This window comes from Eurosta solidaginis, chromosome 3, assembly GCF_040869045.1.
Source record: "Eurosta solidaginis isolate ZX-2024a chromosome 3, ASM4086904v1, whole genome shotgun sequence".
NCBI classification, from domain to species: Eukaryota; Metazoa; Arthropoda; class Insecta; order Diptera; family Tephritidae; genus Eurosta; species Eurosta solidaginis.
Window position 1 is genome coordinate 25,771,190 of NC_090321.1, and position 72,089 is coordinate 25,843,278.

At 35.7% G+C, this 72,089-nt stretch overlaps 2 long non-coding RNA genes across 3 annotated transcripts; both read left to right on the plus strand.

Annotated features, from left to right (window-relative positions):
* Positions 1–21,565: 21,565 nt before the first annotated feature.
* Positions 21,566–58,330, plus strand: LOC137246291 (uncharacterized). 2 transcript variants are annotated; one of them, XR_010951439.1, is made up of 3 exons: positions 21,566–21,598; positions 21,815–22,017; positions 56,734–58,330. It is a non-coding gene; the product is annotated as an uncharacterized lncRNA (long non-coding RNA). The 2 variants fall into 2 exon arrangements; XR_010951440.1 differs by lacking the exon at positions 21,566–21,598 and having other exon boundaries at positions 21,611–22,017; positions 56,734–57,789; positions 57,897–58,330.
* Positions 46,680–47,694, plus strand: LOC137243483 (uncharacterized). Its single transcript, XR_010950539.1, has 2 exons — positions 46,680–47,212; positions 47,312–47,694. It is a non-coding gene; the product is annotated as an uncharacterized lncRNA (long non-coding RNA).
* Positions 58,331–72,089: the final 13,759 nt, after the last annotated feature.

The window sequence follows — 72,089 nt, forward strand, 5'->3', positions numbered from 1 at the left end:
ACAGAAAAAGTCACGAAACGACCCCTAGAGGATCCCCAAATGATCCCGTATTAGCCCCAAAAAAATCCCAAAATGACCCTGACGGGATCCCGAAAGGATTCCGAAAACAATACAGAAATGATGCCGGAAAGGTCCTCAAATGATCCCCTAATAGTCCCGAAATGACCGTGACGGGATCCCGACAACTATCCAGAAATGATGCCGAAAGAGTCCGCAAATGATCCCGTATTAGTCGAAAAAAAGTCCCGAAAGGACCACGACGGGATCCCGGACGAATCCCCAAAACCATCCAGAAATGATGCCGGTAGGTATCCCAAATAATCCCGAAATAGTCCCGAAATGACCTCGTCGGCATCCCGGACGGATCCCGAAAATTATCCAGAAATGATGCAGGAAAGGTTCCCAAATGATCCCCTAATAGTCCCGAAATTACCCTAATGGGATCCCGGACGGATCCCGAAAACCATCCAGAAATGATGCCGAAAGGGTTCCCAAATGATCCCGTATTAGTCGCGAAAAAGTCCCGAAATGACCCCGACGGGATCCCGGACGGATCCCGAAAACCATCCAGAAATGATTCCGAAAGGGTTCCCAAATGATCCCGTATTAGTCGCGAAAAAGTCCCGAAATGACCCCGACGGGATCCCGGACGGATCCCGAAAACCATCCAGAAATGATGCCGGATGAGCCCCAAAATGATCCCGAAAAAGTCCCCAAATGACCCCGACGAGATCCCGGACGGATCCCGAAAACCATCCAGAAATGATGCCGGAAGAGCCCCCAAATGATCCCGAAAAAGTCCCAAATGACCCCGACGATATCCCGGACGGATCCCGAAAACCATCCAGAAATGATGCCGGAAGAGCCCTCAAATGATCCCGAAAAAGTCCCCATATGAACCCGACGAGATCCCGCACGGATCCCGAAAACCATCCAGAAATGATGCCGGAAGGGTCCCCAAATGATCGCGAAATAGTCCCGAAATGATTCCGGAATAGTCCCGAAAATGTTCCAAAATAACCCCGACGGGATCCCGGTCGGATCCCGTAAACTATACAGAAATGATCCCGGAAGGGTCCCAAAATGATCCCGAAATAGTCCCGAAAAAGTCCCGAAATTACCCCGGCGTAATCCCGGACCGATCCCGAAAACCATCCAGAAATGATCCCGGAAGGGTCTCGATATGACCCTTACGGGATTACAAATATGGTGAAGCTAATTATAAAACCATGTTAATAAGGCAGCAGGCGCATTGGAGCGAATAAAAAGTTAGATAGAAACATACAGGTAAAGCTAATAAAAGCGTGCTAATAAAAACAATTGATGGAGGGCGGATGGCGGGAGTAGAGGAGAGGACCACTGATCGTTCCTCCAAAATTGTCTAGATCTTGTTCTGTATGTACCAGATACCAAAAACTATTGATTTAGGAGAAAATTTAGATTGAGTTATAACATTTTATGGATTTTACACCAGAGGGGGAGATAAAGGGGGGCGGGCGGAGGGTGTCACTGCTTACTTTGTAAGCCCTCGACTTATTTGACCCCTTGAGTCTGTGATATTGGTGAAGGCCAGTATACGTAAAGTTATAATGTGTAAAAATTATGAAAAATAATTTCTCGAAGGGTCGTGGGACCCCCACCCCTCTTTCCATGTTCGAAAAAAATTTCGCCCGTAGACTACTGTCTGTGTCCCAAATTTCATCAAAATCCGTGTAGCCATTCTGGCGTGATTCAGTCGCAAAGACGAAAAAATATAATAATTAAATTATAACTGTTCCTAGGGGGCGGGGACCACGCCCCTTTTGAAAAATATATAGCTAGTAGATCCTTCTAGACTATTGGCTATATGTGTGCAAAATTTCATCCAAATCGGTCCAGCCGTTCTTGCGTTATTGAGTCACAAAGACAAACGTCTGGACAAACATCCAAACATCCAAACATCCAAACATCCAAACATCCAAACATCCAAACATCCAAACATCTAAACATCCAAACATCCAAACATCCAAACATCTTAACATCCAAACTTTCCCATTTATAATATATATTAGATATTAGATTAGATATATATATTACGGATACATGTATGTATGTATGTATGTATTTATTTAATGATCAAAATATTAGTACAATAAGATTTGAGGTCTTTTATAGTACAACATGAAAGAAAAGATAGTTATAAGTAGTAGTACAAAAAGAAAATAAGCAGTTACATGATACTGATATAAACAATTCAATAATTCATAATTTCATATATATATATATATATATATATATATATATATACGTTGTAAGCCTATCCATAAAACCTAATTTGTAATTTGTAATTTATTCTAGTATCGTGATCAAATACACGGCCTGTCTACATACTATTATCAGAAAAATAGTTATAGATAACATTCTTATAGTTGCTCCTACTTATACTATTTCTTATAGCATTGGGAATAGAATTCCAGGTACGTATAGTGTACACGAAGAATAGTCTAGTCGACGCAACAGATTTAAATGTGGGTACTATAAGGTCGTTTGAACGAGCGGATCTTGTGAAAGAAAGCTTATTATAAAGATATAGGGGCGTCTTAGTGAGCATGAGCCGGAAAAGGAAAATGCAGCTCCTGGCTTTGAGATAGTCGGATATTTGAAATCCCATAAGGCTAGATTTCCAACGGGATATGTGGTCGAACTTCGAAAGCCCATACACATAGCGTATTATATGGTTAAAGGCCACGTCTAACCGATGAGCCGAGTGCGAGTCTAGCTTATTGTATATCAACTCGGAAGATGTCAAATAAGGTAAAATTAATTGGATAGCCAATTTATGGCGGATGTTACGAGGAGTAAACATCGCCGATAGCTTCAGATTTCGCAGTGCGCCATACACCCTTCCTATAGCCTGGTTAATGTGGTCAACACAAGTCAAACTGGAGTTGACTACAAAGCCAAGGTTTGTAATTTTACTCACCAGTTTAATTTGGTCGGTACCAATACAAATCGGTGGGATACCCGTCTCAGCCAACTTTTTCTTTGATATAGGTAAGAGGTTAGTTTTATTTGCGTTTAGACGAAGCCCGTTGTGATTAGCCCAATGGAAAATTTCTGAGATGTCAGCGTTAAGTTTAGAACAGAGATCATCGACGTCATCAATACGGCTGGAAAGGTGAAGCTGAACATCGTCTGCATAAGCGCGCATAGTAACAAATTTACAGACTGTAAAAATGTCGTTGATAAATAAGCTAAACAGCAACGGCCCAAGAATTGACCCCTGAGGCACACCGCAGACTACTGCACTAAGTCGTGACATTTGGGACCCCATAATTACCCGTTGGTATCGGTTGGCTAAATAACTTTTAATTAACGCTAATGAATTGTAACTAAAACCAAAGTAGGACTTCAGCTTAGCGCAGAGCAAATCGTGGTCAACTGAGTCAAATGCCTTGGAAAAGTCAAGCAGACACAGCAACGTTAGTAAGTTTTCATCGAAGTGACTAGGAATTGTAACTAAAACCAATGTAGGACTTCAGCTTAGCGCAGAGCAAATCGTGGTCAACTGAGTCAAATGCCTTGGAAAAGTCAAGCAGACACAGCAACGTTAGTAAGTTTTCATCGAAGTGACTAGGAATATCGTCGAGGATCTTAAGCATAGCTGTTGCACATCCATGATTAGCCCTAAATTCATACTGCAAAGGTGACAGAAGTTGATATCTCTGCACGTGGTTTGAGATTTGTTCGGCTATTAATGCCTCAAATGCTTTGGACAGGGCAGGTAGTATACTAATAGGACGGAACTCAGAAGGAGTGTCGGCAGATAACAAAAGCTTCATTAAGCAGGTCAGGATCTAGTGTGTAAGCTTCATCATTGTTCCTACCACATACACGCAGGCGTTTAAGGTTACGCCATAAAACATTAGGAGGCAGGGAGGGGTCAAGCTTGGCAACATTTAAAGAGAAATATCAAGAACAGTAACCGATATGATAGCTGAAACATACTACCTACAGATATACAATTATCGTCTTCCGTAAGCAGCTATAAAACAGCGTTGATTCTAGAAACAGTGAACTGAAACAATACCGTTAAATTGGAACGCTTGTTCGACTTTGGTAATAAAGGTTTTGTGAAGAACTTAACTAAAAGGAGAGGACTAGGACCATATAGGATTTTTCTTTTAAATGCTCTATCTTGATTGGTAATGAAGTAACAAGTCCTAAATATATTGCCAAATTTGCTGCTTCAAGCAGCTTAAAAAAAAATTTACGTAATAATTCTGCGAAATTGCAAAGTGATATTAACGGCTTCTGATGCATGACTTATAAAACTTAAAACATTTTCTTCTCTTCAAAATTTTACTCAATTTCTTTTTTGCGTTTTCGAGGTTGTCGTCCTGCTTTGTTTCTTCATTCTACCAGTATTTATTAATCCAGTGTCCCATTTTATAAAATTTTCGATATTGAAAATGATCGAGTGGGATCTCGCGATCGGCCATTTTCAATGCCAAAATATTTTGGATCAAGATAAGCCAGTGTACCAAATTTTGTCACGATATATCAATTTTTACTCGAGTTATCGTGTTAACGGACGGACGCAAAGGGCTTATTTAAAATACGCTGCGTATAACAATTTTGAAACTGATTTGTTTAATGAGACATACATATCTAGATATGTATAAACGAAATGTACAAATATTAATGATACATACAAGTTTTGAGTTTTCTAGATAAAAAATATAGTCAGACAAGTAAAAAATGATTCGCCATACTTTGAAATAAAACGAGTCACTTAAATTTATATTTTCACTTGGTTTTCTAAGAGGAAATTGATAAAACTAAGCTTTCTTTTTCATCTCTTTATCATCCACTTAATTTCTGTATAATTTTGTAGAAAAAGAGAAAGTTGAAAGATAAAAATTAAATATTAAATCAGCACTTCATTTATTATCTTACACATTTCCAATGCCACCGCTGACGCATTCTGCTACTTTAACTTGAATTTTGTGCGTAAAAAAGCTATTTATTTGAACAATTGTTTGCGTTAATAAATAGATGCATATATGCGACAATTTGCTAAGTTGGCTTAAGTTGGCTTAGGGAGAAATGTGATAAATTCACTGATTCCTCAACATATTTTAGAGCATCAACATTTTAACTTTTTTGGGCTTCGTCGGTTGTGACGTGGAAAATTGTATTTGGTATTGTCCTGAAACAGAACGCATTTATAGTTTTTATACCGGCAAAAATACTATTTTCTAGGTTTTAGTATTGTTATTACTTCATGTAAGTATTGTTTTCAATAAAACCGTTTAACTTAATATTTTTTTTAACTTATTTTATTTTCAAGTTTTTAGTCTTTATTTAATTGCCTATTGTTTCTCATTCGATTTAGTTCATTTAGTGACTCATTGTTACAAGAACCCTTTCCTGACAATTTGTTACAATCTAGGTCACATAATCCTTCCAAATTCTCTACTCTACTCGGCACCACGTATGCTTCTCTCTCCTAGAGCTCCAAAATATTTTGATGTTACTTCTACCGGACTGTATGGAATATTTGTTCCAAATATGAGCCAAATCGGACCTCAAATACGATTATTTGAATATATCGATTACACGGTTGGGAAAATAGATAAAAAGATAGATAAAAAGATATATTTGTGCAAAGAATCTGCAAGTATTTAAGTATACGGTACAAGGTAATGGTTTACAGATCGATAATCCAACCTCACTACCTATATTGTCCAACATTATTATTAATTAAGAGAGATAGCCAAATTTACAAACTACAAAAGCAACAGAACCCAGCTATGTGATTTGTTCTTAGGAAACGGTATGGCACACCTATCAGAGATATGCTCGCCGCTCTAAATTGGCTAAGCATTAAACAGATTATGTTTTATCATACGATGAAGTTTATTAGAAACACAATAGGAGGCAACTTGCCTGATTATTTGAAAAGTAACATAAAATATGTAAGAAATGCTCATTCCGTAAATACAAGAATAAGGAATGATTTTACTTTACCAGCTCATAGAACAGAAGCAGAAAAATGTAATTTGTACTATAAAGGACTAAAATTCTACAATGAATTACCAAATGAAGTTAAATCTGGCAACATAAGGGAATTTAAACGCAAATTGTACAATTACGGTAGAACACTGCCATTCCAGTGCAAGGTGGGAAAACTTTCGAATCACCAATAGCATTGCATACATCCCGAGTACTCTACGCTGGCACTAGGAAGCTTTCCCACGTATACAAAAAGTAATCTCATAATGTAACGCATCACTCAACCTAATAAGTGCATCGTTCAGATGCTGCCTTCGCACCCGTGAAAAGAGAATGGACACACATCACCTCTTCGTCGATTTTAAAGCCGCCTTCGACACTACGAAAAGGAGCTGCCTATATGCCGCTATGTCTGAATTTGGTTTCCCCGCAAAACTTATACGGCTGTGCAAAACGACCTTGAGCAACACCATCAGCTCAGTCAGGATTGTGAAGGACCACTCAGAGCCGTTCGAAACTAAACGAGGTTTCAGACAGGGTGACTCCCTATCGTGCGATTTCTTTAATTTGATGCTGGATAAAATTATACTAGCAGCAGAACTTAAAAGCACTGGAACAACATACTATAAAAGCGTGAAATTACTGCCATATGCTGATGACATTAATATCATTGGCCTAAACACCCCCGTTGTTAGTTCTGATTACTCCAAACTGGAAAAAGAAGCGGTAAAGATGGGTTTGATGGTGAATGAGGACAAAACGAAGTATCTGATGTTATCGAGCAAAGAGTCAGCGCATACGCGCCTTGGCAATCACGCTATTGTTGGCAGCCATAATTTAGAAATAGTAAAAGACTTCGTTTATTTGGGAACCAGCATCAACACTAACAACAACATCAGCACTGAAATCCAGCGAAGAATCTATCTTGCCAATAAATGCTACTTTGGACTAGGAAGGGAATTGAAAAGTAAAGTCCTCTCTCGGTGAACGAAAATCATACTCTAAAAGTCACTTATCGTACCCGTCCTGCTATATGGGGCAGAAGCATGGAGCATGACAACAGCAGATGAAGCGGCTTTGGGAGTGTTCGAGAGAAAGTTTCTTCGAAAGATTTATGGACCTCTACGCGTTGGCGATGGAGATTACCGAAGAAGATTTAATGATGAGCTGTACGAGCCGTACGCAGACATCCACATAGCCCAGCGAATTAAAACGCAGAGGCTGCGCTGGCCAGGCCATGTTATGCGAATGAAAGATGATGCTCCGGCCAAGAAAGTATTTCTATCGGAACCCGCCTATGGGAGCAGAGGTAGAGGGCGGCCCCCACTCCGTTGGAACGACCAGGTGTAAAACGATGTATACTCACTTGGTGTGACCAATTGGCCCCGGTTGGCGGAGAGAAGGAGCGACTGGCGCGCCTTGTTGGACGGCCATAACCGTTTAGACGGTTAAGCGCCAATTAAGTAAGTAAGTAAGTAAACACAAACCTACATATATATTGAGCAGGGTTGCGTATATTGTAAACTGTCAAGTCAAACAGATTTGGAAGGTCCAAAAAGTTACTTTTTATTTATTGCAAAATGAAAATTGACCAAAACAATGAAGAACCGGACAGTGAAAATGAATAAAAAATATTAAAATACTAATATTAAAGCGTATTATTTTTTATTATTTTTTTTACAAGCTTGGAAAACTGTTTGAAAAATAGTGAAAATGCTTAATTAGTAGTAGATTGTTCCTGACTCATAAAAAAAGCAAAAAAATTAATTATTTACAATTGTTTACAAAAATGAATTGTTTACGTAAACAATTAGCTTGTAAACAATTACATTGTTTACATGTAAACAATTACTGTTGACAATGTAAACAGTTTACAGGCCCAAACCTGATATTGAGCTGACGTGGTTCAAATCGAGCTCAAGGCCCTGTCATCGTTATTTCTTTCTTCTATTCTAATAAACAAATTGTTTCAATTAAGAAATAAAAATAAAATAAAAAAGTGTTAATCACTTCCTTTATATAATAAATGAACAAAAATCAGCGAAAAATGTCTCCTAATATAAAGCCATATGCTAAATTTTGATTTTTAAATTTTGACATAGAAAATGTAAAAATATTTATGAGAAATAAGAATATGAAATTGGAGCGCACATTACTTGGATTGGAAAGTTGGTAGGAAAGGAAATATTATTAGTCAATCAATTGTGCTCCACCTTTATATTTTTACTTCTCAGAAATATTTTTGCAATTTCTATGACAAAATTTAAAAATCAAAGTTTAACAAGAATATGTCTTTATATAAGGTGACATATTTCACTGATTTTTGTCCATTTATATAAAGGAAGTTCTTGAAATTTTTTAATTTTATTTTTATTTTCTCCTTTTTTAAAATATCTGCTAAGTTTTATGCTTGAGGCTCAATGAGAACTTACATAAAAATCAATCCCGAAATTCCCTCCGTTCCGTTTGATTTTTATACTCAGTTGAGCAGAGCTCACAGAGCATATTAACTTTGATTGGATAACGGTTGGTTGGACAGGTATAAAGGAAACGAGATAGATATAGACTTCCATATATCAAAATCATCAGGATCGAAAAAAAATTTGATTGAGCCATGTCCGTCCGTCCGTCCGTCCGTCCGTCCGTTAATACGATAACTTAAGTAAATTTTGAGATATCTTGCTGAAATTTGGTATGCAGGTTCCTGAGCACTCGTCTCATATCCCTATTTAAAATGAACGATATCGGACTATAACCACGCCCACTTTTTCGATATCGAAAATTTCGACAAACGCAAAAAGTGCTATAATTCATTACCAAAGACGGATAAAGCGATGCAACTTGGTAGGTGAGTTGAACTTATGACGCAGAATAGAAAATTGGTAAAATGTTGGACAATGGGCGTGGCACCGCCCACTTTTAAAAGAAGGTAATTTAAAAATTTTGCATGCTGAAATTTGGCATTCGTTGAAGATATCATGATGAAATTTGGCAGGAAAGTTACTCCTATTACTATATGTATGCTTAATAAAAATTGGAAAAATCGGAGAATGGCCACGCCTACTTTTAAAAAAACAATTTGTTTACAGTCAAATTTTAACAAAAAATTTAACATCTTTACAATATATAAGTAAAATATGTCAACATTCAACTCCAGTAATAATATGGTGCAACAAAATACAAAAATAAAAGAAAATTTCAAAATGGGCGTTGCTCCGCCCTTTTTCATTTAATTTGTCTAGGATACTTTTAATGCCATAAGTCGAACAAAAATTTACCAATCCTTGTGAAATTTGATACGGGCATAGATTCTATGACGATAACTGTTTTCTGCGCTAATGGGCGGAATCGGTTGAAGCCACGCCCAGTTTTTATACACAGTCGACCGTCTGTCCTTCCGCTCGGTAAAACGATAACTTGAGCAAAAATCGATATATCTTTACCAAACTCAGTTCACGTACTTATCTGAACTCACTTTGTATTGGTATAAAAAATGGCCGAAATCCGACTATGACCACGCCCACTTTTTCGATATCGAAAATTATGAAAAATGAAAAAATGCCATAATTCTATACCAAATACGAAAAAAGGGATGAAACATGGTAATTGGATTGGTTTGTTGACGCAAAATATAACTTTAGAAAAAAACTTTGTAAAATGGGTGTGACACCTACCATATTAAGTAGAAGAAAATGAAAAAGCAGAGCGAAATAAAAAAACCCTTGAAATCTTGGCAGGAATACTGTTCGTAGTATTACATATAAAAATAAATTAGCGGTATCCAACAGATGGTGTTCTGGGTCACCCTGGTCCACATTTTGGTCGATATCTGGAAAACGCCTTCACACATACAACTACCACCACTCCCTTTTAAAACCCTCATTAATACTTTTAATTTGATACCCATATCGTACAAACACATTCTAGAGTCACCCCTGGTCCACCTTTATGACGATATCTCGAAAAGGCGTCCACCTATAGAACTAAGCCTCACGCCCAATGCTTATTAACACCTTTCGATTGATACCCATATTGTACAAACGCATTCTAGAGTCACCCCTGGTCCACCTTTATGGCGATATCCCGAAAAGGCATCCACCTATAGAACTAAGGCCCACTCCCTTTTAAAATACTCATTAACTCTTTTCATTTGATACAAATGTCATACAAACCCGTTCCACGTTACCCTCGGTTCATTTTCCTACATGGTTATTTTCCCTTATGTTGTCACCATAGCTCTCAACTGGGTATGTAATGTTCGGTTACACCCGAACTTAACCTTCCCTACTTGTTCTAAATATCACAATGCGTGCGCCCCTTAGCGAATCTATTTGTATCCTGTCATCGGCTGTCATCGACCTCTGAATAAAGTTTGGAATTTCAAGCCTCTAACTCGTCGGGAAGTTGCTTAAAAGCTGATTTGAAAATTTTCAAATTCTTATCTAATTATTTCGATCCGTGCGCCACCTAACGATTTTTTTTCCTTTTATTGCATTGTCACGGTGTTCTAACGTATATGTAAAGCTTCACGTTTGTAGCTCAATGAGAAGTTACTTAAAAATTGATGGTAAGTTTGTATGAAAAGAGGACAAACATTCAACCAACCTAATATAAAGGAAGTAAGAAGCAAAAATACATCATAACAAAGTAATGACCATTGTGAATTCATACAAGTGAAAAATCTTTCTATTCCTCTATTGCCATACCTACCTGTCAAATAATAACTGACAGGGAGAACGGCTGTCGCGAATGGCCAGAGAATGCAAGAAAGGTTTGTCTTTTACCCGCTGTTATTAAATTGAAGTGCCATAAATCGTCCATTTTTGTTTCAAAAGAGCTTTTCTCTTAAATGTGTATACAGAAAATCTGACTACGTATTGATTTTCATTTCTAAAATCTAGTTATTAGATAAAATATGAGCAGCTAGTTAAGCAAACATTTAAAAATACGTAAATAATGCAATATACCAGTCGTCTTCAAAAATGTTTGAAAATCACTATTGAACAAATGATTTAAATAATCGAACAGCAGTTTAACAGGGGATCGGGGCTGTTTACTATTGTGAACGTTTTTATCAAACATTCGCCACTTTTATGAATTCACAATGGTAATGACAAACAAGGAATAGTTTGTAAGTCTAAGTTCGGGCAAAACTGAACATTATATACCCAGCGGTGGTCTCATATATATATATATATTACGGATACATGTATGTATGTATGTATGTATTTATTTAATGATCAAAATATTAGTACAATAAGATTTGAGGTCTTTTATCGTACAACATGAAAGGAAAGATAGTTATAAGTTGTAGTACAAAAAGAAAATAAGCAGTTACATGATACTGATATAAACAGATATATATATACGTTGTAAGCCTATCCATAAAACCTTATTTGTAATTTATTCTAGTATCGTGATCAAATACACGGCCTGTCTACATACTATTATCAGAAAAATAGTTATAGATAACATTCTTATAGTTGCTCCTACTTATACTATTTTTTATAGCATTGGGAATAGAATTCCAGGTACGTATAGTGTTCACGAAGAATAGTCTAGTCGACGCAACAGATTTAAATGTGGGTACTATAAGGTCGTTTGAACGAGCGGATCTTGTGAAAGAAAGCTTATTATAAAGATATAGGGGCGTCTTAGTGAGCATGAGTCGGAAAAGGAAAATGCAGCTCCTGGCTTTGAGATAGTCGGATATTTGACATCCCATAAGGCTAGATTTCCAACGGGATATGTGGTCGAACTTCGAAAGCCCATACACATAGCGAATTATATGGTTAAAGGCCACGTCTAACCGATGAGCCGAGTGCGACTCTAGCTTATTGTATATCAACTCGGAAGATGTCAAATAAGGTAAAATTAATTCGATAGCCAATTTATGGCGGATGTTATGAGGAGTAAACATCGCCGATAGCTTCAGATTTCGCAGTGCGCCATACACCCTTCATATAGCCTGGTTAATGTGGTCAACACAAGTCAAACTGGAGTTGACTACAAAGCCAAGGTTTGTAATATTACTCACCAGTTTAATTTGGTCGGTACCAATACAAATCGGTGGGATACCCATCTCAGCCAACTTTTTCTTTGATATAGGTAAGACGTAAGTTTTATTTGCGTTAAGACGAAGCCCGTTGTTATTAGCCCAATGGAAAATGTCTGAGATGTCAGTGTTAATTTTAGAACAGAGATCATCGACGTCATCAATACGACTAGAAAGGTGAAGCTGAATATCGTCTGCATAAGCGTGCATAGTAACAAATTTACAGACTGTAAAAATGTCGTCGATAAATAAGCTAAACCGCAACGGCCCAAGAATTGACCCCTGAGGCACTCCGCAGACTACTGCACTAAGTCGTGACATTTGGGACCCCATAATTACCCGTTGGTATCGGTTGGCTAAATAACTTTTAATTAACGCTAATGAATTGTAACTAAAACCAAAGTAGGACTTCAGCTTAGCGCAGAGCAAATCGTGGTCAACTGAGTCAAATGCCTTGGAAAAGTCAAGCAGACACAGCAACGTTAATAAGTTTTCATCGAAGTGACTAGGAATTGTAACTAAAACCAATGTAAGACTTCAGCTTAGCGCAGAGCAAATCGTGGTCAATGCCTTGGAAAAGTCAAGCAGACACAGCAACGTTAGTAAGTTTTCATCGAAGTGACTAGGAATATCGTCGAGGATCTTAAGCATAGCTGTTGCACATCCATGATTAGCCCTAAATTCATACTGCAAAGGTGACAGAAGTTGATATCTCTGCACGTGGTTTGAGATTTGTTCGGCTGCTAATGCCTCAAATGCTTTGGACAGGGCAGGTAGTATACTAATAGGACGGAACTCAGAGGGAGTGTCGGCATACTTCTTCTTTGCAATGGGTCGAACTGATGCAATCTTCCATTGATTAGGGAAGCAAGACGAAGTAGTGCAATGATTCACAATATGAGTTACGGCTCCAATGATGAATGGTAACACCATTTTTATAAATCTTATTTGAATCCAATCCACACAAGTAGCATTCGATTTAATTTTTGATATACACTTTATGACGTCCAAGTCCGATACAGCTTCAAATTCAAACGTATTACTGGAATAACAGGCGTTATCGGGGGGGATAAACGCACGGTGAGCGCCGGGTGTAGGGCAGATAACAAAGGCTTCATTAAGCAGGTCAGGATCTAGTGTGTAAGCTTCATCATTGTTCCTACCACATACACGCAGGCGTTTAAGGTTACGCCATAAAACATTAGGAGGCAGGGAGGGGTCAAGCTTGGCAACATTTAAAGAGAAATATCAAGAACAGTAAACGATATGATAGCTGAAATATACTACCTACATATATACAATTATCGCCTTCCGTAAGCAGCTATAAAACAGTGTTGATTCTAGAAACAATGAACTGAGCCAATACCGTTAAATTGGAACGCTTGTTCGACTTTGGTAATAAAGGTTTTGTGAAGAACTTAACTAAAAGGAGAGGCCTAGGACCATATAGGATTTTTCTTTTCAATGCTCTATCTTGATTGGTAATGAAGTAACAAGTCATAAATATATTGCCACATTTGCTGCTTCAAGCAGCTTAAAAAAAATTGACGTAATAATTCTGCGAAATTGCAAAGTGATATTAACGGCTTCTGATTCAAGACTTATAAAACTTTCAAATTTTCTTCTCTTCAATGTGGGCGGTGCCATGCCCATTTATAAACATTTTACTCAATTTCTTTTTTGCGTTATAAAGGTAGTCGACCTGCTTTGTTTCATCATTCAGCCAGTATTTATTAATCCAGTGTCCCATTTTTTCCATTTTAGAAAATTTTCGATATTGAAACTGATCGAGTGGAATCTTGCGATTGGCCATTTTCAATGCCAAAATATTTTCGATCAAGATAAGCCAGTGTACCAAATTTTGTGACGATATATCAATTTTTACTAGAGTTATCGTGTTAACGGACGGACGCAAAGGGCTTAATTAAAATACGCTGCGTATAATAATTTTGAAACTGATTTGTTTAATGAGACATACATATCTAGATATGTATAAACGAAATGTACAAATATTAATGATACATACAAGTTTTGAGTTTTTCTAGATAAGAAAATATAGTCAGACAAGTAAAAAATGATTCGCCATACTTTGAAATAAAACGAGTCACTTAAATTTATACTTTCACTTGGTTTTCTAAGAGGAAATTGATAAAACTAAGCTTTCTTTTTCATCTCTTTATCATCCACTTAATTTCTGTATAATTTTGTAGAAAAAGAGAAAGTTTAAAGATAAAAATTAAATATTTAATCAGCACTTCATTTATTATCTTACACATTTCCAATGCCACCGCTGACGCATTCTGCTAATTTAACTTGAATTTTGTGCGTAAAAAAGCCATTTATTTGAACAATTGTTTGCGTTAATAAATAGATGCATATATGCGACAATTTGCTAAAATGGCTTAATTTGGCTTAGGGAGAAATGTGATAAATGCACTGATTCCCCAACATATTTTAGAGCATCAACATTTTAACTTTTTGGGCTTCGTCGGTTGTGACGTGCAAAGTTGTATTTGGTATTGTCCTGAAACAGAACGCATTTATAGTTTTTATACCGGCAAAAATGCTATTTTATAGGTTTTTGTATTGTTATTACTTCATGTAAGTATTGTTTTCAATAAAACCATTTAACTTAATATTTTTTTTAACTTATTTTATTTTCAAGTTTTTAGTCTTTATTTAATTGCCTATTGTTTCTCATTCGATTTAGTTCATTTAGTGACTCATTGTTACAAGAACCCTTTCCTGACAATTTGTTACAATCTAGGTCACATAATCCTTCCAAATTCTCTACTCTACTCGGCACCACGTATGCTTCTCTCTCCTAGAGCTCCAAAATATTTTGATGTTACTTCTACCGGACTGTATGGAATATTTGTTCCAAATATGAGCCAAATCGGACCTCAAATACGATTATTTGAATATATCGATTACACGGTTGGGAAAATAGATAAAAAGATATATTTTGTGCAAAGAACCTGCAAGTATTTAAGTACACGGTACAAGGTAATGGTTTACAGATCGATAATCCAACCTCACTCCCTATATTGTCCAATATTTTTATTCATTAAGAGAGATAGCCAAATTTACAAACTGCATAAGCAACAGAACCGAGCTATGCGATTTGTTCTTAGGAAACACTATGGCACACCTATCAGAGATATGCTCGCCGCTCTAAATTGGCTAAGCATTAAACAGATTATGTTTTATCATACGATGAAGTTTATTAGAAACACAATAGGAGGCAACTTGCCTGATTATTTGAAAAGTAACATAAAATATGTAAGAAATGCTCATTCCGTAAATACAAGAATAAGGAATGATTTTACTTTACCAGCTCATAGAACAGAAGCAGAAAAATGTAATTTGTACTATAAAGGACTAAAATTCTACAATGAATTACCAAATGAATGTAAATCTGGCAACATAAGGGAATTTAAACACAAATTGTACAATTACGGTAGAACACTGCCATTCTAGTGCAAGGTGGGCAAACTTTTGAATCACAAATAGCATTACATACATCCCGAGTACTCTACGCTGGCACTAGGAACTTTCCCACGTATGCAAAAAGTAATCTCATTATGCATCGCATCACTCAACCTAATAAGTGCATCGTTCAGATGCTGCTTCGCACCCGTGAAAAGAGAATCGACACACATCACCTCTTCGTCGATTTTAAAGCCACCTTCGACACTACGAAAAGGAGCTGCCCATATGCCGCTATGTCTGAATTAGGTTTCCACGCAAAACTTATACGGCTGTGCAAAACGACGTTGAGTAACACCAACAGCTCAGTCAGAATTGTGAAAAACCTCTCCGAGCCGTTCGAAACTAAACGAGGTTTCAGACAGGGTGACCTCTATCGTGTGATTTCTTTAATTTGATGCTGGAGAAAATTATACTAGCTGCAGAACTTAAACGCACTGGAACAATATACTATAAAAGCGTGCAATTACTACCATATGCTGATGACATTGATATCATCGGCCTAAACACCCCCGCTGTTAGTTCTGATTACTCCGGACTGGAAAAAGAAGCGATAAAGATGGGTTTGATGGTCAATGAGGACAAAACGAAGTACCTGCTGTCATCGAGCAAAGAGTGAGCGGCCATAATTTAGAAATAGTAAAAGACTTCGTTTATTTGGGAACCAGCATCAACACTAACAACAACATCAGCACTGAAATCTAGCGAAGGATCTATCTTGCCAATAAATGCTACTTAGTAGGGAATTGAAAAGTAAAGTCCTCTCTCGGTGAACGAAAATCATACTCTACAAGTCACTTATCGTACCCGTCCTGCTATATGGGGCAGAAGCATGGAGCATGACAACAGCAGATGAAGCGGCTTTGGGAGTGTTCGAGAGAAAGTTTCTTCGAAAGATTTATGGACCTCTACGCGTTGGCGATGGAGATTACCGAAGAAGATTTAATGATGAGCTGTACGAGCCGTACGCAGACATCCACTTAGCCCAGCGAATTAAAACGCAGAGGCTGCGCTGGCCAGGCCATGTTATGCGAATGAAAGATGATGCTCCGGCCAAGAAAGTATTTCTATCGGAACCCGCCTATGGGAGCAGAGGTAGAGGGCGGCCCCCACTCCGTTGGAACGACCAGGTGTAAAACGATGTATACTCACTTGGTGTGACCAATTGGCCCCGGTTGGCGGAGAGAAGGAGCGACTGGCGCCCCTTGTTGGACGGCCATAACCGTTTAGACGGTTAAGCGCCAATTAAGTAAGTAAGTAAGTAAATACAAACCTACATATATATTGAGCAGGGTTGCGTATATTGTAAACTGTCAAGTCAAACAGATTTGGAAGGTCCAAAAAGTTACTTTTTATTTATTACAAAATGAAAATTGACCAAAACAATGAAGAATCGGACAGTGAAAATGAATAAAAAATATTAAAATACTAATATTAAAGCGTATTTTTTTATTATTTTTTTTACAAGCTTGGAAAACTGTTTGAAAAATAGTGAAAATGCTTAATTAGTAGTAGATTGTTCCTGACTCATAAAAAAAGCAAAAAATGAATTATTTACAATTGCTTACAAAAATGAATTGTTTACGTAAACAATTAGCTTGTAAACAATTACATTGTTTACATGTTAACAATTGCTGTAGACAATGTAAACAGTTTACAGGCCCAAACCTGATATTGAGCTGACGTGGTTCAAATCGAGCTCAAGGCCCTGTCATCGTTATTTCTTTTTTCTATTCTAATAAACAAAGTGTGTTTCAATTAAAAAATAAAAATAAAATAAAAAAGTGTTAATCACTTCCTTTATATAATAAATGAACAAAAATCAGCGAAAAATGTCTCCTAATATAAAGCCATATGCTAAATTTTGATTTTTAAATTTTGACATAGAAAATGTAAAAATATTTATGAGAAATAAGAATATAAAATTGTAGCGCACATTACTTGGATTGGAAAGTTGGTAGGAAAGGATATATTATTAGTCAATCAATTGCGCTCCACCTTTATATTTTTACTTCTCAGAAATATTTTTTCAATTTCTATGTCAAAATATAAAAATCAAAGTTTAGCATATGGCTTTATATTAGGAGACATTTTTCGCTGATTTTTGTTCATTTATATAAAGGAAGTTCTTAAAATTTTTTAATTTTATTTTTATTTTCTCCTTTTTTAACCTATCTGTTAAGTTTTATGCTTGTAGCTCAATGAGAACTTACATAAAAATCAATGCCGAAATTCCCTCCGTTCCGTTTCATTTTATACTCAGTTGAGCAGAGCTTACATAGTATATTAACTTTGATTGGATAACGGTTGGTTGGACAGGTATAAAGGAAACGAGATAGATATAGACTTCCATATATCAAAATCATCAGGATCGAAAAAAAATTTGATTGAGCCATGTCCGCCCGTTAACACGATAACTTGAGTAAATTTAGAGATATCTTGATGAAATTTGGTATGTAGGTTTCTGAGCACACATCTCAGATAGCTATTTAAAATGAACGATATCGGACTATAACCCCGCCCACTTTTGCGATATCGAAAATTTCGAAAACAAAAAAGTGCGATAATTCATTACCAAAGACGGATAAAGCGATGAAACTTGGTAGGTGAGTTGAACTTATGACGCAGAATAGAAAATTGGTAAAATGTTGGACAATGGGCGTGGCACCGCCCGCTTTTAAAAGAAGGTAATTTAAAAATTTTGCAAGCTGTTATTTAGCATTCGTTGAAGATATCATGATGAAATTTGGCAGGAAAGTTACTCCTATTTCTATATGTATGCTTAACAAAAAATTTAATATCTTTACAATATATAAGTAAATTATGTCAACATTCAAATCCAGTAATGATATGGTGCAAGAAAATACAAAAATAAAAGATAATTTCAAAATGGGCGTGGCTCCGCTCTTGTTCATTTAATTTGTCTAGGATAGTTTTAATGCCATAAGTCGAACAAAAATTTACCAATCCTTGTGAAATTTGATAGGGGCATAGATTCTATGACGATAACTGTTTTCTGCGCAAATGGGCGGAATCGGTTGAAGCCACGTCCAGTTTTTATACACAGTCGATCGTCTGTCCTTCCGCTCGGCCCTTAATACGATAACTTGAGCAAAAATCGATATATCTTTACTAAACTCAGTTCACGTACTTACCTGAACTCACTTTGTATTGGTATAAAAAATGGCCGAAATCCGACTATGACCACGCCCACTTTTTCGATATCGAAAATTACGAATAATGAAAAAATTATATAATTCTATACAAAATACGAAAAAAGGGATGAAACATGGTAATTGGATTGGTTTATTAATGCAAAATATAACTTTAGAAAAACACTTTGTAAAATGGGTGTGACATCTACAATATTAAGTAGAAGAAAATGAAAAAGCAGGGCGAAATAAAAAACCCTTGAAATCTTGGCAGGAATACTGTTCGTGGTATTACATATATAAATAAATTAGCGGTATCCAACAAATGATCTGGGTCACCCTGGTCCACATTTTGGTCGATATCTGGAAAACGCCTTCACATATACAACTACCACCACTCCCTTTAAAAACCCTCATTAATACCTTTAATTTGATACCCATATTGTACAAACGCATTCTAGAGTCACCCCTGGTCCACCTTTATGGCGATATCTCAAATAGGCGACAACCTATAGAATTAAGGCCCACTCCCTTTTAAAAAACCTCATTAACATCTTTCATTTGATACCCATATCGTACAAACAAAGTCTAGAATCACCCCTGGTCCATCTTTATGGCGATATCGCGAAAAGGCGTTCACCTATAGAACTAAGGCCCACGCCCCTTTAAAACACTCATTAACACCTTTCATTTGATACCCATATCGTACAAACAAATTCTAGGTTCTCCCCTGGTCAACCTTTATGGCGATATCTCGAAACAGCGCCCACCTATGGAACTAAGGGTCACTCCCTTTTAAAATACTCATTAACACCTTTCATTTGATACACATATCGTACAAACAAATTCTTGAGTCAGCCCTGGTCCACCTTTTTGGCGATATCCCTAAATGGCGTCCACCTATAGAACTATGGCCCACTCCCTCATAAAATACTCTTTAATACCGTTCCTTTCAATACACATGTCATACAAACACATTCCAGGTTAGCCTGGGTTCATTTACCTACATGGTTATTTTCCCTTATGTTGTCACCATAGCTCTCAACTGAGTATGTAATATTCGTTTACACCCGAACTTAACCTTCCTTACTTGTTCTAAATATCAAAATGCGTGCGCCCCTTAGCGAATATTTTTGTATCCTGTCATCGGCTGTCATCGACCTCTGAATTAATTTTGAAATTTCAAGTCTCTAACTCGTCGAGAAGTATCTTAAAAGCTGATTTGAAAATTTTCAAATTCTTATCTAATTATTTCGATCCGTGCTCCACCTAACGATTTTTTTCTTTTGTTGCAATGTCACGGTGTTCTAACGTATATAAAGATTCACGTTTGTAGCTCAATGAGAAGTTACTTAAAAATTGAATGCAAGGTTGTATGAATAGAGGACAAACATTCAACCGACCTAATATAAAGGAAGTAAGAAGTAACAATACATCATAACAATAGTAATGACCATTGTGAATTCACACAAGTGAAAAACCTTTCCAGTCTATTGATTTTCATTTCTAAAATCTAGTTATTAGATAAAATATGAGTAGCTAGTTAAGCAAACATTTAAAAATATTTAAATAATGCAATATACCAGTCGTCTTCAAAAATGTTTGAAAATCACTATTGAACAAATGATTTAAATAATCGAACAGCAGTTTAACAGGGGATCGAGGCTGTTTACTATTGTGAACGTTTTTATCAAATATTCGCCACTTTTATGAATTCACAATGGTAATGACAAACAAGGAATAGTTTGTAAGTCTAAGTTCGGGCAAAACTGTACATTATATACCCAGCGGTGGTCTCATATATATATATTACGGATACATTTAAAGAGAAATATCAAGAACAGTAAACGATATGATAGCTGAAATATACTACCTACAGATATACAATTATCGTCTTCCGTAAGCAGCTATATAAAACAGTGTTGATTCTAGAAACAATGAACTGAGCCGATACCGTTAAATTGGAACGCTTGTTCGACTTTGGTAATAAAGGTTTTGTGAAGGACTTAACTAAAAGTAGAGGACTAGGACCATATAGGATTTTTCTTTTCAATGCTCTATCTTGATTGGTAATGAAGTAACAAGTCATAAATATATTGCCAAATTTGCTGCTTCAAGCAGCTTAAAAAAAAATTTACGTAATAATTCTGCGAAATTGCAAAGTGATATTAACGGCTTCTGATGAGTGACTTCTAAATCTTAAAAAATTTTCTTCTCTTCAATGTGGGCGGTGCCATGCCCATTAATAAACATTTTACTCAATTTCTTTTTTGCGTTATAAAGGTAGTCGACCTGCTTTGTTTCATCATTCTGCCAGTATTTATTAATCCGGTGTCCCATTTTTTCCATTTTACAAAATGTTCGATATTTAAAATGATCGAGTGGAATCTTGCGATCGGCCATTTTCAATGCCTAAATATTCTGGATCAAGATAAGCCAGTATACCAAATTTTGTGACGATATATCAATTACTACTCGAGTTATCGTGTTAACGGACGGACGCAAATGGCTTAATTAAAATACGCTGCGTATAATAAACTGATTTGTTTAATGAGACACACATATCTAGATATGTATAAACGAAATATACAAATATTAATGATACATAAAAGTTTTGAGTTCAGAACTCGTTTTAGAGGTATGGTTCCTTCGGCAAATTTTCTTATTTTGATCCCTAGGATACGATTTTCACAGAGCAATGAGCGATTTTTAAATCGACCCGCCCTAACGTGCATATATAACTTACGGATTTCCTCCTATTGTATGCGCTTTTGAGCAAAGGTAATTTCCCCTCAAAATGGTTAGCTATGTCAACTGCGGCTCGAGGGTTTTATGTCTTTTGCGAAGAACTTAATTTTTACTTTTCTGTCAACCTTCAGCGGATCGGCAGCAGCCATACCACCGGGTAAGCCTATACTTAGCTATAACTTACAATAAAATTTCATTTGTCTATAACGCTATTAATATCACTTACATGAATTGAACTTTAATAAATTTTATAACAATTATATGATTAAAACTCTCTCTCTCTTTATTTCTTTATATCGACACAATGCACGGGGAATCTGAGCTATCAAATCCCTCTGAATTGTGTTCATGGTCCTTACTCACCGGGAACTAGAGATATCGGCACCTAAATCCACCATCCATCGGAAGTTATTTGAAAAGCGATATAAAGGCGTACTAAAACCACCGGAAGGTATTAAAGAGGTGATAGAGCGAGCGCAACAGCACAAATATCACCACGAACAGAGGTTATTAGAAGCGGATACAAGGCACCATAATACAAGTTAAGGAGTCATCCAGCAAAGAAATAATTACAAGGTACGTGGTTATATTTCAGTGGCACTTAGGCAATATAAACGGTGTATAAACGAAAATACGGCCCAGAGCCAAGAATAAAACCCGCGGTTTGGCCAATAAAGGCAAAACCTTGCGTCGCACAGTGGCGCCTCTGCCGTTAAAGCAGGCAAAAATCAAAAAAATCATGAAAGCGTTCGTTAAATCTAATACATGTTTCTAATAGAGAATTTTCATGGGATTAAGAATTTACAACCTTTTTTCACAGAAAATTATAGTTTACCAGGTAGAGCCGCTCAAAGTTGACCAATTTTCAACATTGGGAAAAATTTGAAATTTTTCTTCTTTTTCGTTGTATTTAAAATGGTTTTGTGAGTAAAGAAGGCGGCCGGTTGTCGTTTTCTTGTATAGCTGTTTAAGATAATTTAATTTAGGATTGAAACAAAAAAAATTGTTTTTTTCGGTAAAAGTTGGCGGATATACCTGTTTCGAAATGCCTATTTTTAGGCCCTTTTTAAAATTTTGATGGAAAATATAAAAAAAATGTTAAAATATGTGCTCCGTCAAATTAATAGTAGTTATTTGTGAAATATTCAGTTACCTAAATTCATAAAGTTTACCTGCGTCCAGCTGCAACTTCACTTTTTACATCAAATAAAGTTAAACAACCTTGGGCATAAATACGCGCCTGAGCAGGTATATATAATTCAGTACGGCAGTAAGGTCGTTTTTGTTGTTGGAACTTGTTAATTTTTTTAGTTACCAATTGTATACATGAAATTCATTTTAATAATTTGAGTAGGTATATAAAGCTAACCATCATACAATGCACATTATCATTCGTCTTTTGGAGGCTAAGGAACTAAGTATTCTGTTTACTTAAATTAAGTGAATAGTATTTTTAAATATAGTTCACAGTTTAATATTTAGTCAGATACACTCGAAGCCAATTCTAATATGTAGCTAGAAAACTCGAAACTATTTGCGATGTTTAAATCTACAAAGTAAAGACGGGACTTCGTTGAGGCTATTATGAGAGAATTAGCGCGTGAAACAAGCATTAAAGAAAAGGAAGGCCTGGAAGAAAAAATTGGTTTACAATACATTATGATAGAAAGAAAATGGAAGGACGTCTATCGTAACAATTCAAAATTTCTAAGTAAACATGAAAAGTGGCTAGCTGACAAAACTTTTTTGGACGAAGAAATGCCTAGCACGTCAACCAATCCAACTATTGGGAGACCAACAAAACCTATATAAGAGTGTTCTACCTACAGAAGGAAAAGGAAGCTATCTGATACCACAAAAGCTATGGACACGACTCATCTTTCAGAAGCACTGGCTATTAAATATAAAAAAGACGAAGAAAACGTGAAGTCTCGTATAACAGAAGCAGTTGCGGTAGCAAGTCCAGTGCGACTGATGAGGATCAAATGCGCTACCTAGGAAATACACTCCCGAAGAAGCTTTGGCGCTGTTATTAGATCTCGGTTTAACGAAGAGAAAACATATTATATTGCGTAAGTCATTATTGCAACGTAGTGCCGATATTTTACCTGGATACAAAAAAATTACTCAAGCCAAGAAAGAAGCAGTTCCTCTAAGTCCCAAAATAATCGAAGTATCAGCTCAAATTGAGCTGCAAAACGTCTAAACGACACCTTCAATGTTGAAATCACTGCCAAATACGACATCTACAATGAAATGTCCAATTTGTAAGAAGAGCCAAAACGACTTTGAAAATCTTGATGATTCAATAACTGAGCTTTGCATGCTAGGATAAGATGTATGGAACCTGTTTTGAAGCTGGCTTATACACTACCACAACAAGGAGAAGTTTTCGACGACAATACAATATGTAAGGAGAAACAAAACAGTAGAAAAAAAAATAATTCAGGATGCATTCTATAAAGAGATTGGCCTTAGAGTTGACTGTCCAAAGTATGGATACGGAAATACAAATGATGGTAACTCCTCAAGAAATTTTTTTGAAAACGATGAAGTGACTGCTCGCATAACAGCAGTTGATGGAGATATTGTGAAAAGATTGGGAGTAATTTTAAATATTTTAAACTGCCATGAACCAGTTAGTGGACCCAAATTTGGAGAATATGCATCTAGAACTACAGAGTTGCTGCATCAAAAGTATCCTGAGAAGAAACTTACACCAACGGTACATAAAATTTTAGCACATGGAAAAGATTTAATAGAGTACCAGTGCTTACTATTAGGAGAATTGTCTGAAGAAGCTCAAGAATCTAAGAACAAGGACTACAAAAGATATAGATGTATGAACACCTACAAAGTATCACGAGTTAGACAACATGTTAGCTATCTCTTCTGATCCAGTCATATCATCTATGAGGTATGCAAGAATACAAAAAGATCTTACAGATGCGTATAGCTCAGAAATGGTTGCTTTGTTAGATATATGTTCCAGAGACGATGACTATGTTAAGATAAAATAAGTTTCTCACTTCTTGTCACAACAATGAAAAAGAGATTTACTAATTAATTTTGTTACTTTATTTAAAAATAAGATATCTATGTACAAGTTAATTTTTTATTTCAAATACGTGGTAAACTATAATATTCTGTTAAAAAAAAGTTGTATATTCTTGATCCCAGGAAAATTCTCTATTAGAAACATGTATTAGATTTAGCGAACGCTTTCATGATTTTTTTGATTTTTGCCATGCTTTAACGGCAGAGATCTCACTGTGCGTCGCAGCAACCGTGTGCCCGTAGACTAAAAAACAGCCCCGTTTTGCAACCGTCGCCAACCCCGACCAATTTCGCATTACTTCAGGATGGCGTTCCATATTTCTTATTTTTAAGAGCCTACTGTTGCTCCTGCGTCCAGGTTCCCGCTATTTGCTCTGAGTGTCCATTTAATCATTAGAGGTATTAATGAGGGTTTTAAAATGGAGTTTTGTTGTATATGTGAAGGCGTTTTCGAGATATCGACCAAAATGTGGACCAGGGTGATCCAGTACATCATCTGTCGGGTACCGCTAATTTACTTATATATGTAATACCACGAACAGTATTCCTTCCAAGATATCAAGGGCTTTTCATTTCGCCCTGCAAAACTTTTTCATTTTCTTCAACTTAATATGGTAGGTGTCACACCCATTTTACCAAGTTTTTTTCTAAAGTTATATTTTGCGTCCATATACCAATACAATTACCATGTTTCATCCCTTTTTTCGTATTTGGTATATAATTATGGCATTTTTTTCGTATTTTGTAATTTTTGATATCGAAAAAGTGGGCGTGGTCACAGTGGAATTTCGGCCATTTTTTACACCAATACAAAGTGAGTTCAGATAAGTACGTGAACTGGGTTTAGTAAAGATATATCAATTTTTGCTCAAGTTATCGTGTTAACGGCCGAGCGGAAGGTATATCAACATTCAAGTTGATATTTTAAAAAAATCTTTTATTTTGATTTTAAGTATAAAAATTTATTTTTGTTTATTTTTGAGTTTAGATATTTTCCAACTAATTAGAATTTTATTTTTTTGAAGTTATTCAAAATTTTAAGTTAACACGAAAACTCAATTAAAATTATTTTAAAAATTAAAGTAAAGAGTACAAAGTAGTTAACACTATATTTACTCCCCCTCCAAGAAAATTTGAAACAAACAAATTATTAATTAATATTAAAAGTAACCTTTTTTTGTTTTTTGTTGTTTAATATATTTGTATTTAAATTAGTGTTAATAAGTATGTTTGCTGGTTTAAGTAAATCAATTGAAATATTTTTAATAGTATTTTTGTATTGAATTGTAAATGTTTTATTTTTCTTAGAGATAACTTTAAAAGGTCCTTCATAAGGTGATTCTAAATTAGATTTACGAAGAAATTTAACAAAAACATACTCACAATTTTCTGATTGTTTAGGAACGAAAACATTTTCTTTGTTATGATGAAAAACTTTAGAACGAACAAGTGAAAAATATTCTCTTATTTTATGAAGAGCGTCATTAGAAAAATCATGTTCTTTATTACTATTTGAAATAATTAATTCACCAGGTATTCTAAGTGTTTGGCCATAAACAAGTTCAGCAGATGAACATTTTAAATCTTCTGTAATAGAAGTTCGTAAACCAAGTAGAATGAATGGTAAAATGTCAGACCAATGAACCGAGTCGTTTGATGCTATAATTGCTGCTTTTAAAGTTCGATGAAATATCTCTATCATGCCATTTGCTTGGGGATGGTAAGGAGATGTATGAATTTTATGAGAACCTAAAAGTTTAGTTAATTCCGTAAAAAATTTTGAGGTGAATTGTGAACCTTGATCTACTGTAATATTCAATGGTATACCAAATCGTGGTATATAATTTTGAATAAAAGTTTTTACTATAGTATTTGTTGAAATATCTTTAAGTGGATAAGCTTCAGGCCAACGTGAAAATCTGTCAACAATTGTTAAAATATAACAATTTCCATTTGAAACTGGAAGAGGTCCAACAATATCCATATGAATATGTTCAAAACGGCCTGATGGTATTTGAATTTTTTGGATAGGAGATTTAGTATGTCTTGAAATTTTGGATTTTTGACAATTGATGCAAGATGAAGTCCAATCGTTAATCTCTTTACGCATGTTAGGCCAATAATATTTATTTTGAATTAATTTTCTAGTTGTTCTTATACTTGGATGAGATAATGAGTGAATTTTGTCAAATATAATTCTTCTCATAGAATGTGGAACATAAGGTCGAAAAGGTTGTAGAGAAACATCACACCATATATTTAAATTAATAATTGGAATATGAATTTCCTTTAAATTATTTTTAGAATTTTGATCAGAAATGGTTTTTTGTAAAAATGTATCAGTTTGTTTTTCTTTATATAAAGTTTCTAAATTTATATCTTGAGTTGAAATTGCATTTATTTCTGGAATACGGGAAAGTGTGTCGGCAACTATGTTGTCTTTTCCACGTATATATTGAATATCATTTGTAAATTGAGCAATATATTCAAGATGACGTACTTGACGAGGAGATCTATCTACTTTAGAATTTAGAACATGAATTAAATGTTTATGATCAGTATAAATTGTAAAAGTTCTACCTTCAAGGAAATGTTGAAAATGTTTAATTGAATTATAAATTGCCAAAAGTTCACGATCAAATGTTGAATATTTAGTTTCTGTTGTAGTTAATTTTCTTGAAAAATAAGCTAAGGGTTCTAGTATATTATTGCTAGTTTGTTGAAGAACTGCTCCAATAGCAACATTTGATGCATCTACTGCTAATGATAAAGTACCATTTTTGTCGAAATGTGTAAGTAAAGTATTTTTAGCAAAAAGTTTTTTAACATTTTCGAAAGCTGTTGTGGTTTCATTTGTCCAATTTAATTGTTTGAGTTTGTTTTTAATTGCATGTGTTAACATTTCATGCAGAGGACTAAGTTCTGTTGCTAACATTTTAATACATCTGTGATAGTAATTTATCATACCTAAAAATTTTTGTAATTTATTTATAGAAATTGGTTTTTCAAAATTTGTTATGATTTCAATTCTATCTAAAGATGGTTTAATACCTTCGCCAGAAATTTCGTAACTTAAGAAATTTAATTTATTTACACCGAGAGTACATTTTGAAGGTTTAATATTTAAATTATATTCTTCAAGTCTTTTGAAAACTGATTTTAAATGATTTATATGTTGATCTTCATTATCACTGGCAATAAGAATGTCATCAATGTATGTAAATACAAAATCGAAATCAGAAAATACTTCATTAATAAAGCGTTGGAAAGTTTGAGCACTGTTTCGTAAACCGAAAGGCATTCTTACGAATTCAAACATTCCAAAAGGGGTAGTTATTGCAGTTTTATGAATGTCTTCTTCTGCCATTGGAATTTGGTGGTAAGCACGCACAAGATCAATTTTGGAAAAAAATTGTTTGTTTTTTAAATCAATTGTTAAATCGTGAATATGTGGTAAAGGATACCGATCTGGTGTAGTAATAAAATTAAGTCTTCGATAGTCTCCGCAAGGTCTCCAATCGTTTGGTTCTTTTTTAGGAACGAGATGAAGTGGAGATGCAATAGGAGAATTTGAGGGTCTGCATATACCCGTTTTAACTAAAAATTCAAATTCAGCTTTAGCAATTTTAAGTTTGATTGGATCAAGACGTCTTGGTTTCGAAAATGGTAAAATACCTTTTGTTTCTATCCTGTGAACCGTATGGTGTTTAACTTTTTTAGTATAATCTGGTTCACAGGTAATAGATGGAAATTCATTAAGTAATTTTGAAAATTTATTTTCGACAATAGGAATTTTGAGTGAGAAAATATCAGAAAATCCAGAAGATCCAGTAACTTTAATTTTTGTAGTAGAATCCATTATTTCTTTATTTTTAATATTGACAATAATTCCGAATTTTTCTAAAAAGTTTGCTCCTAAAATTGGTGTATCAATATTCGCAATAATGAATGGAAATTCAAAATCTCTTCTTAAACCTAAATCAATTTTAAGTAGTTTTGTACCGAAAGTTTCAATTGAAGAACCGTTTGCTGCAGTCAAAGTAAGATCCGAATTTCTTTTATAAATTTTAAATCTAGAAAAAGGAATAACTGATACAACTGCGCCGGTATCGATAAAAAAATTTAGTTTATTGAATTTATCAAATATGAATAGGAGACGAGTAGGTTTAATAATAGTTCCATTATCCGTCACCGTCATAATGGATCGTTTCAGTTTAAATTTTGTTCGTGATTTGAATTATGATTTTGATTAAAATTGCATGGGGGTATACATTTGAGAGCGTTATTCTTAAATTTTTTGTGATACCAACAAATAGTTGTTTGTGAATTAAAATTACGATTGTTTGAAAAATTTCTTGATCCTGAAAAATTTCGAGATTTAGATCTATTTCTATCTTTAGATCTTGAACGGATTTGTAATTGATTAATATCATTAGAAATTTTATTTAAATTTTGAAAAATAGCCGTGGTTAATTCAGTTAAATTTTTAACGCATTGTTCTAAAATATTATTATTTATACTTGAGACTACAGGAGATTTGGAGATTGAGGTTTATTGATTAAATCAAAAAGTTTGTCAGCTAAAATAATAATTTCATCTCTGTTTTGATTATTATTGGAAGTAAAATGAATTTGTATTTCTTGTGGTAATTTATGAATCCACAATTTAAAGAGTAATTCTTGACTAACTATGGAGTCAGAACCTATAAGTGATTTCATAAATCTGAATAATTCAGATGGTGAACGATCACCAAGTTCAGTTTTTGAAAACAATTGTTCTAATCGTTTTTCTTCGCTAAGAGAAAATCTTTCACATAGAATTTTTTTGATTGTATCATATTTATTAAAAAGAGGAGGAGGGTTAATAACACCTAAAATTTTAGATATAGTATCTCGTTGAAGAGTAATTAGAATATTTTGAAATTTTAAATTATCATCATTTATATTGTTAATTTCAAATTGTCCTTCAACAAGCAAAAACCAGGCATCAGGACAATCTTGCCAAAATTGTGGTAATTTAATAGATTTAGTAGAAGGAAAATTTGTAAAGTTATCTTGTGTTGAAGTATTTTGTGTTGTATTAGAGATGTTGTTTTGTGTTGTATTAATGTTAGAATTTTGAGTTATATTGTGAGTCATTGTGTTATTTGTATAGTTGTTGTTTTGATTTTCCGAATTTGTAAAATTACGGGTTCGTATTGGTGAACGTAGAACCATATGAAAAAAAAAAAAATTTAACGAAAAATTTGAAAATTAGAAAATATTAAAGAATTTTTTTTGGAAAGGGAGTTAACAATTTAAATAAAATATTTATTTTTATATAAAAAAAAAAAATAAATTTAAATAATTTATATTAAAATTGTTAAAATATAAAAATATCTTAAAATAAATTTGAAAATTTAAAAGGTTTAAAATTTTAATTTAAATTATAATTGAAAAATTTTTAATTTAATATTAAAATAAAAATTATACTTACATAAAATTAAATTTAATAAAAAAATATTAAAATTAATAAGTAGTTGATTGATGATTTTAGAGATTTTGAGGGAATAAATGGCGTTTTTTGGACGTGATAAAAATTAAATTCATTGCTGTTGCTGTTTATGCAATGGCTTTGTTGTTTTCTTTATAAATCTCATCATTTTCATCGTGATGTCTTATACTTTAAATCCGTTCTTGTGTGTATTTTGCGTAAAATTGTTGTAATAGCTCTTGTTGTAGTGAAGTGGAAAACTTAACCATTGTTTTAAGCGTAGTATGTTGTTTTTTAGAGTTCTTTATTAATTAACGATTCGTAGAAAAATTTTATTTTTATTTATGTTGCATAAAATTTATAGTATGTCTACTAGTAAATTTCTGCTATAAGTACTTTATGTTTTTATTTGATTGTCCGCACTTATTTTTTGTTTTTGTTTCGTATATAGAATTTACAGCGACTGTTGTATGCAATTTGCACAAAATATTGTTTATTAATTGAAGTATATTTAAGTTTCATTTTTTTTTTTTATCGATGTGCGATTTACAATTATGGTACACTATGATTTTACTTTTAAATTTTTTTATTGTTTCTTTAAAAGTTTTAACAGTTGGTTAAACTATTTTGTCCATCAAATCTGCTAAAATTTGGTTTCCGTTTTCGGGTGTTTCAACACAGTCACATCTACGAATGTCTATGGACTTTCACTTATTTTCACAATAGTAAATGTTTTAGGCACTTTCAAAACGAAATACTTTTAAAGTTAATTATAGCTTCGTATTATAATCACTAAATTCATAATTTTTTGTTTCTGTTTTCAAGTGTTGATTCTCAAATAATTTTTGTTTTTTGTTGATGCCGAATGTATTTCCAAATTGGATTTTAAGTAAACAAACTGATACAAACGTTTAGTCTGTTTCGCACAACTATTTAAGTCGTTGTAAATATGACGGAGTAGTTACTTTAAAATTGCTAAATTTTTTGTTCAAAAATCATTTATCACAAGCACGAGGTATTATATATACAAGCACGGACAGATATAGATTCAGATAATAAATGTATTTTAATTAAAAATTAGCGAATGGAAATTTTCGTAATCATTACAGTCATTAATGAAATAAAATATTTGCGCAGGATCGTTGGTAGGATCGCCAATATATCAACATTCAAGTTGATATTTTAAAAAAATCTTTTATTTTGATTTTAAGTATAAAAATTTATTTTTGTTTATTTTTGAGTTTAGATATTTTCCAACTAATTAGAATTTTATTTTTTTGAAGTTATTCAAAATTTTAAGTTAACACGAAAACTCAATTAAAATTATTTTAAAAATTAAAGTAAAGAGTACAAAGTAGTTAACACTATAGAAGGACAGACGGTCGACTGTGTATAAAAACTGGGCGTGGCTTCAAACCGATTTCGCCGTTTTTCACAGAAAACAGTTATCGTCCTAGAATCTAAACCTCTACCAAATTTCACAAGGATTGGTAAATTTTTGTTCGACTTATGGCATTAAAAGTATCCTAGACAAATTAAATGAAAAAGGGCGGAGCCACGCCCAGTTTGAAATTTTCTTTTATTTTTGTATTTTGTTGCACTATATCATTACTTGAGTTGAATGTTGACATAATTTACTTATATACTGTAAAGATAATAACTTTTCTTTTAAAATTTGAATTAAAAAATTTTTTTTTTTAAAAAGTGTCGTTCTCCGATTTTGCTAATTTTTATTAAGCAGACATATAGTAATAAGAGTAACGTTCTTGCCAAATTTCATCATAATATCTTCAACGACTGCCAAATTACAGCTTGCAAAACTTCTAAATTACCTTCTTTTAAAAGTGGGCGGTGCCACGCCCATTGTCCAAAATTTTACTAGTTTTCTCTGTTAGCACGATAACTTGAGTAAATTTTGTTTAAAGTCAAAGTTTACCAAAAAATGTTATATCTTTACACTATATAAGTAAATTATGTCAACATTCAACTCAAGTAATGATATAGTGCAACAAAATACAAAAATAAAAGAAAATTTCAAAATGGCCGTGGCTCCGCCCTTTTTCATTTAATTCGTCTAGAATACTTTTAAGGCCAGTCCCTTTTAAAATCCTCATTAATACCTTTAATTTGATATCCATATTGTGCAAACACATTATAGAGTCACCCCTGTTCCACCTTTATGGCGATATCTCGAAAAGGCGTCCACCTATAGAACTAAGGCCAACTCCCTTTTAAAATACTCATTAACACCTTTCATTTGATACCCACATCGTACAAACTAATTCTGGAGTCAGCCCTGGTCCACCTTTACGGCGATATCTCGAAAAGGCGTCCACCTATAGAACTAAGGCCCACTCCCCTTTAAAATACTCATTAACACCTTTCATTTGATACCCATATCGTACAAACAAATTCTAGAGTCACCCCTGGTCAACCTTTTGGGCGATATCTCGAAAAGGCGTCCCCCTAAAGAACTAAGGCCCAATCCCTTTTAAAATACTCATTAACACCTTTCATTTGATACCCACATCATACAAACTAATTCTATAGTCAGCCCTGGTCCACCTTTATGGCGATTTCTCGAAAAGGCGTCCACCTATAGAACAAAGGCCTACTCCCCTTTTAAAATACTCATCAAAACCTTTCATTTGATACCCATATCGTACAAACAAATTCTAGAGTCACCCCAGGTCCACCTTTATGACGATATATCGAAAAGGCGTCCACCTATAGAATTAAGGCCCACTCCCTTTTAAAAAAACTCATTAATATCTTTCATTTGATACCCATATCGTACAAACAAAGTCTAGAATCACCCCTGGTCCATCTTTATGGCGATATCTCGAAAAGGCGTCCACCTATAGAACTAAGGCCCACGCCCCTTTAAAACACTCATTAACACCTTTCATTTGATACCCGTATCGTACAAACAAATTCTAGGTTCACCTCTGGTCCACCTTTATGGCGATATCTCGAAACGGCGCCCACCTATGGAACTAAGGATCACTCCCTTTTAAAATACTCATTAACACCTTTCATTTGATACCCATATCGTACAAACAAAGTCTAGAATCACCCCTGGTCCACCTTTATGGCGATATCTCGAAAAGGCGTCCACCTATAGAACTATGGCCCACTCCCTTTTAAAATACTCTTTAATACCTTCTATTTGATACACATGTCATACAAACACATTCCAGGGTTACCCTAGGTTCATTTTCCGACATGGTGATTTTCTCTTATTTTGTCTCCATAGATCTCAGCTGAGTATGTAATGTTCGGTTAGACCCAAACTTAGCCTTTCCTACTTGTTTCTTCTTTGGCTTATTGGTTGTTGCCTTTCCATCCGACTGCTCAAAATAGCATTGCGATAGGTTCTTTTTTTGTTTTGTTTAATTTGACGTCAGCTTTCACGCAATTAAATTAACCTCAAACTTCTTGGGTGGATGCGGTCCAGGGATAAACCCGCCAGGTGGGGGACCTGTAATAAAAAAATAATAAAGGAACAATTCCATAGGAGTTATATTTATTTGTGTTTGCATGTATAGGTCTGCATATATAGCTACGTAAATGTATGTCTTATTTATTCGCATTGGTTTTTTTTATATTTTTATTCATTTAATTAATTTATTTGATTTATTTTATTTATTGTATGACAGTTGTTATAAATATAATTTATTTAGAAAATGAACAATACTATTTTTTTCTTTAATTTATTTTGGTTTATTTTATTTTATAAGATTGATTTATTTAAGGTTGGAATAATAATAATAATAATAATAATTTAAAGTTTTATTTGTTTAATTTTTTAGATTTTAAATTTTATAAAATTTTAGGATTAATTTAATTGTAGGTTCTATTAAATTTTAGGTTTAATTTAATTTAAGGATTTATTTATTTTAAAATTTTATTAAATTTAGAATTTTATAAAATTTTTTGATTTTATTTAATGTTAGGTTTTACCTAATTATAGCTTTTATTACATGTGCGCTTTTTACTGAATTTTGGGTTTTATTAAAATTTTAAGATCGCGGGTTCGAATCGAGCTCAAGGCCTAACAATAATTTTTTATCATTATTATTGTTATGATAAATTTTTTCTTAATTGAAAAAATTTTTAAATTAGAATAGAAGAAAGAAAAAAATTTTTAGGCCTTGAGCTCGATTCGAACCCGCGATCTTAAAATCAGTAGGCCGATATAACAACAAAAATTGTTAATACATCCCAAAGCACGGGGAAAAAAGTGTCAATAAAATATGACACTATGGCAGCATTGCCAACAAACAAGTCCAATTTTCACAGCTATTCTGCAACAGATGTCGCAGTGTTGTGAATATCAATTGGCACGAACCAGAATAGAAGTAGGATTAATGAAGACAAACAAAAAACCGCTGTGGTGGCTGAATGGTTATAGCAGCGGCGCCTAAACGTTGCCGATGAAGGAATTTAGCAGTTCCCGAAATGGATCTATACAACGAGCTTTGGCAGTTGTCTAAAATTTTTTCTTTCTTCTATTCTAATTTAAAAATTTTTTCAATTAAGAAAAAATTTATCATAACAATAATAATGATAAAAAATTATTGTTAGGCCTTGAGCTCGATTCGAACCCGCGATCTTAAAATCAGTAGGCCGATATAACAACAAAAATTGTTAAAATTTTAAGTTTAAGTAAATTTTATCAAATTTTTATCAAATTTTGGGTTTTATAAAAAGGTTTAGGTGTAATTAATTTTTAGATTTTATTAAATTTTTGGTATAATTAAATTTTGCATTTTATCAAGTTTTAAATGTGAATAAATTTTAGGTTTTATAAAGTTTTATATTTTATATAGTTTTATACTTTTATTTAGTTTTATAAATTTATTTAAACAAACTGTACTTTTCACTTACCTTAAAGTTTGCTGCAGGTCCATTTTGAGTGTACTGCTGGCCGGTTCCCTAAATTTGCGGTAAAAAATTCGGGCACTCCACAACTTTTAGTACTTTGCACTTTAATATATTTTTTCTTCCACGCACTTTTAGCCGACAAGACGTCCTTTTCAGTATTGGACACTTCGATAATTAATTTAAGTTTTATTTCGGCTATTAAGCGCAGCCATCGCCAAAGTGCAACGGCAGGTTTCCCTCGCTCGTTTTTCACTCATCACCCGAAGGAATTACCCATTCATTCTTGCCACTAAATGTTATTCACAGATACGTACATGCCTACACAGTCATTAAAACCGACACCTATAAGACATTCACGCTTTCGCAAGGGAAAGTATTCATACATACATTCAAACACACGAAGTGGGCTTTTGTTGGTTGTGTATTAGGCATTGGCAACTGGTTTGACTGTTCGATGTTGCTTTATATGTTCGACGATAAGGTGCTTTGGTTTGATGTGTTTCCTAGGGCTCTGATCAATTTATGTTGCATTCAATACAACAGGCGGTCGTTACAATTGATGAGGTGTGTGTTGCCTAGTACCTAGGAGCTACCTAATTATTTTCTAGCTTTTAGTGTTATTATTACTTCATATAAGTATTGTTTTCAATAAAAGCGTTTAACTTAAATTCTTATACTCAGTTGAGCAGGGCTCACAGAGTATAATAACTGTGATTGGATAACGGTTGGTTGTACAGGTATAAAGGAATCGAGATAGATATAGACTTCCATATATCAAAATCATCAGTATCAAAAAAAAAATTCGATTGAACCAATATCCGTCCGTCCGTCCGTCTGTCCGTTATGTATGAGTATAAAAACACAAACGCATCGAAAACCACAACAACCACAGAGAGGGCGGAGAGACTGGCAGCGCTTTGCTTTTTTTAATAACTTCTATATATTCTATTTATATGTGTATATTTTTTGTTATATGCGCCAGCGAATTGATTGTATTTTTGCGAGGAGAGTTTAGTGTGGGGGGTAATTCCTCGTTCGGGGTCTGATTTTATTTTTGAACTAAACTTTCGGTGCATTTTTGTTTATTTGAATTTTACTATTTCTTTTTTTTCCATAAAAGTTTTTACACAAATCTTTTGTGAACTCAGGCCCGCTAAATTTGATTTTTAGATAGCTTTCCCTTACTTTTTGGGAATTTTTAATTGAGATTTCTACTTGTTAGTTGCACCAGCTTCTAGGTCTTTTAGCTTACCCCAACGTAAAGTAAAAAAAGCTTTGAGGAACAAACCAACAAAATAATTAAAAGTAGCTTTTAAATCGCAATTTATACAAATGTACATGTATATGTATCTATCTTTATATATAAAAATCACGTGTCACTATGTTTGTCGGCGATGGAGTCCTAAACTGTGTGTAGTTTGATGTAACTTGAAATATAGGGTAGGTTATATCTCAGTTTATAATCGCAATATTATTTTATTGCAATTTTTTTTAAATGTTTATGCGTAACTAGCAGACCCGGCAGACGTTGTTCTGCCCTAAATTTGGCCTATCTGCATACAGTTTAATAAGCTTTTCCCATCTAACTCTGTCCTCGCCCCTCTAAACTTTTTCCTAATCTTTGTATTAACTCCTCCCTGCGTATTTTCCATCTTCGTCTCATTCTATGTCTTTCTCAGTCTCCTTCTCTCTTCTCTCAAGTTTTTCTCACTCTTCTTCATATCTTATTGCCAGTCTCAGATGGTGGTATGTATTTTGTTCCAGTCCCATTCCGAGTCTCAGTCCCAGTCCCACTCCGAATCTCAGTCTCAGTCCCAGTCCTAGTCCTAGTCCCAGTCTACTTCCCGGAAAGAAGTATCGTAAATATTAATATAGACAAATTTATATACCAAATTTCAGGCAAATCGAAGAGGACGTATGTAAATAGGTATGTGGGTATTATTAATTCATGTCTTTATTTCAGCTTCGCATGCATATTTATCAGTTTTGCCAGGTTGATGCGACTAAATCGAATATCACAATTAAAATTTCTTTAAAGCTCTCAGTAACAGCTTTCATATGATATCCACAATACACACACATTCTAGGGGTACCCGGGTCCACGTTTTGGCCTATATCTCGAGACCCTGTGCATCGATCCTGAATTTTCTTTGCTATAAACCTCACGGAGCCCCATATCTTTCCAACGAATGCAAAAGCGTGGATATCGGTTGGTGCGTTCTGCAGTTATAGCGTCAGGAAGGAAAAGCCGACCTATTTTTGTATTATAAATAATAAAATGTTACGTATACGCAGCGGCACTCATATTTTCAGGTGGTGCGGATATACTTCCGTGTAATTGCTTGGTGTTTAATTAAACAACCTGCTTATCAATAAAAAATATTATAGCGAATGATATCAAGTATAGCACATCACCAGGCCCGTCGAGAGGGGGAGGGGGGTTTCTGAGGGGCCCGCGATTTAGAAGTACTATGACATTTTTTTTAATACAGGAGAGTCTTTAGTTGTTCCACGTGCAATTTTTAAGCCGAATTTCAAAAGCAACGATATTCTGCATTTCGCTTTAATATTATAGTGAAGTGTGAAAAATAAAAATCCATATATATAAAAAGAAAGGCTAAAATGTGTGTTAGTTGATCGCCGGTGTTTGAAGAGATGCGTCGGTCGATTTTTTCAAACTTTCACACAAGTTGCGTAAACCTCACGCTGTGGTTACTACAGGTACAGGGTCTCGAGATATATGCCAAAACTCGGGCCAGTGAATGCCTAGACAGAGTTTATACAATACGGATATCAAATGAAAGCTGTTGATGAGTGCTTTGGTACAGAGTAATATATTATCCAGAGAAGGACTGGGATTAGGACTAGGACTGGGACTGAGACTCGGAGTGAAAATGGGACTGGAATAAAATACACAACACCGTCTGGGACAGGCAATAAGGGATGCAAAAGAATAAGAAGGAATTGAGAGAAGAGAAAAGAGAGAATGAGATTGAGAAAGAGATAGAATGAGACGAAGATGGAGATAGATGAAGCGAAAAACACGGAGGGAGGAGTGAATAAAAGGATTAGGAAAAAGTGAGGAGAGGGGGGGGGCAGAGTCAGACGGAAAAAGCTTATTAAAATGAATGCAGATAGGCCAAATTTAGGGCAGGACAACGTCTGCCGTGTCTTCTAGTATATATATATATATATATATATATATATATTGTTACGAATATTAGCAAAACTAAGGAGTGCTGTCAGCTCTAAGCCGATGTGAATGTGCAGTGACGTGAATGCACATCAATAATTCAATCATCATGTATCTACATAAACGAAACAATAACTGCGTCTACATATATGTACCATGTACGTGTACGAGCAGCAGAGAGTCAATGCACAAATACATGCATATATCTGAGATACACCTATAAGTATGCAATGAGAAAAACTATAAAATTATGCAATTGTAGTTACAGCTGAGAAGTTTGAGAGATACTGGACTAGTAGATTCTGAAAGCGTCTAGAAGATGCGAACGAGGAAACCAAAGAGTATAAAAGGCGACAGATGTAGAGGCGCTGTAATTCAGTTTGAGTTGAGCACTCAATCAGTTATTGATTAAGCACGCGATCTGGTAGTAGAGTTTGATTTGAGTTATCAATCAGTTTGGTTATTAAGCCAGCGAGTAGCAAAGTATAAGTGTTATTGTGAATTACTTTAATAAAGGCCATTTTTCCATTATTCAATATTGGAGTTATTTATTCAACAGTTTAGTGATTCGAACTTAGCAGAGGATTGCAAATAAGAGGATTTGCAAGCAAATTCGTTACAATTGGTGTCAGAAGAGGAATTGTTGAATAAATTCTAGAGGACAACAAGGACATGGCAAAGTTAAGTGAATTGAAGATCCCGCAACTAAAGAAGGAGTTGGAGAACCGTGGATTGAATACAACCGGCATTAAACTCGAACTTCAGGCACGACTACGAGAGGCAATGGAATTAGAAGGAATTGACGTGGAAGAGTATGTCTTTCATCTTGATGGCGATGAGACAACAAAATTGGAGGAGGAAAATGAAACGCCGCAGACAATGGCCAACACAGACTTGAACATGATATTGGCTGCAATATCGGCACAAATGTCCGAAATGTCATCACAAATATCCACCAACATGTCATCTCAACTAGAAGAACAGAAAACGTATATGTCATCACAATTGGAATCGCAGGAGACACGTATAACATCCAAGATGGAAGCACAGGAGATACGTATATCCGAAATGTCGTCGCAAATGTCATCTCAACTGGAAAAGCAGAAGACATATATGACATCTCAGCTGGAATTACATGAGACACGTATTTCAGAAATGTCGACACAGATTACATCAAAGATGGAAACACAACTGAAAGAGCAAGAGGCACGTATATCATCAAAACTCGAAGCGCGTATGGACGAGAAAATAACGCAGTTTGAAGAAAAATTCGAGGCAGAGGTGGATGCTTTGAGAGGTCGTATACAGGAATTGCAACTAATTCGCCCAGTTGTTTCAGCAAGCAATACGAAGGTAAAAACTCCAACTTTTGACGGCTCTGCTCCTTTCCAGGTGTTTAAGATTCAGTTTGAGAAGACCGCAGCAGTGAACAACTGGAGTGCTGAAGATAAAGTTGCTGCACTATTCGTGGCATTGAAAGGATCTGCTGCTGAAATCCCACAGACTATTCCCGAGGGAGAGCGGAACAACAACGAAACATTGATCAGCGCTCTAGAGAGGCGATACGGAAGCGAACACAGGAAGCAGATACACCAAATAGAGTTGCAAAACCGCTACCAAAAAGCTAATGAGACTTTGCAGGAGTTTGCGTCAGATGTCGAAAGGCTTGCACATTTGGCGAATGCCGACGCACCCGTGGAATATACTGAAAAGGTAAAAATCCAGAGTTTTATAAATGGCATACGGGACGCCGAAACAAAGCGGGCTACATATGCGAATCCAAAACTAACATTTGCTGAAACGGTATCGTATGCTCTGATTCAGGAAACAGCGTCGCTTCTGTGTAAGCCAGTTTTCAAAGTGGAAGTAGAAAGGCCAGAGTGAGTGTACACAATTTTGGAAGCACTGAAGGGATCTCAACAGAAGAATGCCGGAGTTAAAAATGTTTCAAGTGCGGCAACTCAGGTCACATTGCACGTCATTGCGATCTTGGTCCTAATAGTTCCAACAATGTGGGTGGCCGTAAACGCAAAGCTGGCGAAAATGAGCAAGAGCGTGTCGAATGTAAAGAACGAAAACTTGCCCCGGCTATTGAATGTCCTGTGATATCTGTGTCGCAAATTGGAAGGAAATCAAGCAGTCTTACCGTCAGAGGGAATGTGGATGGTAAAGAACGTGTACTGACTGTAGATACGGGGGCATCTCATTCCTTGATTCGATCTGATTTGGTCTACAGGAGAGTAAAGTCATTACCTGGAGCAAGGTTGCGTACGGTCACAGGCGAGTATAATCAAGTCCAAGGCGAAGTGGTATGTGAGGTATTAATTGGAAAAGTCATTGTTCTACACAAATTCGTTGTAGCGGAGATCGCTAATGAAGTTATATTGGGAGTAGACTTCTTGGTTGACCATGACATCAGGATCGATATGCGGAGAAAAATTATGCGCTATAAGAACCAGGATATACCACTTAACTTTAGTTTGGAAAAAGGGTTCAGCAGTAATCGGGTACTGGTGGAAAAGACTCGACAAAGACCACGAAAGTCAAAGGCAAAGGTTGGTAGATCGAATGGGCCAAATAAATCAAAATCAAAAGTACCTGCGAGAGAAAAACTGGCATTGACAAAACCTAAAAGACGCAGGAAAACGAAGCAACGAATTTCCGAGAAAAAATGCGAGGGTAGTTTCAAGCCAGAGCGCACTACTGTGTGGAAACGTGGGAACGATACTGATTATGCAAAGCAAATCCGTCCAGCGCAAGCTCTACGAAGTAGTTCATCGGCCAAACAACAGAGTGTGAAGGAACGAACCAGGGTATTGAGTGGTACGATGAAACACAGGTACCATGAGAACAATAATTCGAAAAGTTTCTTGGCGGGAGATTTGGTACTGTTATACAACCCTCACCGGCGGAAAGGTGTTCCATCCAAATTTCGGTGCAGTTGGGAAGGCCCGTACAAGGTTGTGAAGAAGATCAGTGATACCATCTACCGCATACAAAGCATTGAGAAACCACGGAGTAGAAGAGTGGTACATTTGGCGATGCTAGCAGCGTATACATCGAGAGATTTGGCTGATCGGGACGATCAGACTTAGGTGGAGGGCAGTGTTACGAATATTAGCAAAACTAAGGAGTGCTGCCAGCTCTAAGCCGATGTGAATGTGCAGTGACGTGAATGCACATCAATAATTCAATCATCATGTATCTACATAAACGAAACAATAACTGCGTCTACATATATGTACCATGTACGTGTACGAGCAGCAGAGAGTCAATGCACAAATACATGCATATATCTGAGATACACCTATAAGTATGCAATGAGAAAAACTATAAAATTATGCAATTGTAGTTACAGCTGAGAAGTTTGAGAGATACTGGACTAGTAGATTCTGGAAGCGTCTAGAAGATGCGAACGCGGAAACTAAAGAGTATAAAAGGCGACAGATGCGCTGTAATTCAGTTTGAGTTGAGCACTCAATCAGTTATTGATTAAGCACGCGATCTGGTAGTAGAGTTTGATTTGAGTTATCAATCAGTTTGGTTATTAAGCCAGCGAGTAGCAAAGTGTAAGTGTTATTGTGAAGTACTTTAATAAAGGCAATTTTTCCATATTCAATATTGGAGTTATTTATTCAATCGTTTAGTGATTCGAACTTAGCAGAGGATTGCAAATATGAGGATTTGCAAGCAAATTCGTTACAATATATATATATATATATATGCACATTTTAATACACTTGTCTAACCCAGAAGACTCATTGCACTGGGCAAATGTTTATAATTTTTTATCACGATCTACTTCATTACTGCTTACTTAGTTAATCACTTGCCATTTTTATTTACTTGTTGCCGGCACCATTCCATAATTCCATTTTCTTTAACCCCGTATAAATTGGGTTCCGGCGTTTTAGCCCATGCGTGCTTATGTATATTCTTTTGCTTTTGTTTGCTATTTTTTTGCAACTGCTTGGGAAAGGGAGAGGAATTAGGTTGAATTGGGAGAAGACTACAGCAGCGGCCGTGGTTATAGAACCACGTAAATGAACGGGTGATAAGAATTGCGAATATTAATATTTCTTTATATAATTCTTTTTACACATTTGTTTTGCGGTTATTGTTATATTTCTATATTGAAATTTGATGTTAACGAAGCAGGTTTTTTTGAATTAAAGGCAACATTTCAGATAGATTTTTTTATACCCAGCTGAGCAGAGCTCACAAAGTATATTAACTTTGTTCGCATAACGGTAATCCGTAACGGCATAAACTAATCGAGATAGATAATGCCTTCTATATATCAAAATGATCTGGGCGAAAAAGGAAATTCATTTAGCCATGTCCGTCCGTCCGTAAACACGATAACTTGAGTAAAGTTTGAGGTATCTTGATGAAATTTGGTATGTAGGTTCCTGGGCACTCATCTCAGATCGCTTTTGAAATGAACGAACTCAGACTACAACCACGCCCACTTTTTCGATATCGAAAATTTCGAATAACCGAAAAAGTGCGATAATTCATTACCAAAGACAGATAAAGCGATTAAACTTGATAGGTGCGTTGAACTTATGACGCACAATAGAAAAATAGTAAAATTTTGGACAACGGGCGTGGCACCGCCCACTTTTAAAATATGGTAATTTAAACGTTTTGCAAGCTGTAATTTGGCAGTCGTTGAAGATATCATCATGAAATTTGGCACGCACGTTACTCCTATTACTATATGTGTGCTAAGTAAAAATTTGCAAAATCGGATGACGTACACGCACACTTTAAAAAAAAAATTTTTTTTAAGTCAAATTTTAACAAAAAATTTAGTATCTTCACAGTATATAAGTAAATTATGTGAACATTCAACCCAGTAATGATATGGTGCAACAAAATACAAAAATAAAAGAGACTTTCAAAATGGCCGTGGCTCCGCCCTTTTCATTTAATTCGTCTATAATACTTTTAATGCCATAAGTCGAACAAAAATTTACCACTCCTTGTGAAATTTGGTAGAGGTTTAAATTCTAGGACGATAACTGTTTTCTGTTAAAATTGGCGAAATCGGTTTGAAGCCACGCCCAGTTTTTATACACAGTCGACCTCCTGTCCTTCGGCTCGGCCTTTAACACGATAACTGGAGCAAAAATCGATATATCTTTAGTAAACTTAGTTCACGTACTTATCTGAACTCACTTTATCTTGGTACAAAAAATGGCCGAAATCCGAAAATAAAAAAATTCCATAATTCTATACCAAATATGAAAAAAGGGATGGTAATGGGATTGGTTTATTGACGCAAAATATAACTTTAGAAAAAACTTTGTAAAATGGGTGTGACACCTACCACATTAAGCAGAAGAAAATGAAAAAGTTCTGCAGGGCGAAATCAAAAGCCCTTGTAATCTTGGCAGAAATACTGTTCGTGGTATTACATATATAAATAAATTAGCGGTACCCGACATATGATGTTCTGGGTCACCCTGGTCCACATTTTGGTCGATATCTCGAAAACGCCTTCACATATAAACTTAAGGGTCACTCCCTTTTAAAACCCTCATTAATACCTTTCATTTGATACCCATATCGTACAAACTCATTCTAGAGTCACCCCTGGTCCACCTTTATGGCAATATCTCGAAAAGGCGTCCACCTTTAAAACTAAGGCCCACACCCTTTTAAATAATCATTAACCCATTTCATTTGATACCCATATCATACAAACTCATTCTAGAGTCATCCCCACCTTTATGATGATATCTAAAAAAGGCGTCCACCTATAAAACTAAGGATCCCTCCCTTTCAAAATACTCATTATCACCTTTCATTTGATGCCCATATCTTATAAACACATTCTAGAGTCACGCCTGGTCCACCTTTGTGGCGATATCCCGAAATGGCGTCCACCTATAGAATTATGGCCCACTCGCTTTTAAAATACTCATTAATACCTTTCATTTGATACCCATGTCATACAAACACATTCCAGGGTTACCATAGGTTCACTTTCCTACATGGTGATTTTCCCTTTTTTGTCTCCAAAGCTCTCAGTTGAGTATATAATGTTCGGTTAAACCCGAACTTAGCCTTCCTTACTTGTTTATATTGCCTTTTATGCTAATTAGGAAACAAAAAAACGTCCCAAAAAGGTTTTTGATTTTAGGTCAAAGCGGCAGCCGGCATCATAGCGGCCGTATTGCATAGGCAGTATATTACCCACTATATTTATTATTAGGCTAACTTTGTTGGATTATATATCCATTAATCCGATGCTTAGATCCCATAACCCTAATTTTTTTATGTAGCTTAAAGTTATGAAATCAATTTTATTTTAGTAAATAGTTTTGCGTTAATAATTTCAATGTTTTTGTTTGTTTGTCTTTTCTTTCTAATTTATTCTGCTTTGTTATATCTTAGTATTATATTGTTCGCAGACGATATTTTATGGTAGATATGGTCATATATTTTAATGAAATGGAGTGTTTACAAATTTAATACAAATTAATTACGTACATAGATCTCAATGGGAATCCTAACATTAAATATCCGAACATTAGAATCTTCATATTTCCACAATGATCACATTAAAACCAGGAAAAAAGTCTAAGTGCACTTATTGCGTTTTTATACGGAACTGTTTGTTCACTTCACTTAATTTTTTCGCAATTTAAGTACTTAATTTTCTTTTCTTTAATTAAACATTTTTTTAGTAAACTCTGCTTCCTTTTACATAATTTTTTTGTATTTTTATTTTATTATTTGTGAAGATATTCTACTCGAAATTTTTGTTTTGTGTCGCACTTACATATTAGATATGTATTTATACAAAATTAAGCGGGTGGCGTGAAATAGGCTAAATTCCTTTAGCAAATTTCTTCGTTTTTAACTAAAACTACCTTCGGTAGCGCCCCAACGGGGACCTTCCGGGTGGTGTGGAAAAACCTATTTTTTAATTCAATTTCAAGTAATTTCACCATAATTCTATGTCAATTTCATTTGATTTTACATAATTTTTATATTTTTGTTTAAGGAGCTCCATACCAAAACGTTATAATTACATGTGATAAGTTTGTAGAAAATTTAAGAAAATTCAATCAAAAAGTACAAAGTCTTAGATCAAGTTCAAAATTTTAAAGAAAAGGTGAAGTAAGTTAGACCAGTTCAAAATTTTAAAGAAAAGGTGAAGTAAGTTAGACCAGTTTGCTATATTTCCAAAACTTGATGCATAGACTGAGTTGAAAAAAATACACGTTAAACGAATTTCGACCACAGGCGACACTAGTATAATTTTAAGAGGTTAAGGCATATAGGCGTAAGAACCATTAATTCTTTTTTTGGATTTGTTTATTAACGGAAATATACATTAAGAAATACGTTTATAACGTTAAGGAAAAAAATCGAGTTGAATTATTTTTATTTTTCGGTATTTTTTTGGGTTAATGGGTTGAAATACCACTATGAGTAGATAGGATTTCCTTTTTGTTTGGTGTAGGCGTTGCGCAGGTGCGGAAGATGGGACGTGGGTACGTCGACTGACATGGACAAAGGTGAGGGTAACTAGGTACTTCTTAGACTCTTGACAGACGGACTGGTGTCAGGCTAAGGCATTGCGAAGCCCAAGGCTACATTATATATGTGCAAGAGGGAGGGCAGACTCCACCTCACCTGGACGGGCCTTCTCTTTCCTATCACCTTGTCTATTTCTCACCCTATTCTATTTGAATACGCGCGCATGAAACCCTCTATTTTTGTTTACGGGTACTGTAGGCGAGGGCGGTGGAAAAGACCCCACCCCAACCGACGAGCTAGCCAGGGCTCACAAGTATGCCTGCTTGTCACCGTTCCTTATCACGAAAACAGGCAGTACCATAACACAATCTAGGGCGTTGATCAGACAAAGAAAAAAATATTGTTCTAGCCTTGAGCTCGAATCGAACCTGAATCATTTATCAATAGGCCCATAAAACAAAAATAATCTTTCAACAATTTAATATTATATATTATCTGCAATATTATTACTACTTTCTTGTTAACTCCCTTTCTTGAGAAATTTTTATTTTTATTTTGTTAAAGAATGATTTCTCGTTCACCCATTCGTACACGTAATTTAACAAATTTATAAAGCCAAAACAATAAAAACACATAACAATAATCACATCCAACAACAACAATAGAAGACAACTTAAACTGAAGGCACATAATACAGCAGTATCTTAATATTACGAACATTCGATTCTACGAAATTTCGATTTTACGAACATTCAAAATTTTTACATTGAGTACTTTATGGTACGAACAAACGTGCATCGACAGGACTTGGTTGTACGAACAACTAGCAAATTTTGTGTTTTGTATCCTGATAAAATAATAAAAAAAAAAAATTTTAGTTTAAGGGTTTTATTGAAAGCAATATTTACATGAAGTAATAATAATACTAAAAGCTAGAAAATAATTAGATAGGTCCTAGGTACTAGTCGTCACACTCCTTATCAATCTAGGGCGTTGATCAGATAAAGAAAAAAAAAATATTGGTCTGGCCTTGAGCTCGAATCGCAACTTGAATCATTTATCAATAGCCAAATAAAACAAAGACAATATTTTAAGCATTTAATATTATCTGCAATTTTATTATTTCTTTCTTGTTAACTCCCTTTCTTGAGAAATTTTTATTTTTATTTTGTTAAAGAATGATTTCTCGTTCACCCATTCGTACACGTAATTTAACAAATTTAGGAAACCAAAACAATAATAACACAATGAATACGATAGATCGAAATATAACACAAAACTCACATCCAACAACAACAATAGAAGGCAACTTAAACTCAAGACACATAATACATATGTATTTAAAACCATCTGAAATATATAAAGCCAAGTGAAAATTATCTCAAGCAGGCAGGTTGCATTTGAATTTCCCAGTTGCAAGTTAAAAAATACCTAATTGTGCGCATAAACTTTAAATTAGCACGTCCAAAAAATTAAAAAAAAGAAAAAAATATGAAATCGTTTTTCATGTTAATATTTTTAGCGTTAATTGTGCTTGTATCTACGGGTAAAAAATTTCATTGGGGTAAACGCGAACAAGGCGACCAGCTTTTAAAACAAGACCCCATGCCTAGTGGATTGACAAGTTGTTTAAGGGAACGCGGGGTATTTAGTTTTGGAAAAGAGGTTTGTAAATTAATGAAATTGTAAAAATTGCTTGTGACTTGTGAACAATGTTGATTAAAATATACATTTCTGATTTTCTTTCACATATTTATTTAATAGGATGAAAAAGATCTTGGTAAAATTACGTATGTAGAAGCGATCGAAGAAGTGATCGAAGGAGCCCAGGAAGGGGGTGGACAAGTTAATTTGGCGGAAGGTGGGCCCGGTCATAATTTTGTTAAGCTATGTTACGTCAGTAATTTTATGAGTGCTTGTGATTTTAAGATCAAAGTATTTGGAATTTTGTTACCTCAAAATTTTGAATAAGAAAAAAAATTTATTTGATATACTATAATAAAATTTTGTTCCCGCAAAGATTGTAAACAAGAAATAAAATAAATTTGATATTCAAAAGTTCACAATACGAATATTCCGTTTGTCAGTTTTAATGAGTTATATAAATAAAGACAAAAACAGAAACATTACATTAACCAGCAAACATACATACGAAGTATATATAGCCTAATGGTAGGGTTGCGGGAATAGAAAACTGACAGATCAGGTTTGAAGCTCGAGGTGAATATAATTTCTAATTTAAAGATACGAAGACATCTGATGAGATCTTTTTGGAAATAACTATCTGTCAGTTGGAATTTTTAGTTGTTTTCAGTTTTTCTGAATTTTCATTAAAATTTACAAATGTATAAGATGAACAGACGATTAAAATTCAAGACCACGTCCCTTAAACTTATCTACTAATACGGCCTGGTTAGCGAAAACTTTGGTTGGAAGCTACTCTATATAAACACCGTGTTGTACTGAGGAATAGAAATTTAGCGAAAGCGTCTACGGCACATCTCAAAAAAGGGGTATTTGTGTGTGCCATGTATAGAAATCTACTATAAAGCTTTATTTTTGATATCTCCTATCTTAGAAATTGGATTGGTCGAATGTTCGACCCCAGGCAGTACCAGTTAATAGCAAAAATATTTCACAAAGAGCAAAAAATGTATCCCATTCATTTTCGCGTCATCTGGCAAAGCGGATTGCGAAGCTGGATATGAGTATAAATCGCCGCTGTAGTTCAATTTGATCGGTGGTCTATGTTAGTTAAATATACGCACACCTTTCAAGTATATTTCTGTTACTTAAATATTTGTAAAATGTTATTTACCCTGAACTATGCCGTACAGTATTTAAGTTTTTACTGGAAAATACTCAATATTCACGCCAAACTTTACTATATTGGTATAAAACTTGATAACAAAGTGCTTTCTAGGTTGCTGATTACGAAATAGAAATTTGTTTTGAAAAAGTTCAAAAATAACCCGATATAACTGAAATTTATCGAGTATATTGGCAGTTCAGCGCTCGCGCATCACAAACCAAAATCCTTTTTTTAAATAAATGTAATTCTTTTTTTAAAAAGTCAAGCCGGCAGACGAAGTTTATATATATATGTATATATATATATATATATATTAGGGTGGGTCGATTTGTATGGACGAAAGTTTATTTTTTTTTTTTTCGACTTTGATTTTTAAGGTTTTTTTCATGTCCTACTAAAAAAATGTTCATTTGATTGTAAAATTTTCATGTATGTAATAAAAAATTTTTTTTTTCAAAAAACTGTTATCGGCAACGTTTTTAGCGGACATTTTTGGGTCGGACAGGGTATACATATGACAATTTTTTAGTAGGTCATGAAGAAAACCTTAAAAATCAATGTCGAAAAAAAGTTAAAAAAATTAAACTTCGCAGTCTCGAAAACTATTTTTTTAGTGGAACTTTTCTTCCTGAGCCCAAATCGAGAAATTGATGGCGCGATATCGGTTAATAAATCGACCCAGTCTAATATATATATATATATATATATACTAGCTTATGCCCGTGGTTTTTGTCCCACGTTTCTATAAAAATATGCGGGCTACGCGTAACTGGCCATGGTTAAAACATGAGTTGGTAAGATTGACTTCTGCTACAGCTAATGATATATATTCATTTTTGTAACAGGATTCCCCTCGCGTAGGTGAGGTTGACAATTGAGTAGCAGAAGCCCTGAAGCTATAAAGGTTTGTATTGCGCTCATCAATCCTTTGATTCGCAGCTAATGATCGTCCTTGAGCTTCATTGATAGGGATAGAAAATTTGAGGCATTTAAAATTGAAAAGACAAATCTATCGGTATCAATGGAATCCTTGGTTTTAAACTTTTTTGTTTTCGAAATTTACCGATAAAATGAATTGCTTCAATGACGTTCGTTAAAGTGTTGTGATGAAAAGCCTTGTCCCACTACATAAGCGTAGAGAATCGAAATAACGAAGCATAAGTCTTATGATATTCTCGGCCCTTTTTTAAGGATCAACCGATGAGGAGAAATTTCTGATGGCTCAAAAGAGCAAATAACCTCAATCGGATATGCACAGCTGGGGACTCTTCCACGAGTATGTTAATAGTTAATAAGTTGTCTTGGTTCTAGTGATATTAACATCCTCATTTTAAGGTCGCTAGTTTATTTATTATTATTATCATTTTCTTTTAATGCCTTTCTCAAAGTCGTTTATAGTTTGTAAATATAGATTCAATATTTGGAAGAAACATTAGCTATTAAAGCTTCAGGTTATTTCATAATTGCTCAAAAACTTGCAGGAAAGAAATCAAATCTGTTAGTAAAGAAATAGGAATTTTGCCATAATTAATTTCAAGAAGTTGTTTAGCAAAAGCTGCTGCTGAAGTGTTTCCGCAAAATTGCCCTCTCATATTTCTAAAGAGAGTAAATTTTTGTACGTAAAGCCGTCTATAGACAAAAAAGCACGAATTTACTTCAACTGCGGCTGTTCCAGCAAGTAACAGGAAAGTACCACTTTTGGGATGGTGATTACAACTTAAAGAGTAGGGGTTTGGTCTAAAACTTGCACCGACTATTTATGAGTCGTGGTGCACATCGCACATCCTCACTGTGGTCTGACCGTTTGCTTATGTTGCACATCGGTGTATCGGATGTTTGCAGACAGTTTCACTTAAATGCGTAGTTGTACGTCCACCACACAAAGTGTATCCGCGGTATCTGAGAAAGCAACTGTGATGTCTCCTTTTGCTCTTACATCAATTAGTATCAAATTAAACAGAAATGTTTTTTTCCGGTTCCTCCAGGCGTATCCAAAAATACGAACCCTGAAGATAACATAAAAGAATATTAAAGGAATAACAGCCAAACCCAACTCTGCACTCAAACTTTATGTGTTGAAATAACCTAAGTTTTTAAGGCAGCAATAGTTCTGAAAGTTCCATTTGTCTTGTTTTTTTTTTAATTCCATATATTACTTGTGTTGTTAGGACTTAACGTCATATAGCTCCTTACCAATTTTCATTATTCCATTCGTATGGAAGGTGCCGCTTCTTACTCACCCTTAGTTCCTTAGTGTTGTTAGGGTTTGGTCCAATTTAACTCTTTACTGGATTTCAATGTTCTAGCATGAATACTTGCAGAGTAATGATGTATGAAACATTCCATTTGTATGGTAGGTGCCACCCTCCTTTTATACTCAGTTGAGCAGAGCTCACAGAGTATATTAACTTTGATTGGATAACGGTTGGTTCTACAGGTATAAAGGAATCGAGATAGATATAGACTTCCATATATCAAAATCATCAGCATCGAAAAAAAATTTGATTGAGCCATGTCCGTTCGTCTGTCCGTTAACACGATAACTTGATTAAATTTTGAGGTATCTTGATGAAATTTGGTATGTAAGTTCCTGAGCACTCATCTCAGATCGATATTTAAAATGAACAATATCGGACTATAACCACGCCCACTTTTTCGATATCGAAAATTTCGAAAAACCGAAAAAGTGCGATAATTCATTACCAAAGACGAATAAAGCGATGAAACTTGGTAGGTGAGTTGAACCTATGACGCAGAATAGAAAATTGGTAAAATGTTGGACAATGGGCGTGGCACCGTCCACTTTTAAAAGAAGGTAATTTAGAAGTTTTGCAAGCTGTAATTTGGCAGTCGTTGAAGATATCATGATGAAATTTGGCAGGAACGTTTGTCCTATTACTATATGTATGCTAAATAAATTTTGCAAAATCGGAGAACGATTACGTCCACTTTTAAAAAAAATTTTTTTTTAAAGTCAAATTTTAACAAAAAATTTAATATCTTTACAGTGTATAAGTAAATTATGTCAGTATTCAACTCCAGTAATGATATGGTGCAACAAAATACAAAAATAAAAGAAAATTTCAAAATGAGCGTGGCTCCGCCCTTTTTCATTTTATATGTCTAGGATACATTTAATGCCATAAGTTGAACAGTAGGGGCTTAGACTTTGGGACTATAACTTATTTCTGTGAAAAAGGGCGAAATCGGTTGAAGCCACGACCTTTTTTATACACAGTCGACCGTCTGTCCTTCCGCTCGGCCGTTAACACGATAACTTGAGCAAAAATCGATATATCTTTACTAAACTCAGTTCACGGACTTACCTGAACTCACTTTGTATTGGTATAAAAAATGGCCGAAATCCGACTATGACCACGCCCACTTTTTCGATATCGAAAATTACGAATAATGAAAAAATTCCATAATTCTATACCAAATATGAAAAAAGGGATGAAACATGGTATTTGGATTAGTTTATTGACGCAAAATATAACTTTAGAAAAAAACTTTGTAAAATGGGTGTGACACCTACCATATTAAGTAGAATGAAATGAAAAAGTTCTTCAGGGTGAAATAAAAACTCTTGCAATCTTGGCAGGAATTCTGTTCGTAGTATTATATATATAAATAAATTAGCGGTATCGAACAGATGAAGTTCTGAGTCACCCAGGTCCACATTTTGGTCGATATCTGGAAAACGCCTTCACATATACAACTACCACCACTCCCTTTTAAAAGCCTCATTAATACTTTTAATTTGATACCCATATCGTACAAACGTATTCTAGTCACCCCTGGTCTACCTTTATGGCGATATCTCGAGAAGGCGTCCACCTATAGAACTAAGGCCCACTCCCTTTTAAAATACTCATTAACACCTTTCGTTTGATACCCATATTTTATAAACGCATTCTAGAGTCACCCCTGGTCCACCTTTATGGCGATATCTCGAAAAGGCTTTCACCTATAGAACTAAGGCCCATTCCCTTTTAAAATGCTCATTAACCTCTTTTATTTGATACCCATATTATACAAAAAAATTCTAGAGTCACCCCTGGTCCAACTTTATGGCGATATCTCGAAAAGGCATCCACCTATAGAACTAAGGCCCACTCCCTTTTAAAATACTCATTAACACCTTTTTTTGATACCCATATTGTACACACGCATTCTAGAGTCACCCCTGGTCCACCTTTATGCCAATATCTCGAAAAGGCGACCACCTATACAACTACCACCACTCTCTTTTAAAACCCTCATTAATACCTTTAATTTGATACCCATATCGTACAAACAAATTCTAGAGTCAACCCTGATTCACCTTTATGGCGATATCCCTAAATGGCGTCCACCTATAGAACTTTGGCCCATTCCCTCTTAAAATACTCTTTAATAACTTTCATTTGATACACATGTCAGAAAAACACATTCCAGGGTTACCCTCGGTTCATTTTCCTACATGGTTATTTTCCCTTATGTTGCCACCATAGCTCTCAACTGAGTATGTAATGTTCGGTTACACCCGAACTTAACCTTCCTTACTTGTTTATATTATTTTTATTATGGTTAGCCTATGACCATCTTTGGAAAGTTTCTAGTGAGTGATTCAAACTTAGTTGTGATCGGCCGATCCGTTTAGGGCGCAACCCGATTTATACCAACATACAAACATTCATAATTTTAGCTTTATATATATGGGGTATTCCATCCCATTTCGACCAATTTTGAACCCGACCCCTTTAGAATTGGCTGAAGGCTTTTCTTCTTTTTCTAGCTTACGAAAGACGTTTTTCAGAATTTTGTAAATTTTTTCATCCAACTCAAGAAAAGTTATGAATTTTTAAAAAACATCGTTTTTGTTTTCAAAATGCTATAACTTTTTGAAAAATTGACCGTTTGGGATCTTTTTTTTTTTTAAATTTTTTTCGGAAAAAATACAAAAAAATTTTTAAAGTTTTTTTTTTTTAAATTTTTCAGTTTTTCGAGATTTTTCGAATTTCGCCATTTTTTTTTCCTCATAAAAAACTTCAATCAATTCTGCAATCATCCCCACTAATCCCGGAGTGGGCCGATTTTTATACTCAGTTGAGCAGAGCTCACAGAGTATATTAAGTTTGATTGGATAACGGTTGGTTGTACATATATAAAGGAATCGAGATAGATATAGACTTCCATATATCAAAATAATCAGGATCGAAAAAAAATTTGATTGAGCCATGTCCGTCCGTCCGTCCGTCCGTCCGTCCGTTAACACGATAACTTGAGTAAATTTTGAGGTATCTTGATGAAATTTGGTATGTAGGTTCCTGAGCACTCATCTCAGATCGCTATTAAAAATGAACGATATCGGACTATAACCACGCCCACTTTTTCGATATCGAAAATTTCGAAAAACCGAAAAAGTGCGATAACTCATTACAAAAGACAGATAAAGCGACGAAACTTGGTAGATGGGTTGAAGTTATGACGCAGAATAGAAAATTAGTAAGATTTTGGACAATGGGCGTGGCACCGCCCACTTTTACAAGAAGGTAATTTAAAAGTTTTGCAAGCTGTAATTTGGCAGTCGTTGAAGATATCATGATGAAATTTGGCAGGAACGTTACTACTATTACTCTATATGTGCCAAATAAAAATTAGCAAAATTGGATGAAGAACACGCCCACTTTTTAAAAAAAAAATTTTTTAAATTCATATTTTAACAAAAAATTTAATATCTTTACTGTATATAAGTAAATTAAGTCAAAATTCAACTCCAGTAATGATATGATGCAACAAAATACAAAAATAAAAGAAAATTTCAAAATGGGCGTGGCTCCGCCCATTTTCATTTAGTTTGTCTAGAATACTTTTATTGCCATAAGTCGAACAAAAATTTACCAATCCTTCTCAAATTTGGTAGGTGCATAGATTCTATGACGGTAACTGTTCCCTGTGAAAATGGGCGAAATCGGTGGAAGCCACGCCCAGTTTTTATACACAGTCCACCGTCTGTCCTTCCGCTCGGCCATTAACACAATAACTTGAGCAAAATCCGATATATCTTTACTAAACTTAGCCCACGTACTTACCTGAGCTCACTTTTTCTTGGTATAAAAAATGGGCGAAATCTGACCATAACCACGCCCACTTTATCGATATCGAAAATTACGAAAAATGAAAAAAATGCCATAATTCTATACCAAATACGAAAAAAGTGATGAAACATGGTAACTGGATTGGTTTATTGACGCAAAATATAACTTTGGAAAAAACTTTGTAAAATGGGTGTGACACCTACAATATTAAGTAGAAGAAAATGAAAAAGTTCTACAAGGCGAAATCAACAGTCCTTGGAATCTTGGCAGGAACATTGTTAGTGGTATTGCATATATAAATAAATTAGCAGTACCCGACAGATGATTTTCTGGATCACCTGGTCCACATTTTGGTCGATATCGCGAGAACGCCTTCACATATACATCTAAGGGCCACTCGCTTTTAAAACCCTCATTTTTAATTTGATATCCATATCGTACAAAAACATACCAGAGTTACCCCTGTCCCACCCTAATGGCGATATCTCGAAAAGGCGTCCACCTATAGACCTAATGCCCCCTCCCTCTTAAAATGCTCAGTAACACCTTTCGTTTGATACCCATATCGTACAAACATTCTAGAGTCACCCCTGGCCCACCCTAATGGCGATATCTCGTAAAGGCGTCCACCTATAGACCTAATGTCCACTCCCTCTTAAAATGCTCAGTAACACCTTTCGTTTGATACCCATATCGTACAAATATTCTAGAGTCACCCCTGTCCCACCCTAATGGCGATATCTCGAAAAGGCGTCCACCTAGAGACCTAATGCCCACTCCCTCTTAAAATGCTCAGTAACACCTTTCGTTTGATACCCATATCGTACAAACATTCTAGAGTCACACCTGGCCCACCCTAATGGCGATATCTCGAAAAGGCGTCCACCTATAGACCTATTGCCCACTCCCTCTTAAAATGCTCAGTAACACCTTTCGTTTGATACCCATATCGTACAAACATTCTAGAGTCACACCTGGCCCACCCTAATGGCGATATCTCGAAAAGGCGTCCACCTATAGAACTAAGGATTACTCCCTTTTAAAATACTCATTACCACCTTTCATTTGATACCCATATCGTACAAACACATTCTAGAGTCACCCTGGCCCACCCTAATGGCGATATCTCGAAAAGGCGTCCACCTATAGACCTAATGCCCACTCCCTCTTAAAATGCTCAGTAACACCTTTCGTTTGATACCCATACCGTACAAACATTCTAGAGTCACCCTTGGTCCAGCTTTATGGCGATATCTCGAAAAGGCGTCCACCTATAGAACTAAGGATTACTCCCTTTTAAAATACTCATTACCACCTTTCATTTGATACCCATGTCGTACAAACACATTCTAGAGTCTCCCTGGCCCACCCTAATGGCGATATCTCGAAAAGGCGTCCACCTATAGACCTAATGCCCACTCCCTCTTAAAATGCTCAGTAACACCTTTCGTTTGATACCCATATCGTACAAACATTCTAGAGTCACCCTTGGTCCACCTTTATGGCGATATCTCGAAAAGGCGTCCACCTATAGAACTAAGGATTACTCCCTTTTAAAATACTCCTTACCACCTTTCATTTGATACCCATATCGTACAAACACATTCTAGAGTCACCCCTGGCCCACCCTAATGGCGATATCTCGAAAAGGCGTCCACCTATAGACCTAATGCCCACTCCCTCTTAAAATGCTCAGTAACACCTTTCGTTTGATACCCATACCGTACAAACATTCTAGAGTCACCCTTGGTCCAGCTTTATGGCGATATCTCGAAAAGGCGTCCACCTATAGAACTAAGGATTACTCCCTTTTAAAATACTCATTACCACCTTTCATTTGATACCCATATCGTACAAACACATTCTAGAGTCACCCCTGGCCCACCCTAATGGCGATATCTCGAAAAGGCGTCCACCTATAGACCTAATGCCCACTCCCTCTTAAAATGCTCAGTAACACCTTTCGTTTGATACCCATATCGTACAAACAAATTCTAGAGTCAGCCCTGGTCTACCTTTATGGCGATATCCCTAAATGGCGTTCATCCATAGAACTATGGCCTACTCTCTCTTAAAATACTCTTTAATACCTTTCATTTGATACACATGTTATACAACCACATTCCAGGGTTACCCCAGATTGATTTTCCTTATTTTGTCTCCATAGCTCTCAACTGAGTATGTTATGTTCGGTTACACCCGAACTTAGCCTTCCTTACTTGTTTTTTATTCAATTGATCAAATTTATTAATAATTATAAATGCGTTAATTTTCATTTAACTTAATCATTTCAGGTGCAAATATTAATTCTTTAACGAGAAATACAGAAAAGCCCGTTCAACACAATAGCGATTGTTTGAGCATGATTATAGGTGAAACTCCATCGTTTCAATGTTATTTGGGTAGACGTAATAACTGTCCAGGGGTAGATGAATTGATTAATATTTTACTGACATGTTTTGAGAACCAGGAAATTGAGAATATTACCTATAAGTATTGGATATCAAAGCCGAGAAGCAGTTTAGAATCTTTCACTAAGCCTAAAGAAGAATTTGTTGAAGATTTTTGTGGTTAATTAAAAACTCTTCTACCTCACTCATTCATCGCCAAAGAACAAGCTACATTTTTAAAAACGTTGAAAGAAACATTAAAACCAAATGAATTTATTATTATTTGTGATTTTGCAGAAAATTACGCATTCGTAGTGCAAAATGCGGCATCTGGTTTTCACTGGAACAATAACCAGGCAACAATTTTTCCGGTAGTAATTTATTATAAAGTAAATGGCAAACTTGAACACAAACGCTTAGCACTTATTTCAGATTGTAATAAGCATGATGCCATTGCTGTTCATGTTTTTATTAAAATAATTACTGATTATGTGAAGAGTTTTCCTGAACGTTGTGACAAGATTTATTATTTTTCTGATGGAGCTCCTCAACAATTTAAAAACTTCAAACACTTTGTAAATTTATATTATCATGAAGATGATTTTGACATACCTGCCGAATGGCACTTTTTTGCGACTGCTCATGGCAAAGGTCCGTGTGATGGTATTGGTGGCATTACCAAACGATATGCAGCAAGAGCAAGTCTCCAACTCGCGGTTGATAATCAAATAACGACACCTGAAGGACTTTTTAAATGGACTTCTGATCCGGACAACTTGCCAAATATTACAGTCAAGTTTTCCCCAGAAGATGATTATAATACAGCAGTAAAATATTTGAATGAAAGATTTTTGAAAACAAAATCGATTACAGGAACTCAACAATTACATAACATAATTCCTGACAAAAATGGTTGTTTGTATGTTAAAAACGTTTCAAATTCAGAAGAACAAAGAATTTGTAAGATATTTAAACGCCAGAAAATAAATTCATAATTTGTTGCATTATTTTTAGAAAACTTAGATGTTTACTGTGTCAGTCATTAATCCTGGTTATTTTAATCGTAGATTACCATAATGTCACGGATATTAGCATCACTAAATTATCCCATCAATAAGGCGATGCTAAGGCCATGCCAAGCAGTATTTACGTTAATAATCAAATCAAGTATACACATATATAAGGCAGCCCAGAGAGATGTCACACACAGATGCATTTACTTATATGCCTATGTGCGCGCGAGAGACTGTAAACTACAAACATTCACATCAATAATTCAATCTTTATGTATCTACATAAACGAATAAATAATTGCGTCTACACATATGTACCTATACAAGCAGCGGAGCGGCAATGCACAAACACATGCATATATCTTATCTGAGTTGTCACAAGAGTGAGCAATAATTTGTGCACGTAGTTGTGGCTGGCGATTTTGTAGCCGAAACAACTAGTAAGTTCTGGAAATCGAAGAGCCTAGAAGTATGCAGCGTAAACTATAAAAGCGGCGCCAGCGAGTAAGAAGTAATTCAGTTTGATTTGAGTTGTCAAGCAGTTTGATTAAGACGATATCTAGCGAGCAATAGCAGTGTTATTTTGAATAGTAGAGTTTCATTGAGCTATCAATCAGTGTGGTTATTAAGCAAGCTATTCGTTGTACAGTTTGTTATTGTGAAGGACTTTAATAAAGGCCATTTTGCATTATTACAAATTGGAGTTATTTATTCAACAGTTTAGTGATTCGAACTTAGCAGAGGATTGCAAATAAGAGGATTTACAAGCAAATTCGTTACAATAATATATAAAGAAAAGGATACTTAAAAATCATTTTCTTACATTTTTTTGTTATATAAATAAAATTGATAAAAAAAAATTGTTTTATTTTTTTTTTCAATTAAATTAAAAAAAATATAAAAAAATTCGGGATTAGCGGGGATGATTGCAGAATTGATTGAAGTTTTTTATGAGAAAAAAAAAATGGCAAAATTCGAAAAATCTCGAAAAACTGAAAAATTTAAAAAAAAACCTTTAAAAATTTTTTTGTATTTTTTCCGAAAAGTACATTTAAAAACAAATTTAAAAAAAAAGGACCCAAACGGTAAATTTTTCAAAAAGTTATAGCATTTTGAAAACAAAAACGGTGTTTTTTTTTTAAATTCATAACATTTTTGAGTTAGATGAAAAAATTTGAAAAAATTCTGAAAAACGTCTTTCGTAAGCTAGAAAAAGCCAATTCTAAAGGGGTTGGGTTCAAAATTGGTCGAAATGGGATGGAATACCCCATATTTAGTTAGAAGATGTGGATATACTGAAGTTAACAAAAAATTTTAACGGCGGAAGATTACTAAACATCCAAAAGGAATAACGGCCGAACAACTCTGTAGTCAAACTTTAGCTGTTATAATAACCTAAGTTTGTACGGCAGCCATAGTTCTGAAAAATCTCATTTTAAGAAGGTGCCACCCCCCTTTTCCCCAATTCCACATTTTACTGGAGGTGTTAGGACCTAACCTCATATAGCTCCTTACCAATTTTCACAATCCTACCACGACTACATCCAGAGATATGCAGTATGATAAATTCCATTTATATGGGAGGTGTCACGCCCCCTTTTCCCAAATTCTACATTTTCTTGGAGGTGTTAAGGATTGACCTCATATAACTTCTTACTGAATTTCAATGTTCTACCATGAATACCTTCAGAGTTATGTAGTGCCATATATTTATTTTGTATGGGAGGTGCCACGTACCTTTTCTATATCGATATTATTTTTAGCTTATGACCATTCTTGGAAGGTTTCTAGTGGGTTGTGCTAATTTGGTTGTGATCGGTCGATCCGTTTAGGACGCAACTCGTTCTATACCTACATACATAATTTGAATTTTATATATATAGATATAAGAAAAACGTCTCATTAAAAAATTTACAACATACAACTTAAAACAAAATTGTTATGATATCCATTGACTGAGTTTGCGATAGGCACCTTGACGGACAAAAGAGCAGCAGTGCTTTTGGCAAGGTGCAATGACCAGGACGTGTGCAATGGCGTTTAGGCCCGGAGCTTCAGCTGCGTGGATGCTTATACATGGTCATCACACAGCACTGCTCTCTCCAGCCAATAGTCAAACACGATTATTTATTTTACACACTGGGGACATTCAACCGAAAAGATAATATACAGCAAAAAAAACTACAAACGCACTTGCATGTTACACTTCGCCAACACGACACACCCCATACCTCAACTTACTTTTATGCTTGGCAGCTCGTTGTTGCAACTTTTGGTGGCTGCAACTCTAGTGAGAGAACGAGACCTTATAAGACGGAACGACCCCGGCGACCCCCAATAAGGGATATAAACCAACGCATCAAATTGCTTGTGGATGAACAAAAGCAGGCGAAATGGGAGGAGCACTTAAAGAATTGTAACCTCTCTGCCGGTGTGGGTAAGCTTTGGTCCACCGTAAAGTCGCTATCGACACCCACTAAGCACAATGACGAAATTTCCATCGCCTTTGGCGATAACGTGCTGTCGGATGCGAAAAAATGCGTGAGCCCTTTTTGCCGACAATATGTAATGCATTCTCTGGTTGACAAAGTGAGACGGCAGACACCATACAATCCATTATAGTCTCTTGTAGAGTACAACCCTTCCTTTCTTCTGCGCATCTCTTAAAATAAAAGTCTTGGATGTGAATTCAAACTATAGAAAAAGCATTCCTTGTTCACCTAGTGGCGTTTTTAAACGGTTGTGTTTAGCTTGACTTGACAGGCTGCACGGCCGTTGTGAACGAATTTTGTAATTGAAATTTAAGAAACTTCCCGATAAGTTACAAGTTTGAAACTTGGAATATAGTTCAGAACCCGATAACGGTAGGTGGCGCAAGGATCGAGATATTCACAAAAATCGTATTTGTGGTCCGATTTGGCTCATATTTGGAACACATAATATATACGAGAATAGAAAGCGACCTATGTAAAAAATCGCCGCTAGGTGGCGCAAGGATCGAGATATTCAAAAAATCGTATTTGTGGTCCGATTTGGAACACATAATACATACAAGAAAAAAATCACCGCTAGGTGGCGCAAGGATCGAAATGTTCACAAAAGTCGTATACATACAAGAATAGAAGGCGACCTAAGAAATAAAATCGCCGCTAGGTGGCACAAGGACCAAGATATTCAAAAAATCGTATTTGTGGTCCGATTTGGCTCATATTTTGAACACATAATACATACATGAATAGGGAACGGACTGTGAAAAAATCGCCACTGGGTGGCGCAAAGAGCGAGATATTCAAAATTTTCGTATTTGTGGTCCGATTGGTCCATATTTGGAACAAATATTACATAGAGTCCGGTAGAAGTGACATCAAAATATTTTGGAGTTCGAGGAGAGACAAGCATACGTGGTGCAGGGTCGAGTAAAGTTTTTGGAAGCATTATGTATTGAGGACTTAGATTGTAACAAATTGTCAGGAAAGAGTCCTTGTAATTATGAGCCACTAAATGAACTAAATAGAATGAGAAAGAATAGGCAATTAAATAAAGACTAAAAACTTGAAAATAAAATAAATAAAAAAAATTGGTTTAGTTAAACGGTTATATTGAAAACAATACTTACATGAAGTAATAATAATACTAAAGGCTAGAAAATAATTAGGTAGGTCCTAGGTACTAGTCATCGCACTACTCATCAATCTAGGGCGTTGATCAGACAATTAAATAAAAGCGTTGGACGCGTCAAATTTCTATGGATAGTCATATATAAGACCAACTGAACCTTAATCAGGTTATGCTACGCCTCACATTTTTAGAAATTTCACGCGCCCAACGCTTTAATTTAATTGTCTGGTCAATGCCCTAGATTGCTGAGGAGTGTGATGACTATGATGACTAGTATCTAGGACCTTCTTAATTATTTTCTAGCTTTTAGTATTATTATTATTTCATGAAAGTATTGTTTTCAATAAAACCAGTTAACTTAAAAAAATTTTTTTTATTATTTTATTATATAAATAGGTATATGTATAAGAACAACGTTTAATTAAAAAAATTTACAACATAAAACTAAAAAAAAAAAAGAAAAATGTTTAATTCAACCATGATATCTAGCCTTATAAAAGTTACATTTTGTGATACTTGAATTTTGAACTATAAATCTGTATACTAAAAACACTTTTTCTAACTGTTGGTTGTAAAATTTGTAAAAAAAAAACATTTGAGGGCTTTTAAGGGTGTGAAAATTCCCGACGCATTTAATATTGCAGCTTATTCTATTGCTATCTGTAGAGGCCTTACAACGCAAACCCAGCAAACATTTAAGTTTAAGTTCGCTTTATCGTGTGCAATTAGGATCATAATAAGAAAAAGAAAAATATTGTGAATTTTCTTGAAGCTCGGATTTTTGTGCAATTTTGCAATCATATAAAAGAAATCTTCAACAAAATTTTAAGTTTTTCAATCAATGGTGGTTAGGTTAGTTGAACCGGCCGGTTCATGAGGACCTCACATAGACTGAATGAGTCCGTTGTGTTACCAGTGGTTTATCTAACGACCAAACTTAAAACCCCTATCAAAAACCAGGCCCTACATTATGAAATAACTCCGTCTTCATGGCAAATACTAGACGCTTTCTAGGACGTATGCCACTTGCTGCTTCTAGATATGAGAGCTGTTTTACTTCTAATAGCTGGAGTCTTAGCCTGGAAAGCGCAGAGCTAATTTAAAGGCATGCGACGCCAGAAGGCAGTGTCCAGTTAGAATACCAGTCATGAGTCTACAGTCCTCTCTTTTTAATGATAGAAGCAACTTTGTTAGTCTAAGGTTGTAAGACCTACACATAATCTTCGACACTTTACAGTCCCGCGCTTGGACCCAAGCCTTTCCAGCTTGGTCGATCATGTGCACCTCTCGCCTTCGCTTAATCTTGCCCATTCTAATTGGGACGTCAACGGAGCAAGCTTCGAGGGATGCGCCCTTTTTAGCTACTTCCTCCACTTTTTCATTCTCATCTATTCCCATATGCCCTGGGACCCAATATAGATGTATGCTTCTCCCTGTCCCGATTCTCTGCGGGTACTGCTTACACTCTAACACGCATTTAGATGCTGTGCTATGCGAGATTATTGCCTTAATTGCTGTTTGACTGTCAATATAAAAGTTAACACGATTGCAGCTTGGACTATTTTCTCCCAGCTGCTTTGGTTACGGCTAATATTTCTGCTTGGAAAACGCTACAGTAATCCGGCAGCCTGTAGGATCTCTTTATTTCCGGGTCAGCACAGTATACCGCAGAATCTACTCCTTCCACTACTTTGGAACTATCTATGTACACATGTATCGCCTCGTACGCCATTTGAGCACCCATGCGCCAACCGTACATCGCTCATGTGGCTTTAAGAGCACCCTCGAATCGAAGATGTGGAATAAGGTAGTCTGTTCGTCCTGTAATTGATGACGTTATACTACTATGTCCGCATGGTTGCAGTTGTTAACGCTATGTTCTCTGCTACCAGGTCTACAGGTGGAATGTGCAGAATGGCATGCAGTGCAGCCGTCGAGGTTGTTTTGAGGGCTCCCGTAATGCTAAGCATTGACAGTATCGATGATCGCCCATTTGGAAACATTGTTGGAAGACCCGTTAATGTCTAAGAAGACTTCTAGAGCATACTCTTTAAATTCCATGGCTTTCTCTATGCTTATTACTACCCTATGCAGTTCAATGTCTACCGACCTGCCTTGGGCGTACGCATGTTGTGTTGTGGAGAGCAGCTCTTCATCCCCGTTGGACTTTATATACACATCTATAAGCCTCGCAAAGGTTTTGAGCAGAAATGATGTTAAGTTAATGGGCCTGTAGTTGCGATACATGTGACCGATCTTCCCCGCCCATTCGATCTTGGTATCGGGCACCAAGCCCGGCACTACCCGCTCCGCTGCTTCGCTTTCCGCGGTATTTGCTAGCCTAAACATTTCTTTTACCTGTCTTCTTAGAAGATTCAGCTCATTGCTCGACCACGGCGGCTTGGCTTTTACTCTGAATCTTCTTAGAGGGCAAGCTCTGTTATACGCAGTCGTAAGACACCCTTGTTAGGAAATCATTGGACTCCTCCAGTTCCTCTACATTTGCAACCTCTTTGGTTTGTCCCAGTTTTGTTTTTATATGTTTCTGGAATTTCGTCCAGTTCGTTGTCCTCTAAAGTTTCCTACGTTCTCTACCCTCTTTGGGGATGCTGAAGCTGAAATACGCATGGTTGGAGAAGGATGGTCTAGCAAGAACCATCCAATTCTACATTTATATTTTACGTTCGGAGCTCAATGTAATATCAAAAACATTGCTGGATGTTGGACCAATGTTCGTGGGGACACTTCCCCTGTTGGCTATCTGAAAATTGGTTCGCAGGATTTAACAAAATAAAGGTTCACTTCTCTTATTGTTATCTCCTTCTCCTCACGCATTGTGGTTCGCATTTGCATCCGCGCTTATGACGCCCTTTGCGCCCTTCGGTCTGTACTAGACTCTTGCACTCCATGGGTGGAGCCTCTGCATCATGGGCCATATAGCAGGATGCCATGATAAATGCCTGCTTATTCTTCTGCTCAACGGCCACCAATGCGAAGTCCTCAATAGTGTAATTAGGCAGCATATATGAATGCAGCTGTTTCCATACCATGACTGCAGCTCACAACCTTCCTTTCGTTTGCGCATAGTAAACGCCAAATCCGCTCGAGCTAAGTCCAGAAAGCATTCCTTCCGATGAGAGTCATGGCTCCTGGATCAGAGCTATGTCAAACCAGCCCTCTTCAATTGTTAGGAGGAGTTCGTTCAACTTTCCTGTGTTGCAGGTTTATCTGTAAGACTCGCAGCACCATTGTGCTGTTTGTCCCCCTCCAACACATTCGTCGTGATATCTTCGTCCTCCTCTTGCTCTTTTGATTTAAGGCTTTCGATGTCCTCTTTAGCCTCTTCCACTTATTGCTAATTACGGTTGTTATCCTAGGGACTTCTTTTCCCGTCGTAAATGCTGTGCTAGGTGTTCTTCGGTGCGACTCGCAGCACTGGCTGTTGGTCCTCCTGTAACACCTTCGTGGTAATGTCCGCGTCCCCCACCTGTCCCTTTTCTCAAAGGGTTTTGAGGATTGTTATCCCGGGACTTCTTTTCCTGAGTCGCATGTAAATTTTGCCCGCACCCCTGACATTTTCACAATCCGCTTGTACAATATATCCTCCGTTTGCTCATTTATTTGGATGATGTGGAACTGACCTTCCTCCGTAGGCCGAGATACAGTAAGTACCTTCCAATCCTTGCGCTTTATCCACCACATCAAACCGTTCGTTCGTACTTTGCCTTTGTCGGTTTGAAGCCACTTCCTCCAGCCACCGAAAGCTCGCGATGTGGTCGCACGCTATCACCTACACATCATAACACAACCCCCCGAATCAAAGGTTGAAAGAGGCTTAATTCGTTGTTCCCGTACCATCTTGAGCACTTAGCTAATAAACTTCCTTTCTACAGATCTCCACCTTTCAGTAGTCAACTCTTCGAAAGAATTGCTACGATCAACCAGCGCCACAGTATGTGACTGCTTTGCACATCACTCATCTTTTCGGGAACAGCCGGAGTTTACTGTTTTCTCCCTTGGGCCTCCTCCCTACTTCTGTAGTTGGCATTTTGCCACTTTTCACGTCCTCCCTCTGACTTGCAGCTTTCGAGGTAGTTGCTACCACGCTATTAGGGCCCATCTGTTCTACGGCTTTAGGACTACTTGTCTTGTCTACGCGGCGGCCCTGCATCGGTGCTGTGGGACTGGGTCCTTTCTACCTCTTCAAAGCAAGCATTTCGCCTTCCGCCGAACGTTGCCCTCTACACTCTGCCATTCGACGCTTCTTCCTCCTCATACCGGTTGCAGTAGCGAGTGTTTCTCACAGCAAACCTCTTAAACTGCCCTCGATCTACTTCTACCGCCTCATGAGCCCATTCAAAGTGCTCGATCTCCACTTCTGTTGGGCCGACCACTGCTCCCAAGCGTTGACCAATTCTTAGTGCTGTACGGTACTGAGACTGAACTCTCTAACTTCCTCTGTTCCGAACCTTTCTCCACTCTACTTCTCCATTTTCATTTGTGTGTTTTTCCAACACGGAATTCATTGAATCAGCACTACTCTCGCTCCCCGAATACGACGCATCGCTTAACGCGTTTTTGAAGCCTTTGGCTTATGACTCAGTTCTTCCTTTAGCATCGTCCTTATTAAAATTAGATATTGAGTCGTTCATCTTGGTTGGGGAAGGACCCGTCCGTTATAGCAGCTCCCTTTACTGTGGTATGGCCATCAATGCTTCCCGAATTAGCCGGGTATCGGGAAGGTTGAGTACGAATACAGCGGAATATATCCCCTTGCTACAAATAGTCCAATAGGCATGAACCGCATAACACTCTGTATTAAGGGTGGAGTTTATAAAGCAAATTAAAACTAAAATTATTAATTGGTTGAGAAAAAATTGATATAACGCGACATCAGGACGGACAAGGTGACAGCCTTGTCTCCCGGGAGTGGGATTTGAACCCGCACTTCTGCGATGATCGGACTGTTTACAAACTGAATCGACAATCACCACGTCTTGCTGTTTTACAACTTTTTCCCAATTGCTTTCTGCTGCATTTATTTATACTTCCATATAGAACATAATTATACTCAGTTGTATATTAACTTTGATTGGATAACGGTTGGTTGTACAGGTATAAAGAAATCGAGATAGATATAGACTTCCATATATCAAATTCATCAGTATCGAAAAAAAATTTGATTAAGCCATGTCCGTCCGTCCGTCCGTCTGCCCGTTAACTTGAGTAAATTTTGAGATATCTTGACGAAATTTAGTATGTAGGTTCCTGGGCGCTCATCTCAGATAGCTATTTAAAAGGAACGATATCGGACTATAACCACGCCCACTTTTTCGATATCGAAAATTTCGAAAAATCGAAAAATTGCGTTAATTATTACCAAAGAGGGATAAAGCTATGAAACTTGGTAGGTGGGTTGAACTTATGACGCAGAATAGAAAATAAGTAAAATTTTGGACAGTGGGCGTGGCACCACCCACTTTTAAAAGACGGTAATTTAGAAGTTTTTCAAGCTGTAATTTGGCAGTCGTTGAAGATATCATGATGAAATTTGGCAGGAGCGTTACTCCTATTATTATATGTATGCTTAATAAAAATTAGCAAAATCGGAGAACGACCACGCCCACCTTAAAACATTTTTTTTTAAGTGAAATTTTTACAAAAAATTTTATATCTTTACAGTATATAAGTAAATTATGGCAACATTCAACTCCAGTAATGATATGGCGCCACAAAATACAAAAATAAAAGAAAATTTCAAAATGGGCGTGGCTCCGCCCTTTTTCATTTGATTTGTCTAGGATACATTTAATGCCATAAGTCGAACAAAAATTTACCAATCCTTGTGAAATTTGGTAGCAGCTTAGGTTCTAGGAAGATAACTATTTGCTTTAAAAAAGGGCGAAATCGGATGAAGCCACGCCCAGTTTTTATACACAGTCGACCGTCTGTCCTTCCGCTCGGCCATTAACACGATAACTTGAGCAAAAATCGATATATCTTTACTAAACTAAGTTCACATAATTATCTGAACTCACTTTCTATTGGTATAAAAAATGGCCGAAATCTGACTATGACCACGCCCACTTTTTCGATATCGAAAATTATGAAAAATGAAAAAAGTGCCATAATTCTATACCAAATACGAAAAAAGGGTTGAAACATGCTAATTGGATTGGTTTATTGACGTAAAATATAAATTTAGAAAAAAACTTTGTAAAATAGGTATGACACCTACCATATTAAGTAGAAGAAAATGAAAAAGCAGGGCGAAATAATAAACCCATGAAATCTTGGCAGGAATACTGTTCGTGGTATTACATATAAAAATAAATTAGCGGTATCCAACAGATGATGTTCTGGGTCACCCTGGTCCACATTTTTGGCGATATCCCTAAATGGCGTCCACCTATAGAACTATGGCCCACTCCCTCATAAAATACTCTTTAATACCGTTCGTTTGAATACACATGTCATACAAACACATTACAGGTTAGCCTGGGTTCATTTGCCTATGGTTATTTTCCCTTATGTTGTCACCATAGCTCTCAACTGAGTATGTAATATTCGGTTACACCCGAACTTAACCTTCCTTACTTGTTCTAAATATCACAATGCGTGCGCCCCTTAGCGAATCTTTTTGTATCCTGGCATCGGCTGTTATCGACCTCTGAATTAAGTTTGAAATTTCAAGTCTCTAACTCGTCGGGAAGTTGCTTAAAAGCTGATTTGAAAATTTTCAAATTCTTATCTAGTTATTTCGATCCGTGCGCCACTTAAAGATTTTTTTTCCTTTTGTTGCATTGTCACGGTGTTCTAACGTATACGTAAAGCTTCACGTTTGTAGCTCAATGTGTAGTTACTTAAAAATTGATTGAAAGTTTGCATGAAAAGAGGACAAACATCCAACTGACCTAATATAAAGGAAGTAAGAAGCAAAAATGCATCATAACAAAGTAATGACCATTGTGAATTCATACAAGTGAAAAATCTTTCTATTCCTCTATTGCGATACCTACCTGTCAAATAATAACTGACAGGAAGAACGGCTGTCGCGAATGGCCAGAGAATGGAAAAAAGGTTTGTCTTTTGCCCGCTGTTATTAAATTGAAGTGCCACAAATCGCCCATTTGTGTTTCAAAAGAGCTTTTCTCTTAAATGTGTATACAGAAAATCTGGCTACATATTGATTTTCATTTCTAAAATCTAGTTATTAGATAAAATATGAGCAGCTAGTTAAGCAAACATTTAAAAATATGTAAATAATGCAATATACCAGTCGTCTTCAAAAATGTTTGAAAATCACTATTGAGTAAATGATTTAAGTAATCGAACAGCAGTTTAACAGGGGATCGAAACTGTTTACTACTGTGAACGTTTTTATCAAACATTCGCCACTTTTATGAATTCACAATGGTAATGACAAACAAGGAATAGGTTGTAAGTCTAAGTTCGGGCAAAACTGAACATTATATACCCAGCGGTGGTCTCATATATATATATATATATTACGGATACATGTATGTATGTATGTATGTATGTAGGTATTTATTTAATGATCAAAATTATTAGTACAATAAGATTTGAGGTCTTTTATCGTACAACATGAAAGGAAAGATAGTTATAAGTAGTAGTACAAAAAGCAAATAAGCAGTTACATGATACTGATATAAACAGATATATATATATATATATATATATATATATATATATATATATATATATATACGTTGTAAGCCTCTCCATAAAACCTAATTTGTAATTTATTCTAGTATCGTGATCAAATACACGGCCTGTCTACATACTATTATCAGAAAAATAGTTATAGATAACATTCTTATAGTTGCTCCTACTTATACTATTTCTTATAGCATTGGGAATAGAATTCCAGGTACGTATAGTGTTCACGAAGAATAGTCTAGTCGACGCAACAGATTTAAATGTGGGTACTATAAGGTCGTTTGAACGAGCGGATATTGTGAAAGAAAGCTTATTATAAAGATATAGGGGCGTCTTAGTGAGCATGAGTCGGAAAAGGAAAATGCAGCTCCTGGCTTTGAGATAGTCGGATATTTGACATCCCATAAGGCTAGATTTCCAACGGGATATGTGGTCGCACTTCGAAAGCCCATACACATATGTAGCCATATAATAGGCCACGTCTAACCGATGAGCCGAGTGCGAGTCTAGCTTATTGTATATCAACTCGGAAAATGTCAAATAAGATAAAATTAATTGGATAGCCAATTTATGGCGGATGTTACGAGGAGTAAACATCGCCGATAGCTTCAGATTTCGCAGTGCGCCTTCATATAGCCTGGTTAATGTGGTCAACACAAGTCAAACTGGAGTTGACTACAAAGCCAAGGTTTGTAATTTTACTCACCAGTTTAATTTGGTCGGTACCAATACAAATCGGTGGGATACCCGTCTCAGCCAACTTTTTCTTTGATATAGGTAAGACGTAAGTTTTATTTGCGTTAAGACGAAGCCCGTTGTTATTAGCCCAATGGAAAATTTCTGAGATGTCAGCGTTAAGTTTAGAACAGAGATCATCGACGTCATCAATACGACTGGAAAGGTGAAGCTGAACATCGTCTGCATAAGCGCGCATAGTAACAAATTTACAGACTGTAAAAATGTCGTTGATAAATAAGCTAAACAGCAACGGCCCAAGAATTTACCCCTGAGGCACACCGCAGACTACTGCACTAAGTCGTGACATTTGGGACCCCATAATTACCCGTTGGTATCGGTTGGCTAAATAACTTTTAATTAACGCTAATGAATTGTAACTAAAACCAAAGTAGGACTTCAGCTTAGCGCAGAGCAAATCGTGGTCAACTGATTCAAATGCCTTGGAAAAGTCAAGCAGACACAGCAACGTTAGTAAGGTTTCATCGAAGTGACTACGAATATCGTCGAGGATCTTAAGCATAGCTGTTGCACATCCATGATTAGCCCTAAATTCATACTGCAAAGGTGACAGAAGTTGATATCTCTGCACGTGGTTTGAGATTTGTTCGGCTATTAATGCCTCAAATGCTTTGGACAGGGCAGGTAGTATACTAATAGGACGGAACTCAGAAGGAGTGTCGGCATACTTCTTCTTTGCAATGGGTCGAACTGATGCAATCTTCCATTGATTAGGGAAGCAAGACGAAGTAATGCAATGATTCACAATATGAGTTACGGCTCCAATGATGAATGGTAACACCATTTTTATAAATCTTATTTGAATCCAATCCACACCAGTAGCATTCGATTTAATTTTTGATATACACTTTATGACGTCCAAGTCCGATACAGCTTCATATTCAAACGTATTACTGGAATAACAGGCGTTATCGGGGGGATAAACGCACGGTGAGCGCCGGGTGTAGGGCAGATAACAAAGGCTTCATTAAACAGGTCAGGATCTAGTGTGTAAGCTTCATCATTGTCCCTACCACATACACGCAGGCGTTTAAGGTTACGCCATAAAACATTAGGAGGCAGGGAGGGGTCAAGCTTGGCAACATTTAAAGAGAAATATCAAGAACAGTAAACGATATAATAGCTGAAACAAACTACCTACATATATACAATTATCGTCTTCCGTAAACAGCTATATAAAACAGTGTTGATTCTAGAAACAATGAACTGAGCCAATATGGTTAAATTGGAACGCTTGTTCGACTTTGGTAATAAAGGTTTTGTGAAGAACTTAACTAAAAGGAGAGGCCTAGGACCATATAGGATTTTTCTTTTCAATGCTCTATCTTGATTGGTAATGAAGTAACAAGTCATAAATATATTGCCAAATTTGCTGCTTCAAGCAGCTTAAAAAAAATTGACGTAATAATTCTGCGAAATTGTAAAGTGATATTAACGGCTTCTGATGCATGACTTCTAAAACTTAAAAAATTTTCTTCACTTCAATGTGGGCGGTGCCATGCCCATTAATAAACATTTTACTCAATTTCTTTTTTGCGTTATAAAGGTAGTCGACCTGCTTTGTTTCATCATTCAGCCAGTATTTATTAATCCATTTTTTCCATTTTAGAAAATTTTCGATATTGAAACTGATCGAGTGGAATCTTGCGATTGGCCATTTTCAATGCCAAAATATTTTCGATCAAGATAAGCCAGTGTACCAAATTTTGTGACGATATATCAATTTTTACTCGAGTTATCGTGTTAACGGACGGACGCAAAGGGCTTAATTAAAACACGCTGCGTATAATAATTTTGAAACTGATTTGTTTAATGAGACATACATATCTAGATATGTATAAACGAAATGTACAAATATTAATGATACATAAAAGTTTTGAGTTTTTCTAGATAAGAAAATATAGTCAGAAAAGTAAAAAATGATTCGCCATACTTTGAAATAAAACGAGTCACTTAAATTTATACTTTCACTTGGTTTTCTAAGAGGAAATTGATAAAACTAAGCTTTCTTTTTCATCTCTTTATCATCCACTTAATTTCTGTATAATTTTGTAGAAAAAGAGAAAGTTTAAAGATAAAAATTAAATATTAAATCAGCACTTCATTTATTATCTTACACATTTCCAATGCCACCGCTGACGCATTCTGCTAATTTAACTTGAATTTTGTGCGTAAAAAAGCCATTTATTTGAA